This window comes from Lissotriton vulgaris, chromosome 3_1, assembly GCF_964263255.1.
Source record: "Lissotriton vulgaris chromosome 3_1, aLisVul1.2, whole genome shotgun sequence".
Classification (NCBI taxonomy): Eukaryota; Metazoa; Chordata; class Amphibia; order Caudata; family Salamandridae; genus Lissotriton; species Lissotriton vulgaris.
This window is the reverse complement of record NC_141689.1, coordinates 841251443-841323531: the sequence shown is the minus strand read 5'-3', so window position 1 is coordinate 841323531 and position 72089 is coordinate 841251443.

The window sequence follows — 72089 nt, the reverse complement described above, 5'->3', positions numbered from 1 at the left end:
TCTGCCTGGAGAACTGAGTGAGACTGGAGAAGCCATTGAAGTTGCAGCTGTCGATGTTCAATCACTGGTCAGTCGCAACCTCATGGCTGCAGGACAGCTGAATCTCAGAACCTAAGTTTGAACGTAGAGGGATTCATTTGGCCTGACACTGAGCAGAATTCAATCAACATCGAGGCTTTCCTGGGCAAGGTCTTCAAAATTCATCCACTCTGAGCTGTCTAGCCTTCCTCAACAGCCACAATGGGAGCCTGTGTTGCAGAAACTTGCCATGGTCATGCCGTGCATCGGATCCAGCTTGCCCCGCCAATGATTTGTTGATCACAACTTGTCTCCATAAAATTTCTAGGTCTAAAGGTAAATCTTTGACTTGAATTACCTGGTCCTTGTGTCCTATACCCACTTCATTACTGTTAGGGCTAAAACTTACTTTTGTCCTGTCGGTTCTTTATGCTTTTTGGTGATATTTTTATTTAAAACATAAACAATTTTTATCTCCAGTACCCCTTATTGAATTTTCACCATTTAGTGACATTTTGTTTAATAAAATAAAATCAATTTTTATTATTTGGAGTGGGATTTTCATTGCGTTGTGTTTTCAACTTTTTAACTGTTTTGGTACTTCTAAATGCTCAAAATATTTCCTTAAATTAAGCATCACATTAGGTCTTACATTTACTTAATTTGCGATGGCTACCTGAGGTTCAACTCAGGTTTAAATTATCGAAACCTTTACTGGACCTAACAAGAAAAGTAAGCATGGGCAAATTTTGCGAATCTGGAGTTTGCGAATTTGCGTATTTGCGAACTCCTAATCCGCAAAATCCGCGAATTCTCCCGAATTTGATGATTTTTTTTTTGGGGTGTTCGCAAGGGTTTCTGCCAGTTCGCGTGGTTTTGTACCAGTTCGCAACTGCGAACTTACTTGTCGGCTCGCAACGGTCGCGATTATGTTGTTTCTATGTCTGGTTCCACATCATCACAGGTTCACAGCACCCTCTGTTTCACCACTGCCACCCTGTTTCACCCATGCCACCCTTTGGTACATCAATGCCACCCTCTGGTTCCTCAATGTAGATTATGGGGGGGAAAAGCAAGCACACCTGCCCTGCTTCAACTGACATGAATTAATTTGGGGTTGATTTATTAATGTGTCACTATTTTAAAATTCCAGTGTGGCACCTGCTTCCTTATCTGTAATTTGCTTTCTGTTGCAGTGCAATTTTTTTTTCCAGGACCTTTGTGGCCTACTTGTAGCTATTCTATGAGCCTGCTGTGAGGGTCAGAGCAGGGTAATAGAATTGTTGCAACTAGCAACTGAACTCTGGAGGGGCCTCAGTCAGGAAGCACTGCAGGGAATGGTTACTAATGATGAGTTTGAACTTTTGCACCTGCTGAGTGCTTTCAGTTTTGCGGGGCGCGAACTTGCGCGAGATCGAATTCGGAAGCCGCAAATTCGTGCAAATATGCGATTTGTTTTTTTGCGGCGTGTTAGTTCGCAAGGTTTTGTGCGTTTTAGCGAGCCGCTTGTAGCGCAACGGCGCGAAGTTACCCTCACGGTCGTTCACGGGTGTGGCCATCTTGTTTGCATGACGTATTTCCGTTTCCGGGTGTGATGTGTAAACTCGCAAAGTATGGGGCTCGCTAGTACAATTTCGCGTGTGATCGCGAGGAAAATCTCGCGCAAACTTACCCACGCGATCGTGAACGGGCGCAGCCATCTTGTTTCTCATTCATTGCTAGGGTTCTGGGCATGCTTTTTGTATCCTCTCTGAATCTCTGCCATCCTTTGCTTGTTTGAAGTTTTTTTTTAATCTATTTTACTTATTATCTATCCCTCTATTTTTCTAGCTCTATATTTTTGTGTTTTCTGCTACTTTTGGTTAATTTCAAACTACTTTTTTAAGCTCTTTTCTTTTCTTCTTCCCTATTCTATTTTTTCTTTAATATTTAGCTTCCTTTCTGCCCAGATCATGGTAAAGGGAGCCGGGAAGCATTCCGAGAAGGGGAAGGGTCCCGCACCCCGTGCCCGGCTCCCGTGCGGGTGTTTGAGGGGGGAGCAGGTCGCACCCCGGGAGATCTTCAGCCCGGAGGAGGTGGCCGCACTAATTGTTTATGTTCAGCGCCGCCTCCCCAGGACCATCATGGCAGGCGGCAAGTTCGCTAGCGGGTACAAGATCCAGGAGCGCTGGAAGCGGTGGGAGAAGGTGTGCCGGGCCATGTACCAACACTCTCGGGTCCGGCGCACCTACAACCAGGCCACCCACTGTTGGACGGATGTCCTGTACCGGGAACGCAATCTGCTCGACCTGCTCGGCCTTTCGCTCCCCGGGCTTGGTGAGTAGTAGTAGCTATTTCTTTACTACTCTGTTTTCTCCTGCTCTGTGTGTTATTATATTGCAAATTTTTGTTTTTTACCAAGAGCATTAATGCTGCTGATTACATTGTAGGTAAATTATATTTCAAAATGTTCTGTGCATTTCAGGTGCACTGCTCTCCTTCTCAGTAGCGTTGCTACTATGCTTATTTGTTTTCGATTTTGTGTTCATTTCATTGGCCTGTGAATTTATGTATGAGTGTAGTTTAAAGAACTGCGTAATGCTAGACACTAAGGGTCAGATTTTTAATTACCGGCGCATCCCTGCAAAGTAGCAGGGATGCGCCAGTAATTGTGCGCCACGCCACCACCACCCATGGTGCGCCATATTTACAATGCGGCGCACCATGGCCCCAAAACGTCACCAAAGCGTTACGCATCTGTGCCGTAAAGGCGGCGCATTGCTGGAGTTGCGTCTCAATGATGGCGCAGCACCAGCAATGCTCTGGGGTGCCCTATCTCCCCAATGCTGCGTCAAGCCGTACGTCTGCTTCAAGCAGGCGCAGGGTTTGAGTTACGCATCATTGTCCTCAAAGTGACTGATTGAAATCTTGTAGATTTCCCTCAGCCACTTTTAGGATGCGTTCCTGCGCAGGAACGCCCTCCCTTGCACCGGAACGCCCCCTGATGGCGCAGGGCTTCACAACGTGATGCATCTCCCATATGCGTCACGTTGTTAATATACGCCGCACTATGGCGCCTCTTTTGTTCTGCAGCTGCATCACAAAAGTCACGCAACAATGGAGCAAAAGAGCCGCAAGGGGCTTCTAAATCAGCCCCTACAGACTCAAGTCCAGTCCTTCCTTTGTACACATGGCGATAAGAAGAAATAGTGGTGGTGGATTGATAGTTTGAGTATTTTAATGACTGGTTAATGTAGTAGGAAACTTTTTAGTGTTGTCGCTGATCTGCAATCACGATGGACTTTGTCTGTCACTTCGCGTGCTATGGACTGCTGCCTGCCAGTCCCAGGCGAACCTTTTTAGTAGTTTGTTTAGTGAGTTACATAAGAACTTTCCAAGTCGACGGTCCGCAAATCAAGCAATACTAATAACGTAGTAGACCACATGAGATCGGTCAATATATCCCGTGGAATAGTTGTCTATTTGCTATTTCGCCAAAATATTTTGTTAACTTACTTGTTTGCTAGGTCCACCTAAAGCTCGTTTTCCATCACTCATCAGTTCTGTTTTTGATGCCTTAGCGCTTGAACGCCCATTGGGCAGCAATCGCGCTCTACAAATCACAATACAATACAATACAATTATTGTTCTTTTGAAATGTTTGATTTGGTTGACAAATATCATCCATGTTTTCTTGTCTTTCTTTCTTTCATGTTGTACATCAGCTTCCCCAGGGGCAAGAGGGCATTGGAAGAGACTGCTGCTGCTGCTGCTGCTGCTGCTAAACAGGATCGGTCAGGCGAGGGCTCCTTTGCTGGCCCCGGTAAGTTTTAATTTTAATATAGAGTACCTATTTTTTCCTAGCGTTCCTCATTCGATTTTTTCTAAATCGTCTTTGATCTTCTTGTAGACTGTACCTACATTCTTATCCTGCCTCGACTATGACTCCCTGTGGTATTACTAGATTATTCTTATTAGTCTTTCTGTGTAGCTAACTAAGATTGCACATTTGGCAATTACATTGGACTCCCATTCTAGTCAGAAATAGCTCTATGCACTGAGTGCAGTCCTCTGGGATTGTCCATAATGTCTTTTCAAGTCTTCTAAATGTTTATGCTTTGACAATTGCCAACAATAAAAAGGTGAATGACCACCAAGAAAGAATAAGATACTACTTTACTTTTTTTGGATAGGACTTTGTAGTTGAACCCCCAATCTCCTTACTGACTAGATAGTGTGAGAGTCATTTAGCTCCCCAATTCACCGATGATTGATCCCCAATGATGATTATCCAACGCAGGACAAGAGTACGGAGTCAGAGTCAATAAGTGTCAGAGGTACGGACTCATGCTTGCAAAAATTGCAAAACCTTTAGCTCAGCCACTCTAGGCTGGAGGACCAAAAACCACAGAGTCTATTTAAGTTTAAAAGCTTTATTAAAAGTAAACACATTTATTAAAATCAAGTTTGTCATAAAACTAAACGTTTAACTGAAAATGGAAAAGTGCTTAATGCTGACGATTAATTGAACACATTTCTTGTGGTCGAGCCGAGCTCGCACCTGGTTTGAACTTGATCTTGCTCGTGTTCTTAGAAGTCAAGCTTCTGTCTGTTAGGAGAAAAAGTGGTGCGTGTTAAAAATAAAAAGCAAGCATTCATCAGTTGTGCCAAAAAGTGCAGCAAGACAACAGCCTTCCCTGGAAAAAGGGACATTTTTACTTTAGAGTAGACAGTCACAAATGATTACATTGTTTTCTGTTTTTTTCACATTTCTTTATTCCTAGACCAAATATTATATAGTAGTGAGTGGTGTATTCTAACATTCTTAAATGTACTTTGTAGGTGGAACATCTGGTGCTGGGCCCAGCGCGATGGTGGAGGAGGAAAGTTCTGGGGAGGAGGCGGTGGAAGTGCCGGACGACACCAATGTGCCTGTGAGGGTTCACACAGTGGTGGCGGGCAGAGGTAAGCTATATATTCCTTACTTATTGAGATTGAAGACTGCAGAGTGTGCTTTCTGCATGGGTGTATTATAAATCAACCAGGTAGTAGCCTCCTCTAAATGTACTTCGACTTAGCTGTGAAGTTTTTGGCGAGAAGAATCCCAATCAGATCTGAGATGAACTTGATGGATGGGATGAACGAAAAGCGAAAGAAGGGTGTAAGTAAGTGTGGAAGGACGAGAAATTTAATGATGACTGGCAAAGAAGAATGATATGTGTTTGCTTGGTCCCCGAGGTGGCTGGGAAGGAAAGAATATGGTATGGTGCATAGCTGGGTGAATGATGAAGCAAGGATGGGTGGAAGGAGAACAGCCTGGGTGGGTGAAACAGAAACTGTATGTGTGCATATACTTTGAATGGATGGATGCCTGGATCATGGTACTATCTGACTCTTAGATAGCATATTTGCATCTAGAGAGAGTAGACGGTCACTGGATGAACTAAGTGTTACTTTGAAGAGCATGTAACACCGCACCCGCACGTCCGTTCCAGTGTAGGAAAGGCAAGGAAAAGAAGTTGTAATTTTGTCCAAATACTACCATGAATAGTAGCAGTAGTTTGTATTGCAACTGCAAGCAAAGCATATATCCGGTTATTACGGTGGACACTCCCTACCTCTCTTAATAAGTTTAGTTTAGTAGTAGTACGTCATTCATGTGTGGGTGTATCACTGTTCACTCAATAAAAAGCAAAGCACCTAAAGTCATCCCATATGTAATCAAATACATCCCATGTGAAGTGATAGATAATCAGATTATTTCGCTTCTTCATTTTCCTTTTCTAGTACTCATTTGAACTGTAGAGTGAAAGTTAAATTATTAAGCAGTAGCCTTTTAAACATAGTATTCTCAGTGCCACCCTTAATAGAAAAGTAAGAGCTTTACCACCTGCATGTACTGGACCGGTACAGTAACGCAAGTCTGTCTCACTCATCATGGTGTGGGTATGTTTTTCTCGGGTGCAAGTTCACTGCGCTGGCATTATGCCGGCTTGCATAAGATAACGTACCAATTTTCCTGAACAAGAGAGAAGAAGAAGAATAAGACTGGTGTACTGTCATAGTCGACTGTAATAGAAGTCCATAGTGCTCATAGAATTTGTTCCTTAAACTCCCACTAATGTTAGAGCAAGGATGAAGAAGTGGGAGGTTAGATAGATACTGGCCTCAATAGTTATGTACTGTGCTTTCAAGTTGCTAGTTGTACTGTGACACAACTTTCTGCTCAATCATTTTGTGTTAATCTTAAGGAGCATTGGTTACAGACTATGTCTTTCTTTCTTCATATAGTTGCTCCTTCCAAATTAAACAAACCATCAAGGAAGGAGCTGGCTCGAATGGCCCGGCAACGGAGGCTGGATGCCACTATCGCTGAATATCAGCAGCTGGTGGCCCTGGAGGAGGAGGACACGCAGTCTACTGGTACATCCACTGGGACAGCTGCATCCTCCTCCATGCCCCCATGGGCTGCCAGCCAGCGCAGTGCTCCAGCGGTACGGAGCCGGGCTACCAAAGCCAACCGCCACCGCCGAGCAGCAAAGACAGCAGCTGCCCCCCACAGGAGTTGCAAGGCACACCAGCACCGCTTATGCCTCAGAGTGTCCTACCTGGAGCAAGAGGTCCTAACATATAAGACCTTGGTGGAGGGCCTCTGCTCCGACCATGCCACCCTCCGCAAGGAGTATGATGCCCTGGCCGCTAAAGTGAACAGCATCCTGCCGTAGTGTCCCTTGCCCCTTTTTTAGAGACTTTGGGGGGTGGGAATTGGGAGTTGGGTTGTTTTTGGGACTTTTGAAGGACAATCGTTGGGGTTAGGGAGGGTCTTGCAGGAGATTATTTTGTTAGGGCTACACAAATATACATTTTGAAACTTTATCTGAGCATACCTGTTTTTACTGCTTTTGAGTCTGGTGGGTGGGGGTTTAGCAGTAAGTTTGTTTTCCTGAAACTTAAGTCTGTGTCATTTTCTTCCTTTAAGTGTAAATGACTAAATGTTTTCAACACTAAGTGCCTCTCACAGAGTAAGTGAATTCAAGAGTCCTAGGACTTTAGTAGTACTACTGTCAATCTCACTTCTCTCATAATGCTCCATTATACTACCTCCCACCAAACGCTTATCTTACCTGTAATTTGTGTTTGAAAGTAGGGCTAGGCCCAGGGCTGGCTCCTCGGGAAATGGCGATTAAGGTTGGCAATCCTGGGTGGATGAAATGTCCTCATTGCGGTGGTACTAGTGGTGTGACACTGTGGCAGTTGCATGCCTATGAAAAAAAAGAAAATGAAACCTGCTTTGTCCTTACTGGAGCATTACAACGGTACAATAGAGAATATAGCAGGTGACAGTACACTAGAACAGTGCCATAATGTAGCCTAACAAATGGTAAAGTATTGAAAGTATAAATAATACTTGCGTTGAATTTCTTTGACATTGGCTACTACAGGAAATAGTATTGAAGCTGAGTAAGTCTAGAATATACCCTCGAATTCCTTCACCAGCCTGTTGCTATGACCTTATCCTCCCCAGCAAGTGTGTGGAATTATTGCTGTCATTTAGTCACACATCAATCAAAACCACACAGCCCGGGGGAAGAGGGTTAGGGTTTGGAAAATGGATGGGAATGGGGGTTTCTTTTTGGGTAAGTTTTGTTGAGAGAAGAAAAAAAAAGCACAGCATGGACAAATAATAATTGAAGATAAAGAAATCTTTGGGTACAAAGCTAACCATAAATCTTTTAAGGGACATAAAGGAAGTGCATGCACTACTGCATGCATTGTTACTGAAAAGTAAGTAGTACTTCGACAACCGTGAGTGACAGAATGCGACAGTACAGGGCTGCAGCGTTTTCACTTGCCTATCTCTGCACTCAGAGAAACACTTCTTACATTAAATTAGGTTTAAAAAATAGCCGAAGTAAAACCCTATAGAATGGATGTAGGGATCAATTTAGAAGCAGAGAGATCCAAGAAATGCAGAGTCACACTCATAGAAGTTCACAGCAATTGCATTACTTAAAAAATAATTTGAAAACAATGGATACTGTATCTGTATGTTGTTGTAGTTGTCCTGTTGAATTTGGTGAGTAAGTTGCATGCATCAAACCATTCCTCTTATTAGCGGCACTCCTCCATTCCAGCTGACGCTTTGTCCATCAATGTTGGTGACCAGAAGACACCCTGTCCACTGCCTGACTGGCGGATGCTGAATTGCGGCTCGCTAATGTGAAGCCAGACTTCATCTTTTTTTTCCCATTGCACAGACTGAAACACGGCCTGTAATTATTGATGGAAAAACAGGAAATGATATTAGAACACCACTGATAAATAAATATAAGGTATGTACGCTGTGTAGTGCAAAAAGTCACACTTTGAGTTTCCTAATAGACAGTACAATATTTTTGAAAGTGCGTACTCTGTCTGAGTCTCCTTTTGAAGGATAAATAAGTATGGGCAAATTCATTTAGCGGATCTTTCCCCTCAAGCTAGGTGTACTGTAAACTGTGTTTTAGAACAAAATTAGACCTTCCCAGCAGTGCTCCCACCCAGACCCTTACTAAAGCCAGTCGCAAAAATGTAGAAGACCCCCCATCAGATCTCAAAAAACAAGGCCTAGTAGAAAACTGGTGACAAAACGTGCTTTGAAAGTAAAAGTAGGCCCAAAGACCCCCTTACCCACCGTGGATTGTATTCAAACCACTTGCAAGCAAGCAAAAGTATCCAAAACCAGCATCGCTCCAAGACTCGCAAACCCCCCCACAAACAGCCCCCCACCCAAACACATGCAATACAAATACTGCTAACCCTAACAAGCCCTAAGTTAAGAATAGTGGCAAACGCTTTATTTAACTATGCCATATTCCCCCTTTCCCACCATGGATTTTCTTCAAATCACTTGCAACCAAAATTACAGATTCCCACGAGTGCTCTAAGAACCCAGAACTCAGATGCAAAGATCTAGAACACCCCGAAACACATGCAATCCTGCTGCTAGGGCTAACCCTAACGAACCTTAAGTTACAAAAAGTGCCAAAAGGCTTTTCCTCATGGATTTTGTCCAAACCACTTCTATCCGGTATTAGACCTTCCCAGCAATGCCCCAAGACCCGCCAACCCACCCGCAAAAAAGCACAACACCCCCATACAGCCAAAAAGGAAAATCTCATACTTACAATATTTATCGGCCTTCGGTCCAAACGCGCTGTGCAGCTAGGTCATAACTCCCGTTTTCCACCACGGATTTCCTGAAAAGCAAATGCAATCAAAATTAGACTGTCCCAGCAGTGCTCCCAGACCCCAAAACTCACCCACAAACACCCGGAACCCCCCGAAAGAGCACCTCAAAAGCAAGCAAGTCAGCAAAAACGCAAAAAAAAATTTGCCTCCGATTTGGTCCAAACCACTTTTATCTGGTATTAGAGCTTCCCAGCAATGGCCCCAGAGTCATCAACCCAGGCAAAAATTAGTAGAAGACCCCCAAACAGCCAAAAAGCAAAAGTACAAAAATGTCATTTTCATGGCAATTTCCAAAATCACTCCGCGCGCGCTCTGCAGCTAGGCCCTAACTCCCCTCTGCCACCATGGATTTGCTTCAAACCTCTTGCAATCAAAAGTATCCATAGCCAGCAGTGCTCCCAGACCCCGAAACTCACCCACAAACACCAGGAAGCCCCCCAAACAGGCCCCCGAAAACGCTACATTGAGCAAAATGTCAGAAATAGCAAAACCTTTTCCCTCATAGATTTTCTCCAAACCACTTCTATCCGGTATTAGACCTTCCCAGCAATGCCCCAAGACCCGCCAACCTACCCGCAAAAAGCACAACACCCCCAAACAGCCAAAAAGGAAAATCTCATACTTACAATATTTATCGGCCTTCGGTCCAAACGCGCTGTGCAGTTAGGCCATAACTCCCGTTTTCCACCACGGATTTCCTGACAAGCAAATGCAATTCAAATTAGACTGTCCCAGCAGTGCTCCCAGACCCCAAAACCCACCCACAAACACCCGGAACCCCCCAAAGAGCACCTCAAATGCAAGCAAGTCAGCAAAAACGCGAAAAGAATGTTGCCTCTAATTTGGTCCTAACCACTTTTATCCGGTATTAGAGCTTCCCAGCAGTGGCCCCAGAGCCGTCAACCCAGGCAAAAACTAGTAGAAGACCCCCAAACAGCCAAAAAGCAAAAGTACAAAAATGGGGACCTAGTCATTTTCATGGCAATTTCCAAAATCACTCCGCGCGCACTCTGCAGCTAGGCCCTAACTCCCCTCTGCCACCATGGAATTGCTTCAAACCTCTTGCAATCAAAAGTATCAATACCCAGCAGTGCTCCCAGACCCCGAAACCCACCCACAAACACCAGGAAGCCCCCCAAACAGGCCCCCGAAAACGCTACATTGAGCAAAATGTCAGAAATAGCAAAACCTTTTCCCTCATAGATTTTGTCCAAACCACTTCTATCCGGTATTAGACCTTCCCAGCAATGCCCCAAGACCCGCCAACCCACCCGCAAAAATGCACAACACCCCCAAACAGCCAAAAAGGAAAATCTCATACTTACAATATTTTCGGGCCTTCGGTCCAAACGCGCTGTGCAGCTAGGTCATAACTCCCACCACGGATTTCCTGAAAAGCAAATGCAATCAAAATTAGACTGTCCCAGCAGTGCTCACAGACCCCAAAACCCACCCACAAACACCCGGAACCCCCACAAAGAGCACCTCAAAGGCAAGCAAGTCAGCAAAAATGCAAAAATAATTTCGCATCCGATTTGGTCCTAACCACTTTTATCCGGTATTAGAGCTTCCCAGCAATGCCCCAAGACCCGCCAACTCACTCGCAAAGAAGTAGAACACCCCCACAAGTGCAGAGTCTTTCTTCATTAGGCATAATCCAGCCCTCTGCTTTGAGGGAAATAGGAGTCTGGAGGAGGAGGATAGAGGAGCATGTTCAAGTGAACTTGTGAACCTGAGGAATGCAGACTGTGGCACCTTCAAATCAATAAGCAAACAAGTGAACACAGTTCTGCTGATGGGCTTGTTTTTGTGATTAGGTGATTAAAGTTTTAATTATATTAACTGTGCAAAACAAAGAAAGACAGACAGACAGGAATAAAAGTGAAAAAAGACGAAAAAAAAAGTTATTGATTCATTGGCTCATTTTCAGGGCTCGGTGTCAGGGAATAAGAATAAGAGTTCGTCCTCATACTCTGCGAATTCAGGCAGGAGTAGGGCAGTGTCACCTAACAGAGAACAAATTCCCTCATCTAAGTTGCTGTCCTCCTCGTCTTCATCCGGCATTTGTTCTCGTACGTTGTAATCTGGTGGTATGAGGTGCTGATTCATCTTGATCATTGTTAACCTCTCCACATTTTTAGGTGAGAGGCGGGTCCGTTTGGAAGTTACAATGCCACCAGCAGCACTGAAAACACGTTCAGAAGACACGCTTGCGAGTGGGAAAGACAAGAAGTTTATAGCCAGGTTGGAGATCTGTGCCCACAATTCTTTTTTCCGATGCATATAAGCCAATGGGTTAGCATTAACATAGACCTCTGTTGAGTCTTTCAGATAGTCCTGCACCATCGACTCAAGGTCCTCCAAGGTTCCTCCACTTTGCTTACTTTTTGCTGGGACCTTTTGAGAACCAAACCCAAGCCAAGTTAGCCAATCCTCTTCTGCACACAATGTTACTGTTGTGTCTGGTGCAGATGATCCGGTTGCCGGTGTCTTTAATGGCTGAGAGGTCACTTGTGCCACAGCCACAGCTGCAGAAGTGGATTCTTTTGACTGGGGATGGCCTGCTGATGCTGATGTACTGCCTTTTCCTTCAATTTGCTGCCGTTCTCTTTCAAACCTCATGGCCGACAAGGCTAGCCAACGTTTGTACTTTGTAACATCTTCATCATCAAAAGGAAAGAATGCTCGGCCTGCCAGCGCCTTTTTGTAGCGTGGATCCAGAATAGTAGCACAAATGTAATGCTGTTCTGAGTAGATCATTTTAAGACGTTCATCGCCAATCATCTAATAATTTCTCCGCCAAAACAAAAGCGTCTTGCTTTTTTTCATCTTTTTGAAACATAGAAGACACCGCCTTCAGTTGGTGCTCCAGCATGCGCAACAATGGGATAGCTTTTCCCAAATTACAGTCCTCCTTGCTGACTGCACGCGTGAAGACCTCAAAAGGACAAAGCATGTCTGTCAGGTTTTTAACTAGGTTCCATTGCGCCGCATCTAGCCTCAGGTCCTTCTGAGCTGTACCCAGTGTTAAGAAATAGTGATCGAGTACCGTATACTGCTCATACAGATGCTCAAGCATGTAGAAGGTTGAGTTCCAACGTGTTGGCACCTCCTGGATGAATGCTTTCACTGGCATTCGACGTTCATGTAGCAGGCTCCTCAGATGCTTCCGGGCCTTAAAAGAATGGCTGAAATGGTTGCACATTCTTCGGCAGGTGGCCACTAACTCGCACGCTGGACTGTCTTCATCACTCAAGAATTTTTTAACCACCAGGTTTATACAGTGCGCCAAACACGGCACTCTGAAATAGTGACCCAGATCCATGGCCTTAACTACATTGGCACCATTATCCGTGGAAACATAACCAATCTGGCGTTTTTTTGGGGACAGCCAGTGAAAGACCTTTGTGTTGAACTCATTCAAAATGTTTTCTGCTGTATGACGTTTCTCCAAGCCAAACATGGCTAGTGTTGCATGTTTCCGAGCAGCTTTAAAAACTTGGTCCGGGTCAACACCTGCGTTTAGCTTTGCTTTAACCCCTGAAAAAGAGACCCAGTGTGCAGTGATGCACATGTAATCAGCGCCTGCGCCACTGGTCCACATGTCTGTTGTCATATGTATAGTGTGAACAGCACTCTTCTGCAAAGCTGCCCCAATCACCTCCAGCACATCTTCATGTAGTGCTGGAACCGCAACTCTGGCAAAATAGAACCGGCTAGGAACCTTCCATTTAGGGCAGAGCGCTGCCACTAATTCTAGAAACCAACCCCTTCTACAAAAGAAAAAGGGAGAAGGTCCAGAGCTAGCATTTTAGCCAGCTTAGTGTTATACAGACGCATCAGTGGGTGGTTGCGATCATATGGCGCTGCTGAAAACAAAATGTTGCCCTGGACCATGCTTTTACGGGATGATGATGATGATGACTTCTTCGACCCAGTTACCCTCACTGATTAACTTTTTCACATTGGTGTCTCACTCTCCCCCACACTCTTAGTATGGCTCACAGGGGATGTGCTGCGGACAGGGGTACTGGGTGTAAGTGAAGTGTTTGACACTTCTTCCTCCTCGTCATCATCAGATGAAACATCAACGTTTTCTTGACTTGCAATTCGGGCTTCCTTGATCTCCTTTAGGTGCGCAAACCATTGGACAGCGTGCTGTCTCTTAAGATGACCTCTCTGGCCTCCGGTACCATACTTGGTACCAAACTTACCACGACTAACTGCATGCTTCCAAATGCTACAAATGGCAAAGTTTTCCTTTTTTGGGCAAACACTAAAGAAGTCCCAAACTGCGGACTTGAAATGTCTGTGGGGGCCGGAGGAGGCGGCGATACTGGTGGTGGTCATGTTGTTAATGCCAGTTGAAGTGGAGGATGTGGATTGCCGAACTTTACTACGTTGTGCACTTTCACCACCACTAATTGAGGTCAAGGTGGATGGAAGTCCCTTCTGGAGAGGAAGAAATATGGAAGCGGTAGGTGTTGGTGTACTAGTTAACTTCAATGATTGTGGTGTTTCCATTGCCTCCTCATCGACAACATCATCACGCTCAGCAGCTTCTCGGGCTAGGGTCAAAATGTCTGTTTGCTGCATGCCCGCTGGGGCTGCAGTGACCTTTATGATGACTGGGTCGTCGTCGTCAGAGTCTTCATCAGCAGGAGTATCCGCCACTTCTTGTTGAGCCTCATCACACTCCATAACTATGAGACTTTCGACGACCTTCCTTTTAGGCTCAACTACCTTTGTCAGATCATGGTGTGCCTCACTCTCAGACGGCAGTGGTGCTGGTTCCCAATTTTGATCCGTATCATCAGAAGGAGGTGGGCTTGAAGAATATGTAGGCACCACCCTTGATCTTTTCCTTGCTAGGGATCTTCTGGAAGACAATGAATCATCAGGAGGAGTGGCTTCCTAAAATTATACCTCAGCTTCATTGTCGATTTCCTGATGTGCCCCTACTTCGGGAGGAACAACTATTCTGGGCACTTGTGACCCTCCATGCACCTCTGCTTGCGCATCTCCTTGCGCTGCCTCTCCTTCTACATGTACTTGGGCTTATACTTGCACATGTGGTTGTTGTTGCGGCTGTGGTTGTTCAACACTCGTCAGATGAGTTACAACAACCTGTGTTGATTGAGGGACATTGCTGCTACTTTCTTGCGATGAGCCAACATCACTGGTCGATGGTGATTGAACAACTAGACTAAGTGCCTCTGCAGCACTCAGGGGCTTGGACTTAAGTTGGCGTGGTGGTGGTGGCACTGAGCCCAATGGTGCGGGGATGCTGCTCCCAGCTTGGTCCCCAGCAGATCCCGCTGCTGCTGCAGGCGTACTTTTTTTTTTCTCCCAAAAAATGTGGCGGGCGGCACACCAGTCCCCTTGGTAACTTGCTTCTTCTGCTCCTGACTGGCAACTTTCTTGCTATAGGAGCTACAGGGAAGTTTTTTTGGGGCCATCTTCTTCAGAGGTCAGAACAGCAGGCCGCAGTTGCACGAGTTGCAGAGTTGTCTGTGGACAGACGTGACGTCGCGTGACGTTATGATGCACACACACACATCGCTGCAGGACTTCTTCCTGGCACTGGTGGTTCTCTTGAGTCTTGTGCACCTAAAAGCAATGGAAGACAGAGGAACATCAGTTCAGTTATACACCCCAAAAACTCAAAAACCACATAAAAATCAGCACAATCCCATGCCATCCATGCCCTCCATGATGTTTAAATTCAAGACACCCAACAGAAAGACTACGCCCATGCACCACTCACTACCCCTGGGCATAATGGTTGAAAGCTAGGCAAAATGGTTGCAGGCCTAAGAACACTGCCTGCATTCCAAATTGCCCCTTGCCTCCCAGCACATGGCAAGGGCCTGCCTGTACCAGCACTCAAAATGGCCTGTCCCCATGAACACCCCAAAAAATCGAAAAACACAGAAAAATCAGCACAATCCCATGCCATCCATGCCGTCCATGATGTTTAAATTCAAGACACCCCACAGAAAGACTAGGCCCATGCACCACTCAGTACCCCTGGTCAAAAGGCCCCAACAACAGCCCAAAAATCGAAAAACACAGAAAAATCAGCACAATCCCATGCCATCCATGCCCTCCGTGATGTTTAAATTCAAGACACCCCAGAGAAAGACTAGGCCCATGCACCACTCACTACCCCTGGTCAAAAGGCCACAACAACAGCCCAAAAATCAAAAAACACAGAAAAATCAGCACAATCCCATGCCATCCATGCCCTCCATGATGTTTAAATTCAAGACACCCCACAGACAGACTAGGTCCAGGCACCACTCACTACCCCTGGGCATAATGGTTGAAAGCTAGGCAAAATGGTTGCAGGCCTAAGAACACTGCCTGCATTCAAAATGGGCCCTTGCCTCCCAGCACATGGCCAGGGCCTGCCTGTACCAGCACTCAAAATGACCCCAACCCACATGGCCTGTCCCCATGAACACCCCAAAAAATCGAAAAACACAGAAAAATCAGCACAATCCCATGCCATCCATGCCCTCCATGATGTTTAAATTCAAGACACCCCACAGAAAGACTAGGCCCATGCACCACTCACTACCCCCGGTCAAAAGGCCACAACAACAGCCCAAAAATCAAAAAACACAGAAAAATCAGCACAATCCCATGCCATCAATGCCCTCCATGATGTTTACATTCAAGACACCCCACAGAAAGACTAGGCCCATGCACCACTCACTACCCCTGGTCAAAAGGCCACAACAACAGCCCAAAAATTGAAAAACACAGAAAAATCAGCACAATCCCATGCCATCCATGCCCTCCATGATGTTTAAATTCAAGACACCCAACAGAAAGACTAGGCCCATGCACCACTCACTACCCCTGTTCAAAAGGCCCCAACAACAGCCCAAAAATCAAAAATTCCAAAATTGTAGTTGCAGCAACTGTAATGCCCCAAACAAACTTACTTGTGAAATTTCTAATCCAAAAGTGATCCAAAGAAATTCAAAAATGCCTCAAATCCAAATATCCAGCAGCATCCACAAAAAGTAATCCTTCCAGGTCAAGAATCCGAATGAAAGTGACCAGCACATGAAGAAAGCACTGGGAGGAGCCTGCTGGACAGGAACAGGAAGTTGGAGACTGTGGGGCACTTCCTTCCAACCCCCCCCCCCCCAAAAAATGTACTCCTTGCAAAAAAAAAGTGCAGGCAAATGTCAACCTGAGGAGTTATTCTGATAAAAATCATCTTTTTCAGAAGGTTTATGCTGCTTGCTGGTGGACTTCTTGTGCAGAATTTAAAATTTTGTAATTCGCGAGTGCGAGATTGTTGCTGCCCGCCGCATCTACGTGTTCGCTATGCGTCCTGTGCAAGGTGGCAAGCCGTGTTTACGTAATCGCGGTCGCCAAACTCCCGCGGGATCCTGCAGCAAGATCCAAAATGGCGCAGCACTTGCAAAATATCGAGAAAAACAACTCCGCAAACGCTGAATGACGGTAAGTGAATGCTCGCTGCACGCCGCAATATTGTATCACCAAGAAAAAAAATCCGCTGCGTGCGAATTTGCGGATTTTCGGTAAATTCCCGAGAGTTCGCGGATTGCGAATTTACCGAAAATCCACAAAATCCGCGAGCGGAACAGATTTTCCACCCATGCTTAAAGAAAAGTCATATAATTAATTGTGGTGGACTATCATCCTCTCCAACTAATAATCCAATTTTTCACATTGGTGGCGGGATTAAAACCCACATCTTTGAAGAGAGTGGAGAATGCGCAGGGTGGGCCAACAGCACAGGGGATCTATTCTGTGCCAGTTAATAACAACACTGAGGAGTAATATACTCCTTGCTCTTCAAAGATGGACAGCTGACTCCTACACTCACATGAAGAGGGCTACTGTACAGGAGTTCCAAAACAAACATAAAGACACACATTAATCCTGGGGTGACTTTGTAGATGTCTCACTAAAGGAAATGAAGGAATGGGTGAAAAGCAACCCAGGCACTACCTATGTTGGTGGATATACTCTGACGAGAAAGGTACACTTCTTGAGAAATCATCATTCAGAGTTACAACACCATGTTATAGAATCCAAGTTGCCTGACCTCAGACAGCTTGGTAAAGCTGCTGATGTGGGGGTGTGTGCTAGGGTGTACAAGAAGTCCAGCAGGCGATACTAGGAAAAGGGGTTCAGCTACCCTCAGGTAAAAGAGGGGAGCAAAAAGGATAACAAATGAAGAGTTCTCAGGAGGGTCTAAAATCTACTCAAGGGGAGACATGCATGTCTTTTCCAAAACCAAGTGAGGGGGGATAAAACCTTTTGACCCTGTGAAGACTGAGGTGTGCCAGGACCATCACATGGCAGGACGGAAGAAGGGAGACTCAATCTGTTTCAAGAAGTCCCCACCGGTGAGCAGTATCAAGGGTTTGCTAGGGTAGGAGTTGGGGGTGGAAATCTGGCCAGTGGTGTTAGAAATGGGGTTTCTGTTTGGCTAGGGTATGTAGCTAAGCCAGGCATAATCCACCACTCTAGTCAGGGTAAGGGAGTTCCACACGCAACGTACCACATGCTCACCCTCTTGGTAGCTTGGCAAAGCAGTCAGGCTTATCCCAGAGGCAATGTGTTAAGAACTTGCGTGACACACACAAACCAGTGACACTCTAAACACACCACAAAACAGTGTCCACACGAGGTTATGTAACAATATCTCATGTATTGTAAATAAAACACATAGACCACAATCTAATAAACCATAAATCACTTTGTCACTAGACATTGGTCATAACATCATTGGTAGTGCAATAAAGTAAATACTGACAGGTCATGAAAACATCATGAAAATAACACCTTACACCATCACTGTACATAACATACAGTTTCTGAAAATTATACTTGCTATCCGGTTTTCACAATGATTAAAATTACATTTATCCCAACTTCAGGACATCAAATGCAGGCTGTTAGATTAAAAACAGAATACAGAAATGACCAAATTTAATTGCACATAAATTAACTGATATTGCTAGACATGAATAACCAAATTGGGCCTATCCTAAGCATGAAACCACAGTGCTTCTGAGCTTCTCCTAACTGTGATACAGTAATTCTGGGCCAACTGCAGGGCACGGGAGCTCCTGCACACCCACTGCAGTTAATCTGGTAATTCCTGTGGCCACCAGACACCTCAATCAACAAACCAGAAGTCCTCCATCGAGGATACTCATCATAATCATCAGGAAAAATGCCCCTGAAGGTAAAACCAATGGGGAGACCTCTCTGAGTCCCCGTATGCACAGTCTGCAGGTGGGGCAACCTACAACGCACGATGCAGCTGCAAACAATGTAAAAGGCTTTAGCTAAAGATCCTCCTGTCGGGGGGAAGCAGTATGCAAAAAAGGAAGGCTTCAATTGGCTCTTCTAGGCAGGCTGCCCAGGTTGGAGATTCTGGCTTGCAAACTCTGTCTCCCAGTCGCACTCAGGCGAACAGTTGGCCGTGCTCTCTGGGGTGTGGCTTCAGCAGGCGCCACCTCCCACATAAAAGCTGCTGTTGCTAAGGCAACACGACTAGCAGGCTCCGTTAGTACACACTCAGCCGGCAGGTGCGAGCATTTGTAGGGCCAGTCTGCCTTGATGCTGCGACACCACATGCTGCTTACAGGGTATTCAAAGACCAAAAGGGGCACTCGTTGCTTAGTGTCAACCAGCAGTTTCAAGCAGGGACCCTCCATACACTGGCAGTGAGAGAAAGGGCTTCCTTTACTACCATCTCTCCCCCCTTTCCCTCTCTCGAAAACACAAGGAAAGTGAAGTGTTGAACACGCTGTGGCAACCAAGCACTGGGACTTCTAAAAAAGGCTCTCCATGCGCTGAGCTGCAAACCAACGAGCTCCCAACGAGCTTTCACTTTAGAACAAAGGGGAAGAACAGTCCTGTCCTTCCCCTGCAGAAGCATCAACTGCAGGCCAACCCACACTCACACAGCAGGGGCAACGCTCCTCAGACTGCTCTTCAGTTCTCCTTTTAGGCAGGTTACTTCTGATCCAGCAAGGATCCATTAAGTCATTTACATCCCTGAGACTACCAACAGGTGGCAAGCACACACAAGTCCTTGGCAATTCTTCACAAGCAGGATACCACAGCGGGGCAAAAAGAGCCAGTCCTTTTCCTCTATCACAAACAGAAGCAACAACTGCAGGCCAACCCAGCCCTCACACAGAAAAGGTAGCTCTTCTCACACAGCTCTCACGCTCTTCTTCTTATCAGAATCCTCTTGTTTCCAGAAGTAATCTAAAGTCCTGGGGATTACGGTCTCATACTCATACCTCATATTTTCATTGTTCTCGTTGCTTCAGAGTCTCTGATCTCAGTACAAACCGGTTCTGTCCTCCCTGGTCCAGTGTAACCACAGGGGGTGGGAACAGCATTGTGTAAACAAGACACAGCCTATTTAGGTGCTAGTGAAAACACCTCCCACCACTCTAAATGCAGACCAGGTCTATTCAGCCGAGCGATGAGTCACTCAGGAAAGGTAGGACATGCCACAAGCCCCCTTTGTGACTGTCTAGAGTGAATGCACATTTCCAGCTCCTGTCACTCTTAAATCAGATGGTGAATACACAAACAGGCAGAGACACACCGAATTGTAAAGCAAGAAAATGGCCACTTTCTAAAAGTATAACTAGCAGGACAATCATCTCACTCCACATCTGTCACACTGCTTCGTAGGGAACACCTCCCTGTCATAAATCCATGTAATCCACATTAAACCAAACATAGTTTAATGTGGAATATATGGCTTTATGATGGGGAAATGTTCCCTACGAAGCAGAGCGACAGATGGGGCGCGAGATGAGTGCCCCGCTAGTTATACTTGCAGTATGTGCTGTGACTGGGTCGGATCACAGAATCTGATTGCACCATTACGGGAAGACAAGTGCTAAATTAATGGATTTACATAAGGGAAGGTGTGCATTCTCCACCTATATACATGATAGCCTGTAAGACAGACAGACTTTCAACAGTGAAAAACAAAATACACAGTATTTCACTATCAGACCATGACAGATACTAGTATATGTCCTACATTATATATACACACTGCACCCTGCCCATAAGGGTACCTTGGGCCTACCTTAGGGATACTTTACATGTAAGAAAGGGAAGGTTGGGACCTGGAAAATGGGTGCATTTGCCAGGACAACATGGCAGTTTTCAACTGCACATAGACACTACAGTGGCTGGTCCGAGGCACATTTGTAGGGCTACTCGTGGATGCACTTGTATTTAGGTGCATTTGATTTACAGGCCCTGGCACACTCAGCACATTTTACTAGGGACTTACCAGTAAATCAAATATGCCAATCATGGATAACCAATCATAATCTCAATTTACGCAGAGAGTATATGCACTTTAGCAGTGATTAGCAGTGGTAAAGTGCCCAGAGTCATATAGTCAACAAAAACAGGGTCAGAAAAATAGGAGACATAAGGCAAAAGGTTTGGAAATAAACCTGCAAAAAGGGCCAGGTCTAGCAAAGGAAACCTAAGGCTTGAACTTAACTTCTTCCACCCCACCCACCTTAAATTCTGTGGGTGGGGTGGATGTTGAAGCCCTGGCCAATTTACCTCCTAGTATGGTGTAGTACAACCAATGGCCAATCATCAACGGAATGAAGTTAGAGGCTCTGACAGATACAGGAGGCAGTATGTCCACAGAGGTGAACCGTCTTGTTTCCCCAGAGCAGATAATCCAGAATGTCCTCCATAGGATAGTGAACAATGTCAATGTGGTGAAATTTCTTCTCATGGCAATGGTCTCCTTTGAGCAGAGAGGGATTACTGGACTGAAGAAGGTAGATGTGAGCCCTGCTACTCTAGTAGAGTGTCTATTGGGAAGCTTCCTAAACCCCCTGCTTGGACTGAAGTGTAAAGGAAGACTTATTCAGGAATGTGTGTCTGCCTGAGTTGGTGTGTGTGGTTACAAGAGCCCAGACAGCTCAATGGGGAAGTTAAGGGAAATGAAATGAAATGAAATGAAAAATTACACTTGTATAGCGCATATCTACCCGGAGGCCTCACAGCGCTTGACAATATAGGGAGACTACAGTCTGTAGCAATGGATTGAGTTTTCAGAACCAAGAAGAAAGGCAAGAGGTGTGAGAAACCAGCCTCAAAACCCTTCACAGCTGAGAATGAATCTAACTCGAAAAGGGAGGATCTGGAGCTTAAAGGGGAAGAAGAACCTATCGGGAGAGACCTGCCAGAGCTCTCTTAGTTGCATGGGGCAGGAGCAGCCTCTAGGGAGAAATTCTGTTAAGCACAAAGAACATGCCCAAATCTTGAAAGCCTTCGGCACCAGGCTGATGACCTGGAGCAGGTGGATACCAGAGAAACTCACAGGGTCAACCAAGAGGACAGTATCCTATACAGTGAGGCTAGGGACCCGAAGCCAGTAGCAACCAGGAGATTGGGGGTCCCCCAACAATCCAAGGCATTCTGTTGAACTTAGCCCATGATTTCACCTTGGCTGGTTGTTTGGGGGAGACCACAAACCTGGGACAGGTTGGTCAACCACTTTATGCTGGTTTTGTTTTTTGTTTTTGTACATTTCACTCAGGTGCAACACACCTGTAAGAATCATAATATATCATACCAAGGTAGTATTTAAATCATTTTCCAGGTTGCTGCATCATTTTGTGTAAGCTTGATTGAACAGAGGATCTTGACTGCATATTTCTGTGATGTATTTCCAGGGTGTGCATGTGGATTTTGAACTTGACCAAGTATGTTGCACGTATTTTAGCAGTAGACCTTTCAGTGAGTGTGCTTAAATTGAACATGAATGTTTTGCAGGTAGTGCCCATTAAGAAACAATCATTGTTCATTATTAAGTACAATTTAAATTTTCCTGGCAGGGTTGTGCGTCAGAATATTGATAAAACTATTGTCTAAAATAAATATTCTGAGATAAATGTGGTGCACAAAGTACAGTTGGATTACATTTAAATGTTCTATTATTAACTCCGACGATAAAATATTTTTGTAAATGATATTCAGGCTGAAATAATCTGGTACCGTATACCAGGCAGAAGACAGATGATGTTTACAGACTAGAACCTCTGGACTCGTTTAACAATTTGCTCTCCATCAGATGTCTGAGGTATGGCAATAGGTAGGATATAAATGTTTTTGATTTTTTTAGCCCATGTTGCCCCATGAGAAAGTACAGAATAACTTTAAAAAAAAGAAACTATTGGATTTTATTCATTAACTGGTACAGTTCATCATATACAGTATTACAATAAGCATAAAAAACCACTATAGAAGTATCAAAGCGTTAAAATAGAAGGAAAATTACAGATGTAACAGCTTTGGCTAATATCATAATTAATTTCACAGTTTACAACTAGAATAGCATAGAAACAAGGCTATAGGCGAGAGTCTCTCCAGGTTTTTAGCGGGGCCCATAGTTTTAAGCCCACTTCTCTAGTTTTCCTGCCTCTTCCCCTGTAGAGGGCAGACTCTATATTGTGGATCCCTAAAAGGCGAGAAAGCCACATCTGGAAGGGTGGGGCCTCACTATCCTTCCAGCCTGCTGACAGAATAATCCGAAGGGTAGCCAGAGAGATAAAAACAAATACTTTGTCATCCTTATTCAGTTTTAATTTGCTGTCATACCCAAGAATCATCAGGGAAGGGCATAGGCAGATCTCGATACCCAGCAACCCCTTCCAAAATGGATATTCATACGAATCTCTGAGAGCTTTACACAATAAAATAACATATGGGCTAAATCAGCTGCTTCCTCAGTACACCTAGGACATTTACTATCATCCTTCTTGCTCCACCCAAATAACTTAGCTGGGGTAAAATATAGGTTGAATATTGTCTTATAATGCTGAGCTCTCAGATATGTGGAACGGAACGATTTCCCAGCCAAATCCAGCGCCTTTACTAAATCAACCGCCGGATCCCCTAGTTTGAATATCCAAGCTGATTCAATTTTATCAATATCACTCTGAAGAGTTAAGATTAGGGCTTTATAGATAGGATTGATTTTAACCCCCCACCTACAATACATTCCACCACAGTGTTTTTACCCCCTGGGGAAATAGCTGGCCTTCTTCTAGATAGTGTTTGTTGCAGCTGCAAATATGTAAATCCTTGAGCAGGGGGAATCTGGTATTTACCCTGGATTTCATCAAATGTTAGCATTATCTCTCCAGTATACACATCTCCAACTCTTCTGATTCCTACTCCCTCCCACAAACACCACAGACTATCGCTACTTAAAAACGGAAACAGGCTAGAATTCCCAAGTGCTGTAAAATAATGAATTTCTGGAATTCCAAGAATTTTCTGAATACACCAGGCACTTTTCAATATCTTGTAGCATTTTTTGTTATATTAGCGCTTATTGGTTTTGCGTAAGAGTACGCCGGTAGTCTCCTTGTCCAAAAACAGCTCAAAGATGGAGGGCGGGTATTTAACCCCTAATGGAAGGTCGGAAGCATTTTGGGCACTATCTAAGAAGATGGCCATCTGGTTAAAGAGACAGCTCAACATATAAAATCTTATATTAGGAGCCGAGAAAGTACAGAATGACTGTAATACCATAAAACAAAGAAGGTTGCATTGTACACAATCCACAATGATACAGTCAGTGTTGATCTTGGTACACACAACAATAGCTCACCCCATTATATTTCTTGATTGTCTGTGAGATCTGAACCTCCTGCCTGCCACCCTAGGGGTGTTACAATGCTAAATCATTGTCCTTAGGGCATATTTACCTTTCCTTTTATATTAATAATAGTAGTTTTCCTTTTGCCTTGGGGCAGTTTTTTTCAAAATAGGATTATTGTTGCAAAACATGCAATATTTTCTGTTCAAGGACATAAGTGTTTTTGTGGTTTGAAATGACCTTCCTGATTATTTTCCATTACTTCTTCTCAATGTATTTGTCCATTATTAAAAAAAGACCAATGCTGACCCTACGGTGTCTTCGAATTTCTGTCTGATCTCTTTGCTTCTGTTTTTTTCAAAAATCTTGGAGAGGCATATCATCGGTCAATTATCCCAGTTTATTGAGAATAACAGGCTTCTGCATCCTTCACAATCTGGTTTCCGTACCGGTCATTCTAGGGAGACTGCTCTTCTGGGCGTAACTGAAATGTTGCGCCAGAATTTGGATGCTGGCAACATGGTCGGACTTGTCCTATTGGACTTAAGTGCGGCCTTCGACACGGTGTCCCATGCTGTGTTAATAAATGCCCTTGAATCCATTGGGGTCAGTGGTCCCGCTCTCAGCTGGCTAACCTCTTTTCTTACTGGCCGTATGTGTTAGGAATAAGTAGGGTTAGGTCAAGTTAGTTCAGGATAGGAAACATGTCCTGTATGGATTTCATTATTTCTGGTAAAACATTGTATTGTTAAACTATTTACTGGCATTTCTTCATATATCTGGTAAATCATTGTATTGTTAAACTATTTACTGGCATTTCATACTGGCATTTTGCAATGCTTGTTGTTGTAGAGGTATATTGTGTTGCCAAGGCTTGTTGTCAAATTCCAAATGTCACAATGTGTTATGCATAATTATTTTGGCAACAAGTGGAAACCCTGCCCAGTTTGTTTATTACACGTGAAAACACAGGCTCACGTTTTCAAGCGTCCCTAATTACGGCACTAGAAAAATAAGCAAGGTAAGAGAGGTTAGCTTCTTAAAAGTTGATTAATAAGTTGTACTAACACAATAACCATTTGAGAAACCTGATTTAATCTCTGAAGTCAAATAGTTACAACTTGTATATTTATTTTCAAAGGTGCAATTACTATTGTATCACAGTGATTAATGTCCTTGCAAAGAAGTATAGGAATGGGCTGACATTTACGTTGGTATGTATAATTCTGTATGTTAAATTCCTCAAGGAAACATTGTCAAAGGTAGAATGTTTAGTGATTTAACTGTTATTATTCTAGATATTTCAAAGTGTTGTTAAAGAACGACTAGCAGCCCAGAATACTTCAATAGAAACAGACGCCAGACATCTCAGGAAGAGATCTTGTGTTTCTTTGTTTGTTTCTCTTCCACTTCTCCTTTTCTTTGGGAATTAACTGGTAGTGGCAAGTGCTTTCCTTCCTTGACACGCTGGTTGGATCTTAAAGAGATTGGGATTAAGCATCTTCAAGACGGAAACAACTGGAATCTTGTTGAGGTACGCTTTGACAGAGAGCAAAGCCAAAAAAAAAAAAAAACTCTTCCTTTGTTTCCTCTTGAAGGTGTTTAATTATGGATCTCTCAAATTTGGATGTTTCTGAAATCATGGAAATAGTACGTAAAATGAACGACGAAGTTCAGGATTTACGGTTGGAAAACCAATCTCTTCGACAAGAGTTAGATAATTCCAAAACTAATTTTACGTTTTGGCAAGAAAAGAATTCTGATGGTCGACCTGTTCTAACACCACCTAAATTGGGGTTTCAGGTTTTACTTCACCTAAGTTTGGGGTTCCGGGTTTTCAGCATCAAACTACCCCTAGATTTACTCAAAACCAACCAGTCCAGTTAACGGTAGTTTCACCAAGTCCAGTACTTTTAGCGAATCCAGAAAGGTTCCTTGGAGATTGTAATTCTTTCAATACTTTCATGAGTCAGTGTCATCTACACTTTTTGTGTAAGATTCAAATTTTTACCACTGATACTACCAAGGTGGCTTTTATTATTTCTTATCTGGGAGGAGTGGCAGCTAATTGGGCCATGCCTTTAGTTGACAGGAATGATCCGCTAATTCATAATCTGACTAATTTTAAAACCGCCATGTCCAGTTTGTTTTTCAAACATGTTTTCTTGCAGGCTTCAGACAATGAATTATTAAACTTACATCAGGGTTCTAAGGATTTAATATCATATGTAACCACTTTTAACAGATTGTTAGCCAAAACTCAATGGCCTGAGAATAAAAGGGTGTCTTCATTTTATTGAGGCCTTAAAGAACAATTACAAGATTCTCTGGCCCATATAGTCAATTTGCCTGAAGATTTCACAGAATTCCAGGATTTAGTAGTAAAATTAGACCATAGATTAGGTGGGAGAAAAAATGAAAAGCCTCAAAATGATTTTAGAAATCTCCATTTTAGAACAGAAAGAAAGACCAATGAAGATAAAAATGCTCAGGTTGAACCAATGCAGATAGGTGGAATCAAGGGACCCTTGACGCAGGAAGAAAAGGAAAGAAGGCGAAAAAATAATTTGTGTTTATACTGTTGCAAATCAGGTCATTTTGCAAAAGACTGTCCAATTAGACCAATTAAAAAGAAAGTTATGGTATTAACACAAAACTCTACACTAGAGTCGGAAAACTAGATGTCTCAAGAAAAGAAGAGATCGGTTTCTCGAGAGAAAATAGTCAGAAGATCTCTCAATATGCAACTTGTACTAGAAATTACATACCTAGACATTTTACAATTAGAATGATTTTCATTTTGTCAAATCATCAGAGACATAGCATACCTGTACTTATAGATTCAGGAGCTACGGGTAACATTTTTGATTTAGAATTTGCTTAAAAATTACACTTAACTCAAGTTCCCAAGAAAGAACCAGAACCTGTACGGGCAGTAGATGGCTCAGCTCTCTCTTCAGGCCTGATTAGATTCCATACCACACCTTTGATTCTAGTATTAGAAAACAGTCATACAGAACATACCACATTTGACCTCATCGACACCCCAGCTTTTGGGGTCATTCTAGGAATACCATGGCTAGAGCTCCACAATCCAAAAATTGATTGGGTCAAACGCACAGTGACTTTAGACTCAGTTCATTGTGAAGAATGTTTTTATCAAGAGACAACAAATTCAACTATGCCACTTACTTGTGCCACAATACAATCTAATTCTATAGATCTCCCAAAGGAGTATAAAGATTTGTCTGATGTTTTTGATCCTGTGAAAGCTACTAAATTACCTCCCCACAAGGCTATATAATTGCAGGATAGACTTAATACCAGGAGCTGTCTTACCCTGCAGCCGTATATACGCTTTGACAGAACCTGAAAATCAGTATTTGAGAACCTATTTAGATGAGTTACTGGAGATAGGTTTTATTTGTCATTCTACCTCTCCTGTCTCGTCTCCTTTGTTTTTCATAGCAAAAAAGACAGGAGATCTTAGAGCATGCATCGACTATCGTGCAGTAAATAAAGCTACAATTAAGAACCGTTACCCTCTTCCTCTGATTCCGGTACTTTTAAACCAAGAAAAAGGGTCACGTATATATACAAAGCTAGATCTGCGCGGAGCATACCATCTAATCCGTATAAAAGAGGGTGACGAATGGAAAACTGCGTTTCGCACAAAATTTGGCTTATTCGAGTATACAGTAATGCCTTTTGGTGTATGCAATGCACCAGCTGCATTTCAATACTTTATTAATGAAGTATTGCACGACCTATTGGATATCTGTGTTATTGTATATATCGATGACATTTTGATATATTCAAAAAATACAGAAGAACACGTTGGACATGTCAGATCCGTTTTGCAAAAACTCAGAGACAATTCTTTGTTTGTTAAATTTGAAAAATGCGTGTTCCATACCTCTAAAGTAGAACTCCTTGGATATTGGCTGTCTCCCGAAGGAATCGTAATGGATCCAAAAAAGGTGGAAGCAATTTTAAATTGGCCAGCTCCTACCTCTATAAAAGAAGTACAAAGGATTTTAGGATTGGCTAATTTTTCTAGGAGATTTATCTCAAAATTTTCCGACATTGTGGTACCAATTAAACAACTCTTATAAAAAGGTAAGAAATTTGTTTGGAATTCAGACGCTGATTCACCTTTCAATACTCTGAAAAAAGCATTTACTTCAGCACCAATTTTAAAACATCCTGATCCAGATCGACCATTCATTCTGGAAGCGGACGCTTCTCAATCAGCTATAGGTGGGATCTAATTACAGAAGGATGTGGAAACAGGAAGTTTTTATCCAATAGCTTTCTACTCAAGAAAACTTTTACCTGCTGAGCAAAATTGCACAATTGCTGAGCGTGAGCTTTTGGCAATTAAAGCAGTGTTCCAAGAATGGAGACATCATCTTCTTAGAGCAAAACATACGATTACAATTTTTTCAGACCATAAAATTTTGCAGTTTTATTCCACAGTAAAAGCTTTTACTCCAAGACAAATGCGTTGGCTACAATTCTTTAGCGAATTTGATTTTTTAATTACATATCGTCCTGGAGTAAAACAATTACTATCAGACACACTTTCACGTCTGGTGTCTAAAAGAGACAAAGAACAAAATGCAGAATTACAGAGTATAATCCTTGTAGAGAAAGTTTGTGCTGAAATCACTACTATTGACTTTTTGACTGTCCTAAGGGTACAAAGTAAAGATTTAAATCAGGATCATTGGCTTTCCCAAAAACATACCTCAATTTCAGATGGAATATTTTATCATGAAAAAAATTTTCATCCCAACTGATACACTAAGAGACCAAGTTATAAAATGGAACCATGATCTAGCATTAGTGGCTCATCCAGGGGAAAATAAAACTTTAGAATTATGTCAAAGACATTTTTGGTGGAATGGAATGAGGACAGACATACATCAATACATTCAAACTTGTCCAGTATGTGCAAGGCAGAAATCATCCCATTCTCCTCCAATTGGATTGTCACAACCTATGGAAGTTCCTTTGACTCCTTGGCATACGATTAGCTTAGATTTTGGCACTGATTTACCTAAGTCACATGGTATGACAACCATTTTAGTGGTAGTGATTTTTTGTCAAAAATGGGACATTTTATTCCCTTACCAAAACTTCCATCAGCTGCTGAATTCAGTGAAATATTTTTAGCTAACATTGTTAAACTTCATGGATTACCACAAAAAATTGTGTCAGACAGGGGCCCGCAACTTTTATCAAAATTTTGGTAACACTTTAGCAAACAGTTGGGTATGGAAATAGCTTTGTCTTTGGCCTTTCATCCTCAAACGGATGGCCAAACGGAAAATTTAAGTCAATATCTTGAACAGAGTTTACGATGTTTGACGACAACTTTGACTTTAGATTGGGTTGAAGCATAACCACTAGCAGAATTTACTTATAACAATACAAAACACTCTGCATTGGGATGCTCTCCATTTTATTTCAAATAAAACAGGTGATGGTCCGAATGTGGATCAATGTCACACATTCACCCCAGTCCGAAGATCTGGGCCCAAATCCAACGTTTTTTTGCACTCCACAAAACCCTGGGTTAGACAATGGCGATATGCAAATCAGCTCTGACCCTGTGCCTCATGGGAACAGTCCAGTCCGAACTACAAAAGCCCTGTCCTTCCCAGAACGGAATCAAGCATCCGAGGACCAGACCGGTTTCGAGGTAACACCTCTCATCAGCCCGGCTAGCTTGACTCCAGTGGTGTGGAGTGCCTGGGACCCACGTCTGGGCATCCCCAGCGCACTTAGGGCGGAAATTGCAAATAAAACAGGTGATGGACCGAATGTGGATCAATGTCACACATTCACCCCAGTCCGAAGATCTGGGCCCAAATCCATCGTTTTTTTGCACTCCACACCACCCTGGGTTAGACAATGGCGATATGCAAATCAGCTCTGACCCTGTGCCTCATGGGAACAGTCCAGTCCGAACTACAAAAGCCATGTCCTTCCCAGAACGGAATCAAGCATCCGAGGACCGGACCGGTTTCGAGGTAACACCTCTCATCAGCCCGGCTAGCTTGACTCCAGTGGTGTGGAGTGCCTGGGACCCACGTCTGGGCATCCCCAGCGCACTTAGGGCGGAAATTGCAAATAAAACAGGTGATGGACCGAATGTGGATCAATGTCACACATTCACCCCAGTCCGAAGATCTGGGCCCAAATCCATCGTTTTTTTGCACTCCACACCACCCTGGGTTAGATAATGGCGATATGCAAATCAGCTCTGACCCTCTGCCTCATGGGAACAGTCCAGTCCGAACTACAAAAGCCATGTCCTTCCCAGAACGGAATCAAGCATCCGAGGACCGGACCGGTTTCGAGGTAACACCTCTCATCAGCCCGGCTAGCTTGACTCCAGTGGTGTGGAGTGCCTGGGACCCACGTCTGGGCATCCCCAGCTCACTTAGGGCAGAAATTGCAAATAAAACAGGTGATGGACCGAATGTGGATCAATGTCACACATTCACCCCAGTCCGAAGATCTGGGCCCAAATCCATCGTTTTTTTGCACTCCACACCACCCTGGGTTAGACAATGGCGATATGCAAATCAGCTCTGACCCTGTGCCTCATGGGAACAGTCCAGTCCGAACTACAAAAGCCATGTCCTTCCCAGAACGAAATCAAGCATCCGAGGACCGGACCGGTTTCGAGGTAACACCTCTCATCAGCCCGGCTAGCTTGACTCCAGTGGTGTGGAGTGCCTGGGACCCACGTCTGGGCATCCCCAGCGCACTTAGGGCGGAAATTGCAAATAAAACAGGTGATGGACCGAATGTGGATCAATGTCACACATTCACCCCAGTCCGAAGATCTGGGCCCAAATCCATCGTTTTTTTGCACTCCACACCACCCTGGGTTAGACAATGGCAATATGCAAATCAGCTCTGACCCTGTGCCTCATGGGAACAGTCCAGTCCGAACTACAAAAGCCATGTCCTTCCCAGAACGGAATCAAGCATCCGAGGACCGGACCGGTTTCGAGGTAACACCTCTCATCAGCCCGGCTAGCTTGACTCCAGTGGTGTGGAGTGCCTGGGACCCACGTCTGGGCATCCCCAGCGCACTTAGGGCGGAAATTGCAAATAAAACAGGTGATGGACCGAATGTGGATCAATGTCACACATTCACCCCAGTCCGAAGATCTGGGCCCAAATCCATCGTTTTTTTGCACTCCACACCACCCTGGGTTAGACAATGGCGATATGCAAATCAGCTCTGACCCTGTGCCTCATGGGAACCGTCCAGTCCGAACTACAAAAGCCATGTCCTTCCCAGAACGGAATCAAGCATCCGAGGACCGGACCTGTTTCGAGGTAACACCTCTCATCAGCCCGGCTAGCTTGACTCCAGTGGTGTGGAGTGCCTGGGACCCACGTCTGGGCATCCCCAGCGCACTTAGGGCGGAAATTGCAAATAAAACAGGTGATGGACCGAATGTGGATCAATGTCACACATTCACCCCAGTCCGAAGATCTGGGCCCAAATCCATCGTTTTTTTGCACTCCACACCACCCTGGGTTAGACAATGGCGATATGCAAATCAGCTCTGACCCTGTGCCTCATGGGAACAGTCCAGTCCGAACTACAAAAGCCATGTCCTTCCCAGAACGGAATCAAGCATCCGAGGACCGGACCGGTTTCGAGGTAACACCTCTCATCAGCCCGGCTCGCTTGACTCCAGTGGTGTGGAGTGCCTGGGACCCACGTCTGGGCATCCCCAGCGCACTTAGGGCGGAAATTGCAAATAAAACAGGTGATGGACCGAATGTGGATCAATGTCACACATTCACCCAAGTCCAAAGATCTGGGCCCAAATCCATCATTTTTTTGCACTCCACACCACCCTGGGTTAGACAATGGCGATATGCAAATCAGCTCTGACCCTGTGCCTCATGGGAACAGTCCAGTCCGAACTACAAAAGCCATGTCCTTCCCAGAACGGAATCAAGCATCCGAGGACCGGACCGGTTTCGAGGTAACACCTCTTATCAGCCCGGCTAGCTTGACTCCAGTGGTGTGGAGTGCCTTGGACCCACGTCTGGGCATCCCCAGCGCACTTAGGGCGGAAATTGGAGTCAAGCTAGCCGGGCTGATGAGAGGTGTCACCTCGAAACCCGTCCGGTCCTCGGATGCTTGATTCCGTTCTGGGAAGGACATGGCTTTTGTAGTTCGGACTGGACTATTCCCATGGGGCACAGGGTCAGAGCTGATTTGCATATCGCCATTGTCTAACCCAGGGTGGTGTGGAGTGCAAAAAAACGATGGATTTGGGCCCAGATCTTTGGACTGGGTTGAGTGTGTGACATTGATCCACATTCGGTCCATCACCTGTTGTTTTTGCATATTCCGCCCTAAGTGCGCTGGGGATGCCCAGACGTGGGTCCCAGGCACTCCACACCACTGGAGTCAAGCTAGCCGGGCTGATGAGAGGTGTTACCTCGAAACCGGTCCGGTCCTCGGATGCTTGATTCCGTTCTGGGAAGGACATGGCTTTTGTAGTTCGGACTGGACTGTTCCCATGGGGCACAGGGTCAGAGCTGATTTGCATATCGCCATTGTCTAACCCAGGGTGGTGTGGAGTGCAAAAAAACGATGGGTTTGGGCCCAGATCTTTGGACTGGGTTGAGTGTGTGACATTGATCCACATTCGGTCCATCACCTGTTGTTTTTGTATATTCCGCCCTAAGTGCGCTGGGGATGCCCAGACGTGGGTCCCAGGCACTCCACACCACTGGAGTCAAGCTAGCCGGGCTGATGAGAGGTGTCACCTCGAAACCGGTCCGGTCCTCGGATGCTTGATTCCGTTCTGGGAAGGACATGGCTTTTGTAGTTCGGACTGGACTGTTCCCATGGGGCACAGGGTCAGAGCTGATTTGCATATCGCCATTGTCTAACCCAGGGTGGTGTGGAGTGCAAAAAAACGATGGATTTGGGCCCAGATCTTTGGACTGGGTTGAGTGTGTGACATTGATCCACATTCGGTCCATCACCTGTTGTTTTTGCATATTCCGCCCTAAGTGCGCTGGGGATGCCCAGACGTGGGTCCCAGGCACTCCACACCACTGGAGTCAAGCTAGCCGGGCTGATGAGAGGTGTTACCTCGAAACCGGTCCGGTCCTCGGATGCTTGATTCCGTTCTGGGAAGGACATGGCTTTTGTAGTTCGGACTGGACTGTTCCCATGGGGCACAGGGTCAGAGCTGATTTGCATATCGCCATTGTCTAACCCAGGGTGGTGTGGAGTGCAAAAAAACAATGGATTTGGGCCCAGATCTTTGGACTGGGTTGAGTGTGTGACATTGATCCACATTCGATCCATCACCTGTTGTTTTTGCATATTCCGCCCTAAGTGCGCTGGGGATGCCCAGACGTGGGTCCCAGGCACTCCACACCACTGGAGTCAAGCTAGCCGGGCTGATGAGAGGTGTTACCTCGAAACCCGTCCGGTCCTCGGATGCTTGATTCCATTCTGGGAAGGACATGGCTTTTGTAGTTCGGACTGGACTGTTCCCATGGGGCACAGGGTCAGAGCTGATTTGCATATCGCCATTGTCTAACCCAGGGTGGTGTGGAGTGCAAAAAAACGATGGATTTGGGCCCAGATCTTTGGACTGGGTTGAGTGTGTGACATTGATCCACATTCGGTCCATCACCTGTTGTTTTTGCATATTCCGCCCTAAGTGCGCTGGGGATGCCCAGACGTGGGTCCCAGGCACTCCACACCACTGGAGTCAAGCTAGCCGGGCTGATGAGCGGTGTCACCTCGAAACCGGTCCGGTCCTCGGATGCTTGATTCTGTTCTGGGAAGGACATGGCTTTTGTAGTTCGGACTGGACTGTTCCCATGGGGCACAGGATCAGAGCTGATTTGCATATCGCCATTGTCTAACCCAGGGTCGTGTGGAGTGCAAAAAAACGATGGATTTGGGCCCAGATCTTTGGACTGGGTTGAGTGTGTGACATTGATCCACATTCGGTCCATCACCTGTTGTTTTTGCATATTCCGCCCTAAGTGCGCTGGGGATGCCCAGACGTGGGTCCCAGGCACTCCACACCACTGGAGTCAAGCTAGCCGGGCTGACGAGAGGTGTTACCTCGAAACCGGTCCGGTCCTCGGATGCTTGATTCCGTTCTGGGAAGGACATGGCTTTTGTAGTTCGGACTGGACTGTTCCCATGGGGCACAGGGTCAGAGCTGATTTGCATATCGCCATTGTCTAACCCAGGGTGGTGTGGAGTGCAAAAAAACGATGGATTTGGGCCCAGATCTTTGGACTGGGTTGAGTGTGTGACATTGATCCACATTCGGTCCATCACCTGTTGTTTTTGCATATTCCGCCCTAAGTGCGCTTGGGATGCCCAGACGTGGGTCCCAGGCACTCCACACCACTGGAGTCAAGCTAGCCGGGCTGATGAGAGGTGTTACTTCGAAACCGGTCCGGTCCTCGGATGCTTGATTCCGTTCTGGGAAGGACATGGCTTTTGTAGTTCAGACTGGACTGTTCCCATGGGGCACAGGGTCAGAGCTGATTTGCATATCGCCATTGTCTAACCCAGGGTGGTGTGGAGTGCAAAAAAACGATGGATTTGGGCCCAGATTTTTGGACTGGGTTGAGTGTGTGACATTGATCCACATTCGGTCCATCACCTGTTGTTTTTGCATATTCGGCCCTAAGTGCGCTGGGGATGCCCAGACGTGGGTCCCAGGCACTCCACACCACTGGAGTCAAGCTAGCCGGGCTGATGAGAGGTGTTACCTCGAAACCGGTCAGGTCCTCGGATGCTTGATTCCATTCTGGGAAGGACATGGCTTTTGTAGTTCGGACTGGACTGTTCCCATGGGGCACAGGGTCAGAGCTGATTTGCATATCGCCATTGTCTAACCCAGGGTGGTGTGGAGTGCAAAAAAACGATGGATTTGGGCCCAGATCTTTGGACTGGGTTGAGTGTGTGACATTGATCCACATTCGGTCCATCACCTGTTGTTTTTGCATATTCCGCCCTAAGTGCGCTGGGGATGCCCAGACGTGGGTCGCAGGCACTCCACACCACTGGAGTCAAGCTAGCCGGGCTGATGAGAGGTGTTACCTCGAAACCGGTCCGGTCCTCGGATGCTTGATTCCGTTCTGGGAAGGACATGGCTTTTGTAGTTCGGACTGGACTGTTCCCATGGGGCACAGGGTCAGAGCTGATTTGCATATCGCCATTGTCTAACCCAGGGTGGTGTGGAGTGCAAAAAAACGATGGATTTGGGCCCAGATCTTTGGACTGGGTTGAGTGTGTGACATTGATCCACATTCGGTCCATCACCTGTTGTTTTTGCATTTTCCGCCCTAAGTGCGCTGGGGATGCCCAGACGTGGGTCCCAGGCACTCCACACCACTGGAGACAAGCTAGCCGGGCTGATGAGAGGTGTTACCTCGAAACCGGTCCGGTCCTCGGATGCTGGATTCCGTTCTGGGAAGGACATGGCTTTTGTAGTTCGGACTGGACTGTTCCCATGGGGCAGAGGGTCAGAGCTGATTTGCATATCGCCATTGTCTAACCCAGGTTGGTGTGGAGTGCAAAAAAACGATGGATTTGGGCCCAGATCTTTGGACTGGGTTGAGTGTGTGACATTGATCCACATTCGGTCCATCACCTGTTGTTTTTGCATATTCCGCCCTAAGTGCGCTGGGGATGCCCAGACGTGGGTCCCAGGCACTCCACACCACTGGAGTCAAGCTAGCCGGGCTGATGAGAGGTGTTACCTCGAAACCGGTCCGGTCCTCGGATGCTTGATTCCGTTCTGGGAAGGACATGGCTTTTGTAGTTCGGACTGGACTGTTCCCATGGGGCACAGGGTCAGAGCTGATTTGCATATCGCCATTGTCTAACCCAGGGTGGTGTGGAGTGCAAAAAAACGATGGATTTGGGCCCAGATCTTTGGACTGGGTTGAGTGTGTGACATTGATCCACATTCGGTCCATCACCTGTTGTTTTTGCATATTCCGCCCTAAGTGCGCTGGGGATGCCCAGACGTGGGTCCCAGGCACTCCACACCACTGGAGTCAAGCTAGCCGGGCTGATGAGAGGTGTTACCTCGAAACCGGTCCGGTCCTTGGATGCTTGATTCCGTTCTGGGAAGGACATGGCTTTTGTAGTTCGGACTTGACTGTTCCCATGGGGCACAGGGTCAGAGCTGATTTGCATATCGCCATTGTCTAACCCAGGGTGGTGTGGAGTGCAAAAAAACGATGGATTTGGGCCCAGATCTTTGGACTGGGTTGAGTGTGTGACATTGATCCACATTCGGTCCATCACCTGTTGTTTTTGCATATTCCGCCCTAAGTGCGCTGGGGATGCCCAGACGTGGGTCCCAGGCACTCCACACCACTGGAGTCAAGCTAGCCGGGCTGATGAGAGGTGTTACCTCGAAACCGGTCCGGTCCTTGGATGCTTTTGATTCCGTTCTGGGAAGGACATGGCTTTTGTAGTTCGGACTGGACTGTTCCCATGGGGCACAGGGTCAGAGCTGATTTGCATATCGCCATTGTCTAACCCAGGGTGGTGTGGAGTGCAAAAAAACGATGGATTTGGGCCCAGATCTTTGGACTGGGTTGAGTGTGTGACATTGATCCATATTCGGTCTATCACCTGTTGTTTTTGCATATTCAGCCCTAAGTGCGCTGGGGATGCCCAGACGTGGGTCCCAGGCACTCCACACCACTGGAGTCAAGCTAGCCCGGCTGATGAGAGGTGTTACCTCGAAACCGGTCCGGTCCTCGGATGCTTGATTCCGTTCTGGGAAGGACATGGCTTTTGTAGTTCGGACTTGACTGTTCCCATGGGGCACAGGGTCAGAGCTGATTTGCATATCGCCATTGTCTAACCCAGGGTGGTGTGGAGTGCAAAAAAACGATGGATTTGGGCCCAGATCTTTGGACTGGGTTGAGTGTGTGACATTGATCCACATTCGGTCCATCACCTGTTGTTTTTGCATATTCCGCCCTAAGTGCGCTGGGGATGCCCAGACATGGGTCCCAGGCACTCCACACCACTGGAGTCAAGCTAGCCGGGCTGATGAGAGGTGTTACCTCGAAACCGGTCCGGTCCTCGGATGCTTGATTCCGTTCTGGGAAGGACATGGCTTTTGTAGTTCGGACTGGACTGTTCCCATGGGGCACAGGGTCAGAGCTGATTTGCATATCGCCATTGTCTAACCCAGGGTGGTGTGGAGTGCAAAAAAACGATGGATTTGGGCCCAGATCTTTGGACTGGGTTGAGTGTGTGACATTGATCCATATTCGGTCTATCACCTGTTGTTTTTGCATATTCCGCCCTAAGTGCGCTGGGGATGCCCAGACGTGGGTCCCAGGCACTCCACACCACTGGAGTCAAGCTAGCCCGGCTGATGAGAGGTGTTACCTCGAAACCGGTCCGGTCCTCGGATGCTTGATTCCGTTCTGGGAAGGACATGGCTTTTGTAGTTCGGACTGGACTGTTCCCATGGGGCACAGGGTCAGAGCTGATTTGCATATCGCCATTGTCTAACCCAGGGTGGTGTGGAGTGCAAAAAAACGATGGATTTGGGCCCAGATCTTTGGACTGGGTTGAGTGTGTGACATTGATCCACATTCGGTCCATCACCTGTTGTTTTTGCATATTCCGCCCTAAGTGCGCTGGGGATGCCCAGACGTGGGTCCCAGGCACTCCACACCACTGGAGTCAAGCTAGCCGGGCTGATGAGAGGTGTTACCTCGAAACCGGTCCGGTCCTTGGATGCTTGATTCCGTTCTGGGAAGGACATGGCTTTTGTAGTTCGGACTTGACTGTTCCCATGGGGCACAGGGTCAGAGCTGATTTGCATATCGCCATTGTCTAACCCAGGGTGGTGTGGAGTGTAAAAAAACGATGGATTTGGGCCCAGATCTTTGGACTGGGTTGAGTGTGTGACATTGATCCACATTCGGTCCATCACCTGTTGTTTTTGCATATTCCGCCCTAAGTGCGCTGGGGATGCCCAGACGTGGGTCCCAGGCACTCCACACCACTGGAGTCAAGCTAGCCGGGCTGATGAGAGGTGTTACCTCGAAACCGGTCCGGTCCTTGGATGCTTTTGATTCCGTTCTGGGAAGGACATGGCTTTTGTAGTTCGGACTGGACTGTTCCCATGGGGCACAGGGTCAGAGCTGATTTGCATATCGCCATTGTCTAACCCAGGGTGGTGTGGAGTGCAAAAAAACGATGGATTTGGGCCCAGATCTTTGGACTGGGTTGAGTGTGTGACATTGATCCACATTCGGTCCATCACCTGTTGTTTTTGCATATTCCGCCCTAAGTGCGCTGGGGATGCCCAGACGTGGGTCCCAGGCACTCCACACCACTGGAGTCAAGCTAGCCGGGCTGATGAGAGGTGTTACCTCGAAACCGGTCCGGTCCTTGGATGCTTTTGATTCCGTTCTGGGAAGGACATGGCTTTTGTAGTTCGGACTTGACTGTTCCCATGGGGCACAGGGTCAGAGCTGATTTGCATATCGCCATTGTCTAACCCAGGGTGGTGTGGAGTGCAAAAAAACGATGGATTTGGGCCCAGATCTTTGGACTGGGTTGAGTGTGTGACATTGATCCACATTCGGTCCATCACCTGTTGTTTTTGCATATTCCGCCCTAAGTGCGCTGGGGATGCCCAGACGTGGGTCCCAGGCACTCCACACCACTGGAGTCAAGCTAGCCCGGCTGATGAGAGGTGTTACCTCGAAACCGGTCCGGTCCTCGGATGCTTGAGTCCGTTCTGGGAAGGACATGGCTTTTGTAGTTCGGACTTGACTGTTCCCATGGGGCACAGGGTCAGAGCTGATTTGCATATCGCCATTGTCTAACCCAGGGTGGTGTGGAGTGCAAAAAAACGATGGATTTGGGCCCAGATCTTTGGACTGGGTTGAGTGTGTGACATTGATCCACATTCGGTCCATCACCTGTTGTTTTTGCATATTCCGCCCTAAGTGCGCTGGGGATGCCCAGACGTGGGTCCCAGGCACTCCACACCACTGGAGTCAAGCTAGCCGGGCTGATGAGAGGTGTTACCTCGAAACCGGTCCGGTCCTCGGATGCTTGATTCCGTTCTGGGAAGGACATGGCTTTTGTAGTTCGGACTGGACTGTTCCCATGGGGCACAGGGTCAGAGCTGATTTGCATATCGCCATTGTCTAACCCAGGGTGGTGTGGAGTGCAAAAGAACGATGGATTTGGGCCCAGATCTTTGGACTGGGTTGAGTGTGTGACATTGATCCATATTCGGTCTATCACCTGTTGTTTTTGCATATTCCGCCCTAAGTGCGCTGGGGATGCCCAGACGTGGGTCCCAGGCACTCCACACCACTGGAGTCAAGCTAGCCCGGCTGATGAGAGGTGTTACCTCGAAACCGGTCCGGTCCTCGGATGCTTGATTCCGTTCTGGGAAGGACATGGCTTTTGTAGTTCGGACTGGACTGTTCCCATGGGGCACAGGGTCAGAGCTGATTTGCATATCGCCATTGTCTAACCCAGGGTGGTGTGGAGTGCAAAAAAACGATGGATTTGGGCCCAGATCTTTGGACTGGGTTGAGTGTGTGACATTGATCCACATTCGGTCCATCACCTGTTGTTTTTGCATATTCCGCCCTAAGTGCGCTGGGGATGCCCAGACGTGGGTCCCAGGCACTCCACACCACTGGAGTCAAGCTAGCCGGGCTGATGAGAGGTGTTACCTCGAAACCGGTCCGGTCCTCGGATGCTTGATTCTGTTCTGGGAAGGACATGGCTTTTGTAGTTCGGACTTGACTGATCCCATGGGGCACAGGGTCAGAGCTGATTTGCATATCGCCATTGTCTAACCCAGGGTGGTGTGGAGTGCAAAAAAACGATGGATTTGGGCCCAGATCTTTGGACTGGGTTGAGTGTGTGACATTGATCCACATTCGGTCCATCACCTGTTGTTTTTGCATATTCCGCCCTAAGTGCGCTGGGGATGCCCAGACGTGGGTCCCAGGCACTCCACACCACTGGAGTCAAGCTAGCCGGGCTGATGAGAGGTGTTACCTCGAAACCGGTCCGGTCCTCAGATGCTTTTGATTCCGTTCTGGGAAGGACATGGCTTTTGTAGTTCGGACTGGACTGTTCCCATGGGGCACAGGGTCAGAGCTGATTTGCATATCGCCATTGTCTAACCCAGGGTGGTGTGGAGTGCAAAAAAACGATGGATTTGGGCCCAGATCTTTGGACTGGGTTGAGTGTGTGACATTGATCCATATTCGGTCTATCACCTGTTGTTTTTGCATATTCCGCCCTAAGTGCGCTGGGGATGCCCAGACGTGGGTCCCAGGCACTCCACACCACTGGAGTCAAGCTAGCCCGGCTGATGAGAGGTGTTACCTCGAAACCGGTCCGGTCCTCGGATGCTTGATTCCGTTCTGGGAAGGACATGGCTTTTGTAGTTCGGACTTGACTGTTCCCATGGGGCACAGGGTCAGAGCTGATTTGCATATCGCCATTGTCTAACGCAGGGTGGTGTGGAGTGCAAAAAAACGATGGATTTGGGCCCAGATCTTTGGACTGGGTTGAGTGTGTGACATTGATCCACATTCGGTCCATCACCTGTTGTTTTTGCATATTCCGCCCTAAGTGCGCTGGGGATGCCCAGACGTGGGTCCCAGGCACTCCACACCACTGGAGTCAAGCTAGCCGGGCTGATGAGAGGTGTTACCTCGAAACCGGTCCGGTCCTCGGATGCTTGATTCCGTTCTGGGAAGGACATGGCTTTTGTAGTTCGGACTGGACTGTTCCCATGGGGCACAGGGTCAGAGCTGATTTGCATATCGCCATTGTCTAACCCAGGGTGGTGTGGAGTGCAAAAAAACGATGGATTTGGGCCCAGATCTTTGGACTGGGTTGAGTGTGTGACATTGATCCATATTCGGTCTATCACCTGTTGTTTTTGCATATTCCGCCCTAAGTGCGCTGGGGATGCCCAGACGTGGGTCCCAGGCACTCCACACCACTGGAGTCAAGCTAGCCCGGCTGATGAGACGTGTTACCTCGAAACCGGTCCGGTCCTCGGATGCTTGATTCCGTTCTGGGAAGGACATGGCTTTTGTAGCTCGGACTGGACTGTTCCCATGGGGCACAGGGTCAGAGCTGATTTGCATATCGCCATTGTCTAACCCAGGGTGGTGTGGAGTGCAAAAAAACGATGGATTTGGGCCCAGATCTTTGGACTGGGTTGAGTGTGTGACATTGATCCACATTCGGTCCATCACCTGTTGTTTTTGCATATTCCGCCCTAAGTGCGCTGGGGATGCCCAGACATGGGTCCCAGGCACTCCACACCACTGGAGTCAAGCTAGCCGGGCTGATGAGAGGTGTTACCTCGAAACCGGTCCGGTCCTCGGATGCTTGATTCCGTTCTGGGAAGGACATGGCTTTTGTAGTTCGGACTGGACTGTATTCATGGGGCACAGGGTCAGAGCTGATTTGCATATCGCCATTGTCTAACCCAGGGTGGTGTGGAGTGCAAAAAAACGATGGATTTGGGCCCAGATCTTTGGACTGGGTTGAGTGTGTGACATTGATCCACATTCGGTCCATCACCTGTTGTTTTTGCATATTCCTCCATTTTATTTCTTCACCGGTCAGCTTCCTCGAACATTACCTATTCTATTCCTAGAAAAGACAAATGACCTGCTTGCGGTTTCTGAACGATTAGAAGGTTTACGTAAATTTCAAGAAAGTGTTAAGAAATCATTGACTAAACAAAAAGACACTATGAAAAGATATGCTGATAAACATAGAATCCCTGCCCTTACTTATAGTTCAGGAGATCTGGTTTAGTTATCTACGAAGAATATACAGATTGAGGGACCTAAAAAATTGAAACCTAGATTCATTGGTCCATTCCCCATTGATAAAATCCTTAATCCAGTTTCCGTTAGACAGATTTTACCTTCTGATTACAAAATTGATCCGGTATTTCATGTGTCTCTCATTAAACCAATGCAACCAAACACTCGACCTGATGATCCACCTCCTCCTATTATAGTTCGAGACCATGAAGAGTATGAAGTCAGGAAAATTTTGGACTCAAAACGTATCCATGGGCGTTTAAATTATCTGAATGGAAAGGCTATGATGTATCAGAAAGATCTTGGGAACCTGGGAATAATGTCCATGCGCCAAGATTGATTCGCTTATTTCATGCCCTTCACCCAAGTAAACCACGACCAGTTAGAAGACCTTTGGGGGGTGGGGACTGTTAGGAATAAGTAGGGTTAGGTCAAGTTAGTTTAGGATAGGAAACATGTCATGTAAGGATTTCATTATTTCTGTAAAAACATTGTACTGTTAAACTATTTACTGGCATTTCCTAATATTTCTGGTAAAACATTGTATTGTTAAACTATTTACTGGCATTTCATACTGTCATTTAGCAATGCTTGTTGTTGTAGAGGTATATTGTGTTGCCAAGGCTTGTTGCCAAATTCCAAATGTCACAATTAAGGGTGGGTGAACTTTTGAGGTTCCGTTGTTTTTGCTTCGTTTCCCTTACCTGACTCGGCGTGATGATCTGAAGCCGCCGGATTGACCGCCGTCGGATTGGAATAGCGAAGCAAGGTCGGAGGCTGCCGGGTTGACTCCCCTCGCCAGGCCGGGTCCTCTCCGGAGGTGCTGGGGGTGTTGCTGCCCTGCCTTCCGGTCTCACAGTGTCCGGTGATTGAAGCCGCTGGAACTGGTGAGCGGAGTCGGAGTAGCAGCAGTGTGAAGAATAGGATTGCCGGCTTGTTTTTCCCTCGCCTTGTCAGCCGGCTTCACCTCGGATGTGTCTCGCCCTGCCCTCCGGCAGTTCTCCGCCCCCCCAGAGTTCGTGGAGCAGAGCAGCCGTGGAGCTTCGCCGGGGTCGCTCGGCGCGAGGTCTGCTTAGAGGCAGACTTGAATGCGTGGGCTCCGGAGGCGCAGTGGTTCAGCTGCTACAGAAGCAGTCTGAGCCCATTAGCAAGTCCCAGGCGCGAGCTGGTGCCGGAGGCTCAGCAACTTGTGACACTTGTGACAGTAAGGTGCCGCGGGTGGGGTTGTTTTTGCATTCGGAGGGATCGGGGAAATCAAGTCTTGACAGTAGCAAGGGCACCTCATCAGGGGTGGCAAGTAACCTCAACTCTCTAGTTAAAAATCTAAAAGAGATTAAAAGGGTCAGCCAGTCGTTACTACAGCTACCAGAATCCCCTGGTTTAGAGACAGTGTCTCGTACAACAGCAGCAATTGAGTCCTCTGTCCCCGCTCCAGCCCTGCCTCCCGTCCCTGCATTAAGCAACCCTTCAAGCGAGCCTGTCCCTTTTAGTCTTCCAGCTTTACCAAAAGAGAAAGGGAAAAGGAAAACCAGTCAGAAACCCAAACCGACAGCTACAAGAACGAAAGCCAAAGGGAGGGGAAATAAAAGAATCAGTAAAAACAGCCAAGAAGGGGCTAAGACTCTAGTCTCAACCAACAGTGCTGTGAAAATCACCCCCTCTTTACGCTCTTTTTTTAAAGTCCTGCCTCAAGTTCTGGATCTAAGCCCAGTTAATAATCAGGAAGAGAGCCCTGACACTCCTCTGGGTATTGATATCCCCTCAGTGAATCCACCCCCACGAACAGAAATGGCAGACCCAACACCGTTCGCTCCGCCACAGTTGGTGGGGGTAAACATCCCACACGATGATGAAGGAGAGGCCCAGAACATGACACCAACAGGTCCCTCAAAGGCTTTAGGGGAGAGAGATGAGGAAGAGGAGGCTAGTAACACAACTTACACAGCTACCGAGTCGGCATTGGCAGCTTTGGCAGCTTCAATTGCTTTAATGAGAGAAGAAATTCGTAGTGATTTTTTGGTTTCTAAATCAAACCAAAACAACATTCGCTCATCTTGTGAAGCTTTGGAAAGGAAAGTAGATGGCTTTGGTGAAAGAACGGAGGCATTGGAGAACACAGTGGGAGCGGTAAAAGCCAATCTGGAAGCAGCTGTGCTAAAAATTCACAACCTACGCAAGGAGGGAGATGCGATGAAAGAAAGAATGGAATCTTTAGAGAATTTCTCACGTAGAAACAACCTGCGTCTTCTCAAAATACCGGAGGGGAAGAAGGCGGGGACATTAAGAGTTTTGTTGTAAATCTTCTGAAGGAAGCTTTGGATCTCGAGGAAACAGTTGAAGTGTTGGAGAAAGACATCCAGAGGATCCATCGTGACCCGTTTCGTCTTAACGCAGGCAGGTCTAAACCTCGGAAAATCCTTGTCAACTTCTTGACTTTTGCCTTAAAGGAGAAAATACTTAACACTGCGCTTAAACTTAAAACTACAAAATGCTCTGAATTCCCTTTTGAGATCCGCTCTGATCTATCCAAGACTACACTTGATAGGCAGTGGGAGTTGGGACAGAAGATGGACAGTTTTAGAACGGCTGGTGCAACAGTTCAGATGAGATTCCCGGCCTACTTGCGCATCATGTATAATAACAAGATGTATAATGTCAGAACACCATTCGAGGCGGATGAGCTCCTGGAGTCCATTCAGAACCACTCTCAGGGCAAATGTTGAACGACTAGGTCCCCCCCCCTCATCTCAGTCTACTTGCCCTTACTCAATAGGCTGAATAACGAAATAATTAAGTAGGCGTCTTATGAGCTTTTGGAAACCCTCATATAATATAAAAAAAAAAAAAAGGAAGGAAATGGTAGAGGGCTCACCAAGGAAAAAAGGGGAGAGGGAGGGGGGATGAATGAAGAACAGAGGAAAAAAAAATACATATATAAATAAAAAGAGGAGAAAAAGGATAAAAAAAAAAAAGGGGAAAGAAAAAAAAGAAAAAAAAAAGAAAACTGCACTATTTCATAAATAATCTTTCTGTGTAGATAAACAAATAAATAAAACCCACACTATCTGGAGAAAGTAAATAACAAAGCAATAGGGGGAAGGTGATGGTGATGGTGATGGTGAATGCACATGATAGAACAATGTTTTTTCACAGATGACTTTAAGGAGTGCAACTCCGTGTTGAGAGCAGAGCTCAGATCAGCGCGAACCGGTCCATCAACTGGCCGGAGTAAGTACGGATGGGTTCTCCAAAGGGGTGGGGGGGGGGGGGGCACAAAAGCATAAAAATTCAAAATTATCCTCAGAAGCTTGGCCCTTTAAAACAGATTTTTCTTTTTAACAGTCCAACCGCCTTAGATAAAATAACTAAAAGCAACAAAGCAATAAATACTAAACTGTGTGGAATGGAAGTGAGTAATGGGAAGGAAAAATGACATCGATACATTTTTTATCTTGGAACGTGAATGGTCTGCGCGTGCAGGGGAGAAGAGAACGCATTTTACAATATTTGCGCGATTCCCCGGCGCAGATCATCATTATCCAAGAATCACATCTTTTAAAAAACGAGGCAGATGCAATTTTAAAAAAACAAAAATGGGTTGACGTATTCTTAAGCACTGACCATAATGCAAATATAAGAGGAATTCTCTTAATTTGCAAAAAATCAGCTAATGTGCGGATTCTTGAATTCAGAGAGGACAAATGTGGAAGATGGCTCATAGTTAACCTCTCTATACATGGGCAGAAATACAATTTAGTTGGATATTATGGTCATAATACTGATGACCCATCTTTTTTGGAAACAATAAGGAACGATTTAACAACCACCTCTGATCCCATAATTTGGACAGGGGACTTTAACGTTATTTTGAACCCAAAATTAGATAAAACCACTAATAGTAGTAGGTATAGCTGTCAACCCCCTTCAAAATCTAGACAGACTCTAAAAGGGATTATGGAGGACCTGGGCCTGGCAGATCTATGGAGAGAAAGAGCCGGCACTAAACCAGGGGTATCTTATAGGAATTTAAAATACAAACATACATCACGAATAGATTTTGCCCTGTTTAGCTACTGTCTCCAAAACTCCATAGCCAGTATTGAGTATATACCCTCTCACCTATCCAATCATTCAGCTCTGTCTTTCACCTTAATACTTCAAACTCAAAAAAAACATCCCTCCTGGTCATTCGATCGAACTATTTTATTGGTCCCGGAGGAAGTGACATACCTCAACTCCGAAGCTAGGATGTTTTTAGATAGTAATTTGCACTCAACCTCCCTCGCTTTAGTTTGGGAAACTCTTAAGGCATACCTGAGAGGTTGCATTACCAACAGAGCTTCCTTTATGAGGAAAAACTATCTATCAAAAATCCAAAACCTAGAACAGGAGCTGGAGATAATTGAACAAAGGCTTGGGGGCACAACTGGCTCACTACAAGATCAAAAAAATATGTCAGACCTCAGAAGTCAGATAGAAGATATCCTACAAGAAAGGGTCTCAAAGAAATGGGAGGCGAGCAAATTGTCCAGTTTTGAATTCGGAGAAACCGCAGGTAAGATTTTAGCCTGGAGGGTTAAAGCAGACCAAGCAAAAAACCACATAAGAGGGATTATGGCCGCGGGGGAAAATCTGCTCAGGTCATCAGATGTAGGAATTAGTACTGCCTTTACGCAGTTTTTTGCGGAAATATACAGGGATGACATTATAGATGACCAACAGGCAAGGAAGTCATGGCTGGATAAGATATCTCTTCCACACTTATCGCAAGCGCAAAGCGAGGCAGTGGAATTGGACATCTCAGAGACAGAGGTTAAAAAGGCCGTATCCGCACTAAAACATGGCAAAGCTACAGGTCCTGACGGACTCCCCGGAGAACTGTATAGAGCCTTGGCCGACACAATTGTCCCTACCCTGACGGCCCTTTTCAATGGTATTCTGAAGGACGGTAATGACCCACCTCAATCATGGAGCGAGGCAACTATAGTCTTGATCTTAAAACCTGGAAAAGATCCAACACTATGTGGGTCTTACCGCCCTATATCTTTGTTGAATAATGACTACAAGATATATGCCTCTATTTTAGCAGCTAGATTGGGATCAGTAATGGGGGAAATAATCCATCAAGATCAGAAGGGATTCATTATAGGGCGTCAGCTCTCTGACCTAACATATGATCTAGTGGGGGCAATCGACATCACCTCAGCTTTTTCTATCCCACTGGCAACCCTCACCCTAGACGCGGCTAAAGCTTTCGACAGGGTAAATTGGCCCTATTTAAACAACGTTTTAAAGAAGGTCAACTTAGGGGAGAAATTCTGTCGAACAATAAAACTTATATATAAATCGCCAACAGCACGGCTTCTACTAAATGGCAAACTGTCTGAATCGTTCAGGATCTTTAGAGGCACAAGACAGGGCTGCCCGCTTTCCCCCCTCCTCTTCAACCTATACATAGAACCGTTTGTGGAAGTTCTCAGACAAGAAGATTCTATTCCATCTTTTAGGTTCGGGGAATGGGAAAAGCGGGTAGCCTTGTACGCAGATGACATCTTGGTCTTCACCTCAGACCCGGAGATCGCTCTACCAGTAGTCATCGAGAGAGCCGAAGACTTCGGCCGTATCTCGGGCTATGAGATAAACGCCTCCAAAACAGACATTATGGCATGGAACATACCTGACCTACGGTTAAACACATCAAACTCAATGAGATATTTGGGAATCCGGATAGTGCAAGATATCGCCCAAATTGCCCAAGTTAACCTTGAGAGGATTCTTAAGGAAATTAAAAAATCTTTAAAATCTTGGTCCAATCTCCCACTAACTATCCTAGGCAGAGTAAGTCTGTTAAAGATGTCAATCCTTCCCAAGTTTACCTTCTTATTTAACACGATCCCCCTCGCCTTTGATAAAACAGCGCTAGAGAAATGCCAGAGAGAGCTTAACTCCTTCGTATGGGGATATAAGTCAGCAAGAATATCCTGGAAAAAGCTGAGGAGGAGGAGGGAAAAGGGGGGCCTATCCCTACCCGATCTACAATACTATGCGTGGGCATTCCAACTATCCCATTCGAGAATGCTCTTAAAAGTGCCATCTAATACATCAATAGGTCTCATGTTCATGGCAATGCTGATTGGTGCTGGCTTACCAACTAATGGATACATGTTTAAGTTTGGAGAACAGAAATACTTCAAGAAAGTTAAATTAAAAACTCTTATGTCCCAAGCGAAGCTATGGTCACATATAAGGAGGAACCTGGGTTTGTCATACTACTCTAACCTTGCGCCCATCTGGGAATCCCCAGGGCTCCCTTCCTGCTGGGATGATAGGCTTACTATTCCGTTGAGAGCAGGAGGGATACTAACATGGGGAGAAGTGTTGACAGGTGACTCTCTGAGGCCCTGGGAGGATTTGCGGGAGCAGCGGGGGATAGAGCTCTCGAGGTTTAAGTATCTACAATTAGATAGTTGGGTTAAGGCAACAAACAGGTCCGGGGTACCATTAGGGAAGCATAGCATCACTGAAGAGAAATTGGTAGCGCAACCTGCAGGGCGTAAAGAGGTCTCGCAGTGGTACTGGTGCCTGCTAGAAGAGACAGACGGAGATTTCACCCTCCCGGAACAACTATGGGGCTCAGATCTGGGGGCCCAGAGCATCGAAACCTGGCAGAATTCCTGTACCCTATTATATAAATGTGTCAAACCCGCATGGCTAAGACGTAATCATTTTTTTACAATTCACCGTGCATATTTTACACCGCTAAAACTATCTAAATTTATCCCAGGGAAGAAATGTAATAAATGTGGCCATATCGCAGCCTCAGATATCCATATGTTCAAAGAATGCCCCAACATATCACAGTTTTGGAATGAAGTTAAAGCAACTCTGGACTCTATTCTTAATATTTCGATCTCCATCACACTCTCCTTGATTATATTTGGATGGGACAATAATATAAAGGGCCACGCTAGGACATTTCTGTTCTTTGCCATACTGCTTGCAAGAAGAGAGATATGCAAGGTTTGGATTGAAAATTCAGCACCAACCCACGCAAACTGGCTGTCGTCTCTCTACGCAACCTTTAAAACAGATTTGAGGAGCTCAGGTGGCGAGCGTAGCCGTATCTTTTGGGACGTTTTGGTTCGTTGGAGACAATAACCGGGGTTTTTTTTTTTTTTTTTTTTTTTTTTTCCCCGGTCCTATGATTATGCCTTGAAACTCCAAGAACTAGGCCCCCCCCAGCCGGCTCAGAATGGCTATTTCAACTGAATAAAACTTCAAGTTTGGAGTCTTTTCCCACGATACTCTTCGGGCCATCTGTTGCCGAGTTCCACCTAATAGAGCACAAGATGCAGAGGAAACTCTGCACCTGGATTAAGTGGTTGGCAGTTGGAGGCTAAATAAGAGTGGGTCAGGCAAATGAGGATAAAAAAAAAATAGAAGAAAAAAAAAACAATTAAGGGTGGGCGTACAATCTGTTTCGCGTACGAATTTGCGGATTTTCCGCGATTTCGCGATCCGCGAATCTCGTGAAATCGCGGTAAAATCCGCGAATCAGCGGGGACGAATTTTCAGCCAAGCAAGGGTTACAGCAGCAGGTGCAAAAGTTGAACCTAATTTCTTTGTAACCTTTTACAAAAGGGTTACAAACAAATTAACTTCAACTTGGACACCTGCTGCTAATTGCTTCCTGGCGCCTCGTTGCCTACTTGAAACTATTCTCTGACCCTGCTCTGACCCTTGAAGCAGGGTCAGAGAATAGTTACAAGTAGGCAACGAGGCGCCTGTCCAAGGAATTAAACCTCATCAGGAAGCACTTACAGATATAAAAAACAGGAAGAAGGGAGAGGATGGCAAATACACCCATTTTGAGTTGTCAGGAGGGGTTAAACTAAAAGAGACCTTTACAGCACAATTTTCATATGCATTTTGCTAAAAATAAAAAGCTGTATGTTCTGTAGGGGCAACTCAGGAATCTGGCCCTTCAGAGAACCGGCCTCTCTTTCTTTCTCTCATTCTCTCTCTCCCTCTCTCTTTCCCTCTCTTTCTTTCTCTATCTATGTATCTATCTATGTATCTATCTATCTATCTATCTATCTATCTATCTATCTATCTATCTATCTATCTATCTCTCTCTCCCTCTCCCATAAACGACTGCATGGGTAACTTCGCTATGCAAGCGGCTCGCGGAGACGCAAAAATCCCCCCGAACACGCAAAAAACCCAGCGAACACGCAAAAAACCCCGCGAACATGCAAAAAACAAAAATCCGCAAATTTGCACAAATTCGCAAATTTTGCGGATTGCGAATTCGCAAATCCGCAAATTCGCGGATCGCGAATTCGCAAAATTTGCCCATGCTTAGTCACAATGTGTTATGCATAATTATTTTTGCAACACGTGGAAGCCCTGCCCAAACCGTTTGTTTATTACACGTGAAAACACAGGCTCACGTTTTCAAGCGTGCCTGAACATCTATAAAAGCCCCTGCCTGACTCGTGAAAGACGCTTTGCTTGAAGACTTCTGCGTCCTTCACGAGTGTTCCAGCGGAGTTCCAGCTCTCCTTTCCGGCCCTTCTCTTCCTGGTTCCCTGTCCCTTCTTACCTGATTTCCTCTGATCCTTCTTTTCCTTCAGCGGCGTCACGGAGCGAAGAGGAATCTTCAGCGGTGCTTCAAGTCCCGAACTTCCGGTTTTCAGACGGAACGCTTTTCGGACCGGACCTTGTCCCACAGAGATTCCGGCCTCGGCGGAGATCCTTTCCGGTACCTGTATCCAGGAGACAGTAAGAAAGAGAAATTATTTGCGCATAAGGACAGTGTTCTTTTTAAACAAACCTTGATAAATGCAAATTGGACCTAAGCGGAAAAGCATTTCTTTTGGGCATACGTTCATGACAATTTAGGAGTTATGTAAACAATTGCATCTGATTTGCTTGGAAAATAGCAATAAGGAAAAATATTTGGACAATTTATTTGAAACAATCCAGAGTTAATGTGAGAAGTGCTTATAATTGACAGTCATTGTAATTGCATATTGACAGTATTCTTAGCAGTGATTTGTAACTGCACAGAAGTATATTACCAATGATAACAACTCCTGAGGTTGGAAATGTTTAAGGAAGTGTAGGTCTTGTGTTGTTTTGTTTATATATTTTACAGACCCCTAATTACGGCACTAGAAAAAACAAGCAAGGTAAGAGAGGTTAGCTTCTTAAAAGTTGATTAATAAGTTGTACTTACACAATAACCGTTTGAGAAACCAGATTATTCTAGATATTTCAAACTGTTGTTAAAGAACGACTAGCAGCCCAGAATACTTCAATAGAAACAGACGCCAGACATCTCAGGAGGAGATCCTGTGTTTCTTTGTTTCTCTTCCACTTCCCCTTCCCTTCGGGAATTAACTGGTAGTGGCAAGTGCTTTCCTTCCTTGTCACGCTGGTTGGATCTTAAAGAGATTGGGATAAAGCATCTTCAAGACGGAAACAACTGGAATCTTGTGGAGGTACGCTTTGACAGTACGTTTCAGGTCTTCTCATCTACAGCTAGCTCCAAGACCCATTCATCCCAGTATGGATTTCCCCAGGTGTCTACACTTAGTCCTCTGACTTATGTTAGACCCCTAACAACGATTGTTGAAGAAGCTGGGTTGTCATTATTTTCATATGCAGACGACACACAGATTATCTTTTCACTTTCTGTGGGAAAAGATTCAGAGTACTCTGCTCTCTGGGCTGGGCTTAGCAAAGTGGCATCATGGATGCATGCCAATTTCCCCATGATGAATGGTGAGAAAACGGAGGTCCTGGTACTGGGAAAAAGCAAGGAGCTCTGGGACCGACAACATTGCCCCACAGAAATGGGCGCAGTACCACTCCCTTCCCAGCATGTTCACAACCTCGGCTTTATTATTGACGAGTCACTATCTATACGTCAACAAGCCATGAAGGTCACTGCAACATGTTTCACCATCTTGAAATGGTTGAGAAAAATTGTGTGGATGCTTCTTAGCCCTACTCAGAGAACTGTATTCCAGGCTCTTGTTACATGTAGACTGGACTACGGTAATATCTTCTATCGTGGAGCTAATAAAGATGTGATACGGAAGCTACAGAGAGTCCATAACTCTGCGGCCAGATTGCTCTGTGGAATTCCTAGAACATCTTCTATCTCTGCTTCTTTGAGAGACCTTCACTGGTTAAGAGTTGAAAATCGGATTAAGTTCAAAGCTCTGAACTATAAGTTCAGAATCAAGCATGGTATGGCCCCCACGTATGTGCAAAATCCATATATGCCTTCACGTACCCTTAGATCTACTACCCAGGTTAAATCTCTGGTGTCTAAGATTAGACTATCCCGTATGGGTGGCCGTTCCTTTTCCTATCTAGGCCCTGTTCTGTGGAATGCTCTTCCGATGTTGCTTTGTACACACATGAGTGTAATACTGTTTCACAAATCACTGAAAACGTGTTTTTTTATTCTGTAAGTTTCATTCCTCTTCTATGGGTGTTTCTGTTGGGAGCCGGGAAACTCTTTTTGGGTAGCTGTTGCGCCAAATATAAACTAAAATAACATACCATGTGTGGCATTAAATTCAATATCAGTAAAGCCTGTCTCCTTGATTAGGGGCCACATTGACTCTTAGAGGAGAAACAGCTTTGATGTTTGGCCTTCAGGTGTGGATGGGGTAGTCAAGGCCCACTTACCTTTCTGCCCAAACTGCGAGTCAAACATTGTTCATATTTTTAAAATGATATACATTTGTCAGTATTCTTTTGAATGAACTGTCAGAAAGTCATGTGAAACTCATATGAGTAGTGCAAGGGTCCAATAAATAATGTATAAACAAAGGAATTAGCAAAAACAACAGTTGATGGATAGAATGCAGAACAATGTCATACATTCACCCCAGTACAGAGATCTGGGCCTAAATCCATCGTTTGTTTTGCACTCCACACCACCCCAGTTCAGACATGGCCATATGCAAATCAGCCTTGACCCTGTGCCTCATGGGAACAGTCCAACCCAAACTGCCAAGCCATGTCTTTCCTGGACCGGAATCAAGCACCCTAGGACCGGTTTCTGGCTATCAGCCATCTTCAGCCAGGATAGCTTGACTCCAGTGGTGTGGAGAGCATGGGACTCACGTCTGAGCATACCCATCCCACTCGAAGTGACAAATCCAAAAACAACAGTTGATGGCAGAATGCAGAACAATGTCATACATTCACCCTAGTATAGAGATCTGGGCCTAAATCCATCGTTCTTTTGCACTCCACACCACCCTAGTTCAGACATGGCCATATGCAAATCAGCCTTGATCCTGTGCCTCATGGGAACAGTCCAGCCCGAACTGACAAGCCATGTCTTTCCCGGACCGGAATCAAGCATCCTCGGACCGGTTTCTGGCCATCATCATGACTGCTGAAATCCTGTGGGCTGCCTTGTAAATATTGCGATGTGAACATCAGCGACATTTTACAAGGTAGTCCATTGGGGTATGCCCAGTGATGCCCACTTTTCATCTCATTAGAGATGCAAAGGGAGGCTTCGGGAAAAAGGGTGCTAACATGCGATTATGCATTTAGCACCCTCTTGTAAATAAGGCAATAGTTTTATCTCCACTTTTTTGGCTTATAAAGCCCTTATTAGTATGCCTTGTTGTGTCGAAGGCTGGCAAAGCATAGTGAGCTGTCAGTTTTGTGAAGTGTAGCTAATTTCATATGTGACAAGGAAGGATAATTGCCCATGTAATCTGCACCAAGGGCATGCCTACAGAAAAACATTGATATGCAACATCGTCTTGTGGTGTACCTTTTGTGCACTAGACTATGTGCAGAGCTTCATTGCCATACATTGTCTGTTGATTGTGCATATACTACAAACGCCTGCTGAAGTGTCGACATCTCTGTGAGCATGTTTCTAAAAGCACATCTTTTTGAAGATTGTTTTTTTCTGGCATTTTGTCCGTAGGTTCAGACTCCCAGTGTGTGTTCTCCTACCAGTGATATTTAAGTTAAATATTGGATATGGACTCCAGGGTACACTTAGACCATCGACATGTGTAACTGTAAAACATGGTTTCAGGTCTATCACCGTTACCTGACTGATTGCAACCTGAAAGTAGGCATGGGCGGAAAATCCGTTCCGCTCGCGGATTTTGCGGATTTTCGGGAAATCCGCAATCCGCGAGATTTGCGAATTTCCTGCAAAATCCGCAAATCCGCGAGCAGCGGATTTTGCTCGCACTGCTCGCACTGTTCGCGTGAGTTCGCGCCCCGCGAATAAGTGCGAAATTGCAGAAATATGATCTAAGCAAAACTGAAAGTAACTACTTACCAGGTTCAAAAGTTCAGGCACATCATTAGTAGCCATTTCCTGTAGTGCTTCCTGAGGGGCCCCTCCAGAGTTCAGTTGCCAGTTGAAACTATTATGTGACCCTGCTCTGAACCTCAGAATAGTTACACATATGCCACAAAGGTCATGAATTACAGCTAAGGGAGACAAGCAGGAGCCAGGCTGGAAGTTAAAATCCATTAATCAGCCCCTAATTCATTATTGTCAGTTGGGGCAGGGCAGGTGTTGTAACTAATTTTGCAACAATGAAAGCACTTAGCAAGTGCAAAAGATCACTAATCAGGGCGCACTAAGGAAGCAGGTGCCAGCTAAAAAAATATTCTGTGACACATTAATCAGCCCCAAATTAATTCAGGTCACTTGAGGCAGGGAAGGTGTGCTTTGCTTTGCCGAAAATAATGTACACTGGACAACCAGAGGGTGTGGTGATGAAACAGAGGGTGGCATGGGTGGGCCAGAGGGTGGCATGAGTAGTCAGAGAGTGGCAGTGGTGACAGAGAGTGGCAGTGATGAAGAAGAGTGTCCCAAACAGGTTGGACACGTAGAAACAACAAGTTCGCAAAACTTGCGACCCGACAGGTAAGTTCGCAAATTGCGAAATTGTAAAAACCCTCGCGAACTGGCAGAAACACGGGCGAACACAAAAAAAAAAAAAAATCCGCAAATTCGCGGGAATTCGCGGATTTTGCGGATTGCGAGTTCGCAAATCCGCAAATTCGCGGATTGCCAATCCGCAAAATCCGCTCATGACTACCTGAAAGCACCTAAAATCACTCCAGTCTAGTACAACCTGTTAAAAATAATAATCAAAGTCACTCCTGTGTGCCGCGTGACTCACATGGCTGGATGCTTTATGTATAAAAATTGGATATACTACACTTTAAGAATAGTATGTCCTACAGTGGTGACCTGCTGTAGTGAAATTTGTATTGCATTCTCTGTTGTAGATTTCTATTAGAGAAACCTATTTGTAACTAAAAGGTAATTTTACACAAACAAATAAGGAACATCCAACTAAATCAATTCAAAATTAGATTTTTTTATATTTGTCAAAAGTGTAGTTAAATGTTGAAAGTACATTTTTACATGGAAAGGTCTATATGTTTTCAAGAAGGCTAGAATGAATAGTCACTGGTCTCTTATATTAGAATGTGGCATTTTGGAGTGGACTGGAACACAGTTGACACCACAAGTTATCAATTTGGGCCTGGTCCTTTTAAAATGTTGACAGGAAGACATTGAAAAGGGGATCACCCCGTTTAGTCTTTCTCTGCTCTCAGAGGAAAGAACCTGTCTTCATAACAATTAGAATGGCTTTGGCATGGGTAGTACCTCATTTCATTGGGTGGAGTTTAGGAGCTCTGAACAGAAGGACCAGGCCCCTGCCATTTTTAGCAAAGGCTTTTGGGATAACCTAAAGGTATGCAAACAGGACCTGATGCAAAGGTAGAATGTTTGGAATATTGAAATATTGTACAGATTGGATCAGTGTTGTCACAAATCACAGTTTAGTGTATACGTTACAAATTGCACCAGACCACCAGTTCATCAGAGTACTACTGGGCCTTGTAACAATGCATAATCAAGTTGTTCAGTATTGACATGCTTGTACAGTGGCCTGAGGTGTAAATTGCTCTCCGCTTATACCCAGGTATACCCAGAGAATAGAAGTGCTCTTGAAGCATACGTTGATTGGCCTTCTGCTTTTAACAAGGAACAAGAAAAGCTGAGAAGGGGCTCCAGTCTATGTGGAATATCCAGTAGTTCAGTTAGGAGTTATCTGCATTGGACCCTCTCGGCACACTGGTTGGAAGATACATGGACTGTGGAAGCTTTTATTCGAAGCCTAAGAACTGTAGAAGAGACCAGAATTAGGTTTTCCAGCACCTACAAAGAAGAGGTTCTTTCTCATGTTTTAATATTTTGCACAATGGCATCCTGAGAAAGATATAACATAAGTTTTGATGACTTTTTCCACTTGTAGCTTTTTCAAGCAAAGTTAGATCCTACTGTATGGCCACCAAAAAGATGAATCTGACTATGTGAAGCTGTTGTCAACTGCAGCATCCCCCTTTCCCCTTTGTACCACTGAAGGTATGCTTCAATGGAAACCCACTGTGATTTTCTCTGACTTTAATTAACCCTTTCCTGCTTCTCCATCCTGCTTTGGCCCACAGGAGGAGTATGACTTGGAGGGAAAAGTTCCAAGGTGAAACCTTTCACTGGTGCAACTGGCAAGCCATACATGACCCCCATTGTGGTTGTATTGAAGTAAGCCTACTACAACATGGGAGAACTTAAGGGAGGAATAAGTAGAGGTTAACAGAGGTGTTAAGGAAGGGACATCCACCCACAAAAGAGTAAGCCCATTGTATTCATAGATTGTACTTATGAAGTTATTGCAACAGAAAAAATACTCATAATAGTCATAAATATTCTCGAGCTTACAGCTGGAATAGGTTCAGTACCACCCATGGACAACGACAGCAGATAAATGAGGTAGGGACTTACAATAAAACCCAATAAGAAATAATATGACATTATTTAAACTAATTAACAATATAAATAAATTCTATTGAATGTTAAAAAATATTGCAAATAAAATATACTTATTTTATTTGCAAATATTTTAATCACAGTTTTTAAATTTCAAAATTAATCTAACACTGTTTTAATAAAATTAGTATTACATTTCTTTTAATTAATTCTACACATAACTTTCAGGTTTTTTAATACATAATAAAACATTTTTTTTTCATTTTGTGGGATTTTATTTAAATTTAAGCTTTGAAAAACAGTTTTAATTCAAGTTAATATACTGAAAACATTACATTTCGAATTTAAATTAAGTTACTAATGTGGAACACATTTATATTGTTCTGAAATTAAAATAAATATATACAATTATTTGTCATTAGTAGTTTGCATTGAAATATTTTTTTAATTTAATATTCTTTTTCACTTTTCTCTTTATTTTACCTTACACAGATCTCCGCCCCATTATCGGTACTGGTACCATGCAGTGATCTCCACCCCGACTGCAGAGTCTTCCCTGTATAGGAAAAATTGGAAAGTTTTATTTAACTTAAAAGAAACTGTAAAAATATTCATATGTTTAATATTACTGTCACTTAATTCTATACATTTATTTTAGATGTAGAATAATGTGACACTATTATTAAATTAAATTAGAAATAAGGTTTTCATTAATGTTAATATATTACATTAAATTAATTGTTTTATTAATCATTAATAATTATTAAAAGCGATGTATAAAATCAATTAAAAGTAATTTAATTATATTTTCATAAAATGTCTTGGTGCATTACTTTTTAAATTGTCATTGCAGATGGTACAAATTATTGTAGGCTCACTGAGAATTTTATTCTAGCCTCATCAAATATGACAAAGTTCTCTCCTTCACATAAATCTCCCATTGCCTGAAACTTCTTCCGCTTATTTTAATTTGTGAAAGTACAGGTAATACGATAACCCCAAATATGATACGAAAGGGGATCCCCACAATGCATTTACAGTGACGGACTCAGATCTGAGACAAAACAAAACATGATGTAGGATTCCCACCGGTCCCCTTTTCTCAAGACAAAATGCACCAATCCCAGAGCCTCCAAAAGATAACACCCTGCCATGAAGTTCCACTCTCTGTTGGCACCCTCATCTCTCAAGGGTGGCAAATGATACATCTGGATGCTCAGTAGTAACCTTCAAAGTCATGAAGTGCTAGGCCCTCCCTTACACAGAAGTTACAGTGTTCCAAGTTTAATTCTAGGTCATTTTCTGGCCTATAAGAGACGGCCAATATTGTATCTATTATGGTAAATACAGTTCTGGGTATCAAGCCCATCACACCATGTAAAGCGTTCAGGCATCATGGGAGCAGTGTCATCTCACTGAGTCCCACTTTACCCCTTAGTGACTATTGGAGCTTTCACTAGGGAGGAGGTGTTCGTCTGTGCCTCAAATGACCTTATTCATGTTAGGTTCTAAGTCTTCCTGTCAGTGTCGGAAATCTGTATCACCAAATTCTTAAAGTGTCCAGGTTGCCACAGCATTCCAACATCTGGATGTATGTTGCACATTTTCCAGGTCAAAGCTCTCATAGGAAATAGTTGTGATTTGGCTTTATTAGCAGACCTACCAGACACACATCTGACACCTTTCTAGTGGTGTTAATAGGTGTGACCCACTCTTTCCGTGTGTCATCAGCATAAATGAAGCTGTCATCAGCATACAAGAAGATCATATTCATAGTATCCTATCACAACGGCTTTCTAAGCCATTCCCTGTCCTAAAATGATAACCAATGGCCTCAGAGACAGGGTAAACAGCAATGGCAACAGAAGGCAGACTTGCCATATACCTCTACCCAATTCCCAGTTTGGAGACACCAGTTTTCCATTTATAACCATTGTCTTTTGTCGAGTGTAAAGTAGTCCCACCCAGCACATGAAGAAGAGCCCAAAATTCAAAGCCTCCAGGACTCAGAACGTATACTACCAACTAACCATGTCGAAATCTTTCTCAAGATCGAGCAAGGCCCCCGCTGAGCCTGAGTCCTGAATACTCATGTAATTTTATTTGAGTGACAGTCTGTGAAGATTAAAGATAGTGCTTCTGTCTCAGATGAACCACACCTGATCCTCGAGGACTAACACTTCAAGACTTGTGTCAAACGCTGAGCCAATAACTTGCTAAGGAGCTTAGTCTCTGTCTAGGAAATTGGGATAATGGTAACAACTACAATTCTAGTCAGGGTACACCACAAAAGTCACTAAATTAATCTGTGCTTAACGGTTTGGTAGCTTTGCACCAAAACTTTCAGGCTTAACTTAGAGGCACTGTGTTAAGTATTTATGCAACACACAAATAGTACTAAAGTGAAAACACAATACAAGAAAACTCACAACAATGTAGAAATAGATATGGTTTTAATACATAGAATGACACCAAAACAACAAAAAAATCCAATTTGTAGAACAAGAGATATGAACTTTTAAAGTTTTACGTGAGAAATTAAAAATCAAAGCTCTAATCATGGGTAAGGAATACACACAGACTAACTGCTAAGCTATTCAAAGTCAGTTGACCAAGGTCAAACATGTGTCCCCACAACTTCCTGGGCAAGTACATCACTACGATAGAAGGACTAAGGAGGAACAACATGGACAGACCATCAGCACTGAAGTGGTTTGACTAAGGATAGTGTTCCAGCATGAAGTCCTTTCCCTCAGCAGTTTTGGCTTCTCACACGTCATCTGCATGAGTCATTTGAGGTGCCTATGGTCTGTCTGAAGCCGGAAATGAGTCCTAAACAAATATGGTCTCAGCCTCTTTAGTGTCCAGACCACAGCAAAGGCTTCTCACTCAATAGCAGTTTAACTCAGTTTCCTGGGAAGTAGCCTCCAGGAAATAAAAGCTGTGTGTTGGTCTAGGCCCTCCTCATTGAGCTGTGACACGATTGCCCCATGCCATGCTCTGAGGCATCTGTTTGTACACTGTTCCTGTTTGAGGGACTCAAAGGCTTTCTGACAGACCTCTGTCCAGAGCACGATCTTGGACTGCTTCCAGGAAGTCAGCTCAGATGAAGTGGCAACAATGGTGCCATATCCTTTGACAAACCTCCTATAGTAACCAGTGAGGCCCAGGAAGGCCGTCAACTTAGTGTGAGATTCAGGGGGCTACCAGACCATGATACTTTTAATCTTGGCCTGGAGGTGCTGCACCTCAAGGTATCTCAAATATACCAGAGGACCCCTGCCCTATCTGATACCTACTAGCTTTGATAGTCAGGCCTGCATGTTGCAGAGCCTTAAGCACTTCCTGCTGGTGAAATACGTGGTCCTCGTAGCTCCTACTGAAGGCAGTTGTATCATCCAGGTAAGCAGCACTGAAGACCTTCCTCCAAACAAATACCTGGTTCACTATCCTCTGAAAGGTAACAGGGGTCATTCTTAAGGCCAAAGTGCATTACCTTAAATTGGAAGTGCCCCCCTTGGGTGGAAAATGATGACCTCTCTTTAGCCCCTGTTGTAACGGTATCACAACGCGTCAGTGAATGACGTTAGCTCACCTGCATGCGATGGCATGTGCTGCCAATCTAGCCTTTAGTATTCATTTCTCAACGTTCCACTAACCGTTATTATCGTTATTCCTATGGTTAACCATTGTAATATACTAGCACTGGCAGTTGCTTGAGAGTTGTGAAGCCGTTCACATGTGTAGGGGCTGTATGATTAAGCTTCTTCTATGAACCACTTTGAATCTTCATTGCAATAGCCCCCTCAGTTAGCGTAATCTGCCAGTACCCCGAAGACAAGTCAAAGGTACTCAGAAAAATTGACAGCCCCTAATCTGTCAATTAGCTCATCAGCTCTGGTAATGGAATTAGCATCAGACTTGGTGTCTGTATTGAGACCCCTGTAGTCCACGCAGAACCTGAACTCTGGGGCTGTGCCCGGCATGGGCAGCCCTGGGTATAGGTACCACTAGGCCCGACCAGGGGCTACTGGAGTGCTCAATCAATCCAAAATTCTAGCATATTAAAGACTTCTTCCTAGATGCTGGCCCTCACTTTGTCAGACAGCCTGTATATTTTTTCAGGCTGTGTCCTGTGTCAATGTTATGGGTACACAAATGTGAAAGCCCAGGCGTGAGGGAAAAAAGTGAGACAAACTGTCCTAGGAACTTGTGGCAGTCCCTCTGCTGGTCTGGGGTCAAGGTAGGGGAGAAGTTTACACCATCTACCAACCCATCTTTGTCTTTGGATGACAGGAATTCAAGGAGAGGTTCACTTTCCTATTCTTCCCCATCATCTTTTACCCAGAGCATGGTTAACTCAGACCTATCAAAGTGGGGTTTGAGGCAATTGAGATGAAGCACTCTGCTGGGTGTCTGAGGGTCTTGAGGTCCACCAGATAGGAGGCTTATCCCTTCCTCTCAATTAACTCATAAGGCTCAGTCCAGTGATCTTGTGTCTCTATCAGTCTCATTTACAGGCCAGGTTGAAATTCTAGCAGGGTAGCTGCCTGGTCATACCACTGTATCATGACTTCCTGGCTGGTCTGCAAATTCTCCTACGCTTTCTTCCAGAGCTTGGCCATCTGGTTCCTGGGGGCAAAGATGCAGATAACCTCATTTTGTGGGGGCTTTTTGCGAGATTGCCAGCACCCTTAATTGACCAGCCTAATAGGTCCCATAGCAGGGTGACCAAACCAAAAATCAAGTAGGCTAAACTCGACTCCCTTCTGTGGTGCCTCCCTGTATTAAAAAAAGCAGATATGGAAAGAGGAAGTCCCTCTTCAACCTCATGGACTCAAGCAGGACAATAATCATGCCTTTTAGGGTCTTGTGGAAACTTTCAACAAGCACATTGGCTAGGGGATGGTAGGATGTGGAAAACTTGCAGGTAAACCCTCACTACTTCCACATCACTGGCTTGGGGATGGTAGGATGTGGAGAACTTGCAGGTAAACCCACACTACTTCCACATGGACTTCACAAACGCAGACCTGAAGTTGGTACTCGTGTCAGATTCCACCTCTATGGGGAACCCTTCTCATGTGAAAATCCCCATCAGGGCGTACCCACTTCAGGTGCCTCCACAGTTCTCAGAGGTATTGTATCTGGGTAACTAGTGGATTGGTCAAACAAAAATAGTTAAATCTGTTGCCTAAAACAGTTTTGGGGTGTAAGGGGCAAACAGTGTCAATGCTGGCCCTTGCAAAGTCCTGCAAATGACAAGTAAGGAATTCAGGGGAGCATGTCGTTTTTTTCCCTTTTTTCCCACTGACCTGGCAAGTGAGACAATCCTGGAGCATTTATCTGAGGATATCTTCATCTGAGGCCAGTAGAAGTGGAATACAAGCCTGGAAAAAGTCATGTCCTGCCCCAGGTGTCCTGCCTGGGGAATATCAGGAGCCAGCCTCAGTAGGAAGGCTCTGTAGCATTGGGCGTCCCCCCACATATGAGTTGTTCAATGCACAGATGCTTTAGGTTCGCTATACAGAAGGTCTTTCTCCCAGTATATAAGGTGGTCTTCAGAGGTATCAACAGCTGCCTAGGTTTCAGCCTCATGCCCTCTTGGGTTGTGAATCGCCGAACTCCTACCTGGTGGGACCCCCTCGACTTGCCATCCAGCAAGTTTAGGCAAGTCACCAAGGGAGGCAATGTCCTCCCCAGTCAACTAGGGGACGGCATCCTCTATTGCCCCATCTACCTGTAATGTTGGATTTTCAGGGACTACCTTCCATTGCCCACTACCCTTTCATCGCTTGGCAGCTGCTTGAGACATTATGGCCACTTCTTAAAGACATGACTGTTGTGAGTAGAGTTAAAAGTGATCCAAATAATCAATAAGAGAATGGACACTTGTAACTGCGTTGCAGTGGTTCTCTTAGACAACCCTCATAAACGCTATGTTGATCTCGGTTGCGGTTTATATTGTTTCTCCGCCCCACATATGCGTTATGGCATTATCATCAGGTTATCTAAATTTGTGCTGTATGCCCGCCTCAAGCCTGAGGCAACCGCTGGTGTAGCGCAGTAGTGTCCAGAGATATATATAGGCCCACAGAAATTATTTAAAAACAAACCTACATGTTAGAAAATATTTTATTAGCCGAAAGATGAGTCGGGTATACACACAGATCGAGTTACTATGTCTGATTATACCACTTAAAAGTTCAAGAAAATGGTCAACATGTTTCTGCCCCACCTCGCCCAGCCGGGTCTAGGGGGCATTCGTCAGGACAAACAAACTCAAAATGGAACTATACTCACACGATTTGTGTAGTAGTCACAGTGGATTTTGCTGGCTCTGCCCCAGAGCCAGCACAAGACGCGGAGAAACCTCCATTAGCGGCCTGGGACCATTGTGTCCACTTTCCCCTGAAGACACACGGCGAAAATATTACAGAGGTACACAATACCTCCTTAGAAACTAAAGTGGTAACACAGATCTCTCTGGTGTGAAGGGAAATTAGACTATACCTGACATTCATAAAAAACCTTTAAGAACATTTTACGTTACTTTATTATCCCAGCTACTAAACTTTACAAATGCGGTAGAAACGCGAAAAACATGGTTCAAGAGGGATTGTAGGCTCTCTCACCAACAGCTGGGTGCAGCTCTTATATCAAAAGACAGTCCCCAGATCCATCTCGCAAGGACATTATATAAAATGGCCCAGCTAAAAACCAAAGGAGAATGGGACGATGGCAGATGGTAGGACTTGAAACTGACCTGCCCCTCCAAAGACTCCTCCAAATTTTGGCCCTTAGTTAAATGGCTTGGGAGGGCTGCATGCCTACCCCCATAACCAAATAGTACCAAACATTTGGGTTGAGCACTTTTCTGTCTTGCATTCCCTTAGTCACTCAATCTCTACCACAAAAGGTGTAGCAAGTGATTCTTGTCTGACAGTTCCTTTTACTAAAGGATAGCTTACCTTTGAGCAAACCCACACTGACACTTGGTGCTATAACCAAAGGCAGGGCCCGAGGACCAGACGGCATACAGGTAGAATAATCCTACATGATAGGAACATTTGTTTAGGGTACGTCCTTACCCTGGCGAATGCCATTGTAGGTGGAACTCCCGTACCAAATTTGTGGAAGGGAGCCAAACTCATTACTATATGCAAGAAGGAGGGAGACTAACCATTGCCATGCAACTACAGGCCTATCCACCTGATTGATTGCATCCAAAAAGTCTTTCCATGTCTCATTTTGGTCAGTATCCAGGATTGGATTGAAGACAATGCTATCTTATCCAACATAAGGCTGGATTTCATAGGAGTTTTCTGTTATTATATTGTAAGATCACTGAGATCAGCGGTGGATAAGGCATTTGACCTGGTTACCCAGAAGAAACTATGGAAGGTGCTTTCTGATATAGATATGCCTGCTGGAATTTTGTCTCTGTTTATCCGCATCCACAAGGGTAATTTTTTTCCTGAGTTTTATATTGTGTGAATTGACAGAAAGTACCAGGGAGCTTACATGAGCACCAGTTGTGTTACAGGTGGACACATTCATTTTGTTAGGCACAGGGAGATTAAGTGATTTGCACAGAATCACAGGATGTTAAGCGTCCCTGTCGAGACTCAAACCCAGTTCCCCAGCTTTGAGGATAACCACTCTAACCATTAGCCACAGAGGCTTGCAGAGGCTCACTGGGGAAGTCAGGGAGAAGTGACCAAACGGCACTAACCTAGCACTTGTTGGCTGTGTATTGGCACCCACCCCAGGGGCGGTGGGTGACATTTGAAAGTGGTGGGGCACAAAGTGATTTGCATACAGCACCGTAGCGAGCGAGCACAGCGAGTGAGCCCGAATCCTAAAAGGGGGTTTGGTGGGATAACCCCCGCAAGAAAATTTTGAAAAAAAAGAAGAAAAATCGTGCATTTTCAAGCAAATTTGAGAAAGCAGGAAGGTTAATAAAGCAATTGTGAAAGTGCAGTTATTACATTAATAGATGGCATAACATAGGTAGCTGCTTATTCAGTATAACCACAGAGCTTCATACGTTCCGTCCTATTATGCTCAGACTGAATCCTGTCACCAGGCCAACTGGCTCACTTTCAAGAACAGGACCGTATTCAAACCACTTGCATGGACATACAAATCAGCAAATGACATGGCATTCAACCTACTCTCTGACACCCTAGCATGCTATACACCAACTCAGAACTTTAGATTCACCAATCATAACTTTCAAATCAGCAAATGACACGGCTCCCAACACCCTCTCTGACACTCTACCATGCTACACACCAGATCAGAACCTTAGATCAACCAATCACAACCTTCAAACAACACCAAAGCCACCATGTTTGCCTCCTAGTTCTGGGACTATTACATCTCTGTCCTTCTACACTGAAACTCCACATCACCCAATATGTTGCCCATCCAATCTCTGCAGGAATTTCAGATGGCATTGAAAAGACATGTGCTTCAAGGAAAAAGCACAGCGGCATGGCGGATGTCGACAATGGCATTTAAAGAACGTGCAATACAAAATAACGTTATATGGGCAACCATTTTTGTTGTTTGCCCCAAACATTTTTTATTAAGTAAATAGAACACTATGAGCGATCTGTCCGGGAGAGCTGCATAGTTGTGACCAATTGACTAAAATCAACAATCAAGGGGAGAGGATGTAGCCTTACGGCTAGAGCGGTCGGCTTCGAAGCTGGGTAACCTGGTTTGAGTCTCAGCAACAACACTCTACATCATGTGATTCAGGGCAAATCACTTAATCTCCCCGTGCCTACCAATAAAAAAATGAAGGTGTTCATCTATAACGAAACTGGTGCTCATGTAAAGCACTCTGATACCCGATGTCTCAGGTCTAGTTCGCGCTATATAAAACTCAAAAAAGAAAAAATCTGAACTTTAAGGTCTGCTTAGCCATACAATATGACTATTCAATGATCAAATTATACAGGTCCTACACACGGTCACTGCGAGGAACCTATGAAGCAATGACTGATGACTCATATGCCTTTCCCATAGGCCTATACACCCAGGAAGCAGCACGTGACTCTTGCTGTAGCTACTCTGCGAGTCACTCTTGTGGAATGCTCAAGAGGAACTGACCCTTTTCTAAGCGGAACAGCTTTGAAAAACCGGAAAGAGAATGAGCTTTACTCTGTAATGCTAGGAGTGTTGTCTTTATATCTTTGGCACCTCACCTGTTCTAGGACCCTCCGGTACGCATGCTTGAGCCTGGAACTTCCCATTATCAGAATAAGTGAGTGGATGTGGTTGTCTGCTTGTTGGTCTCTGGTGTTTGTGGCTGTGTGCATGTGTGAGTATGGTTGAGTATACATGTGCTGGTGTTTGTGGCTGTTTGCATGTGTGAGCAGGTTTGCGTTTACATGTGCTGGTGTTTTTGGCTGTTTGCATGTGTGAGTATGTTTGAGTCTACATGTGTTTGGAAAAAGAATTACAATCAATGCAATAAACTCCCCATTGTATTTATGTCCTGAGTCATTTGCCACAGCCTCCTGTGCACTGAGATATCTACACAACAATATTAACCTCCTCCCTGCAGCTAGGCAACATGCAGAAATGCAATTTCATAAAAACTCATACTTACAGGCCTTGGGGATCGCATTTATACCGGATAAAAGCCAGCCACTCTGTTTCTATTAATGTCAGATTTCTGCATCCGTTATCTCTCTAGAGGAACCATGACCAAGGCTGAGAGGTAAAGTGGGCGTAAAATTAGACTTTAAATTTGCTTTTGAAGTGAGATGAAATCCAAATATTGGCAAAGCAAATGTGTTTGACTTTTATAGTAAATACAGATACACACCATCCAAGCACATGTTGACTCGACATAGATGATACATGCATGTAAACATCCATGCACTCTCAGACTAACACACCTACAGTACCACATGCATATATACCATCGGGCAGACACCCATGCCGACAGAACAACAGACCCCAGGCAAACAGAACAAGAGACCCCCCCACACACAGAACATCAGACCCCATGCACACAGAACAACAGACCCCCCCAAGCACACAGAACAACAGACCCCCAGGCACACAGAACAACAGACCCCCAGGCACACAGAACAACAGACCCCCATGCACACAGAACAACAGACCACCCCAGGGACACAAAACAACCGGCCCCCTGGAACACGGAACAACCGGCCACCTGGTACACAGAACAACAGACCGCCCCAGGCACACAGAACAAGAGACTCCCAGGAACACAGAACAAGAGACCCGCAGGAACACAGAACAGACCCCCCACACACAGAACAACAGACCCCCCCACACACACAGAACAACACACCCCCATACACACAGAACAACAGACCCCCAGGCCGACAGAACAACAGACCCCCAGGCACACAGAACAACAGACCCCCATGCACACAGAACAACAGACCCCCAGGCACACAGAAAAACAGACCCCCAGGCACACAGACCAACAGTCCCCCAGGCACACAGACCAACAGACCCCCAGGCACCAAGTTCCCTATTAAAATTGAGCAGCAGTTCATGTTAGTAAACAGAACGCGTGTCACGTCGAATCGGACAGCTGGAGAAAAACAGATCGGGTATGCCCTCAGTCCTGGTGACAAGGCCACACATTAGTGTGTCTGTGTTATTCATCAGGACAGCGACATGTGGCACACAAGACATATCAAACCCAGTGTCTACATACTGCTAGCACTGGGACATGTCTAAAGATTAAGGTTGTACAATAATGCTTTTGTTCTATAAAAAAAAAAAACGGCCAAGACAGATTACTTTTGCAGTTTTGTACAACGCGTACTCTTCCCAAAGGTATTGTAGAGTTTTACATTACAGACAAACAAATTCATTTTTGATAGGCGCGGAGAGATTTATTAAGTGGTGTACCCAGAATGGCATGAGGTTGAGCCAGGGTCGAGAATCGAACCTTGGTTCCCCGTTGCAAAGTCGGTAGCTCTGGCTCTTACACCACATCCTCTCACAACTTCTAACCGAAAACAGCCTACAAGGATACGCCTGAAATATTTTAGACACAGTTTGGCACTAATTAAATTAAAAGAGTCTATGTGGTATAAGAAAGAGAGTTTTCGCTGCCATAAAACACTCCAGACCGGGTAATACATTTGGTTAAAACGTAAACAGCTGCACAGAAACAATAGTTGCTCTACTTTGTAGTGTACAACAATGATTTGTATGGCTATGCGCTGTAGGGGAAGATTCCATAAGGTACATTACAATGTGCTGTAAAGCCCTCCGTTCTAAAATCTGTGACGTAAGCACCACAATATACTAGCCTACCTTGAAGTAAGAACCGACATTCATGCCAGAGGCAATACAGGCAAAACATGAATTTCCAAACACATGCTCTCTCCATACATTGAGTTCATGTCCCTATTAACCCTTCCCTTGCTAATCTTCTTCATATGTTTGTTGTCGACCTCCTCAACATCATGCGACACTCAGTAAACTAGGCAAACAGACATCTTTGGATCATCATGTCTTTATTCCCGATCGGACAAATGTCGTCCCAGTTCTCTCTGTACCTTCACTTACTAATGGGGCGACAGATACATCTTTTGTAGACGGAATTTAGCTGGGATCCCTCTGGGCGTTCCCCATTGGGTAGCTGACACACAGATTCAAGCTTCTCCACAAGGTGCTTTCATGCATCAAGGCCATCCCGTGTCTGGGTGCAGGCCATGAGGCAGAAATACACATTGTATTGTGCGGCAGATTTTATTTTAAATGCTATATTATTTGGTTTATATATTTTGAAAAAACGGTGCATTCTTTTCGGGCCAGCCATTTGACCAATTTATACCTCTCTTTTATTTGAAGTGACATCATTATTCTACTCTTTTTTAAATGTCAACTCTTTAACAGGTGCAGTTCTGGTTATAGATTGTTTTCCGTGTGAGTGCAAATTCCACTGCTTATATAAAATAAGTCAAAAATTTGCTGGCAAAAGAAATGATTTCAAACAAAGATGTTGGCTTTACTGAAACAAACGTTTCTCCAGTATTAATTTAAAAATGTGAGTGAAAATGGTACTGTTTTTTGCTTTGTCCCATTCCATCATTTCTATTGAAAGTTGCTCTGGGCTAGCAGGTTAATTAATGCCAGAGGACGGGTGGACATGGTAGGAGCATGAAAACATATACATCGGGATTTGCCAGACATTTAGCCGAATAGTCTACCAGCGTCTCTTTATTTATTTGTCTTCTACAATTAGAGAAGGATCAAAAATCGATGTTAATTCCTTTAAAGTGCTCATTTTTGCTGCACCCATTCCCCTGCACTTAAATACCCCCTGCTTTCATGGTTTTCATATTTTACATTGTATGTATTTCTTCAGTTTTGTATGGTGCGCCCCAAATACCCCTTTGCAGCCCTGAGCACGGGGTTGGGTGTACGCATCAATGCGATGAACTAAGATTCGGGGTACGCTCCCCTCCCCTGTAACCAAGCAAGGGGTGACTCGTGGGGGTATACAGCGCGTCGGAAAACGCTTGGACTAGACATTTTAAGGAAGAAATATATTTTCGATCATTTTATTTGTAGCAGGAAATCTTCTTCAAGCCATCGGATGGAGGGGCAGACGGTAGCAGTTCCAAAACAGGGGGCTTTGATGGCGGAGGGTGCTGTGTATAATTTTTTGCGTGAATGTTTCCCACCCGCCTTTGCTGCTGTGCAGAAAGTAAATTAAATATGTGTGGAGTTTTTTTTATATTTTTCGTTACGTACATTTTTAAAGGTACGTGTGCTTCGTGCATGTCTTACATTCACTGCCTTTTTTATGTAGTGGTGGTAAATCTCGCTCCTTTGAAAGTTTGAAACCAGTGACTTTTTCGCCTCTACTGATATTTCATTCTAAACAGTAATAAGAGCTTTTAACCTGCCTGGCACCTCACACGGCTCATAAAGTTCACCGAACCTGCAGAAGCGTGCTTGGATCCAGGCGCTGAGCGCTGTCTGTTCTCACAACTGTAACATTCCTGCATGTTTGTGCATGAGAACTATTTTTCATAGTAAATTCTCTGTGAGCCATTTGCAGTCCTCTTCTGGCCGTCTCCTAAATAACCCCACCTTTCCGATTCTTTGAGGCGCGACCAGGTGGCCCGGATACGCTAGAACTATTCCGTTTTTTTTGGTGTTTGTCCCGGTACATTTCACTGAATTTGGCATATGTGACAAAAATGCATCTACCCTTACAATTAGCCCCAATGTCTGGGTTTTATGTAAGTACTTACTCGCCTAAAAATGCCCGGATTAGGTCTTGACAGTTGACAGGTAGGTGCCCCAGTGCAGAATGGAGTTAGAGACGAGCAGCAAGCGTCTCCTCGACCCCATTGTCCGCGCGCCGACGGACCCTGCAGCCAGGAGAGAAAGAGGGACGCTGTCACACCTGCCTTCGGGGGAAGTGAGTAAATGCCCGCCTTTACTCCTGACACCTTCCGAGCGGTGGACTATCCAATCCTGGCACTGCATGCAGCGCCAGGATTGGCTAGGGGGGCACATTTACTACTCGCCCTTTTTCAACCTGTTTTCAGCGGCGGCGCTGCAGTCAGAAGCAGCATCCCCTTGGTCCCTCTCTATGGGGAAAGTCTAGCGTGCATGCTCGGGCAAGGTGGCACCTCAACTTGTCATGCGCAGTACTGCTGCAGCTGAGTGTGGACTGTCACACAAGCTGCAGCAGCCCAGCCAGCCCCACCCCCTGCGCACTCCCGATTGAGTCGGGTGTGTCCCACTCCCGTCGGATTGCCGGCCGGTAGCGCTAATAATAACACAGGTAATTATTGCCAAAAATACCATGGTGCGTCCATGTGGCTTAGTGGGGCTACGCCCCTACGCCCCAATGGACGCACCGCGGCTGACCCACCCTATTCTCCTCAAGGACATTGTTTATCATCTTTCCTGTATTTCTACTGATGCCCCCTCTCTGGATGGTGCAAAAGTACCCATTTTGTTATTTGCTGGTGATACTTTACTGATTTCAAAGACACTTACTGGCCTACAGAGATTGCTAACACGCTTTGAAGAATGTTGTAAGGAACGTGGTTTTAAACAACACAAGACATCCAGAGGCAGATTAGAATTGGGGGGTGCATCATTATAAAAGGTCAATATCTTCACTCACTTGGGTGTCCCATTGTTATCCACCCTCTTATGGAACCGCAGCTTGAATTGGCATCCCTCAAACATTCACAAATCACCTGCACAATTATCAAATTCAACAGTTCTTCCTATTCATAACCTATTGCCCCTGCTATACAAATTTATAATGCTAAAGCAATGGGCTCAGCCTTTTATGGCTCTGAGCTCTGGGGTTTCTCTAATACATCTTCCCTTGCAATCTCTGGAAATACGTTTTTGCAATGTGTAGCATGTGTACCTAGGAAACAAAAGGAGATTATGGACGGACCGCTGAAACTTTTCAGATACTTGCTGTCAGAGCCCAGCTCACCTGAGTTTCTGTTTAGTTCTGATGGAGGTGGAAGACAGCCCGACCCCACCCTGAAACTGCTTGTTCCAGCACACTAGTTTTAAACAGTGCACTAAGAACCAGATCTCAAGGGAAGGGGGGAAGTGGATAAAATAAAAAAGAGAGACAACACCGTTCTTGCGTTTCCACTGTAGAAGAGCTGCTAAAATCTGCGGCCCTCTCTGACCTCTGTAGAAACTGGTGCCTAATGAAACATGAAGAAAGAACAGATAAGTGCAACCTATCTCTAAATGTGTTCCTGACTAAACCTATCTATTAGAAATTCGCTTCTAAAAGTACCTCTTGGATCCTGGTCTCAAGCTTCCAGGTTTGGCATGGGTTACTGTTCTGGGATGCTTTCTATTACTGTAAAAACCACAGTTGATGGACAGAATGCAGAACAATGTCATACATTCACCCCAGTACAGAGATCTGGGCCTGAATCCATCGTTATTTTGCACTCCTCACCACCCCAGTTCTGACATGGCCATATGCAAATCAGTCTGACCCTGTTCCTCATGGGAACAGTCCAGCCCGAACTGCCAAGCCATGCCTTCCCTGGACCGGAAACAAGCTTCCGAGGAGCGGTTTCTGGCATTTCAGCTGTCTTCAGCCCGGCTTGCTTGAATATAGTGGTGTGGAGAGCATGGGACTCACTTCTGAGCATACCCATCCCACTCGGGGTGACAAATGCAAAAACCACAGTTGATGGACAGAATGCAGAACAATGTCATACATTCACCCCAGTACAGAGATCTGGGCCTAAATCAATCATTTTTTTGCACTCCACACCACCCCAGTTCAGACATGGCCATATGCAAATCAGTCTGACCCTGTGCCTCATGGGAACAGTCCAGCCCAAACTGTCGAGCCATGCCTTCCCTGGACCGGAAACAAGCTTCTGAGGACCGGTTTCTGGCATTTCA